The sequence below is a fragment of the Quercus robur genome, chromosome 9 (assembly GCF_932294415.1).
Source record: "Quercus robur chromosome 9, dhQueRobu3.1, whole genome shotgun sequence".
In the NCBI taxonomy this organism is placed as follows: Eukaryota; Viridiplantae; Streptophyta; class Magnoliopsida; order Fagales; family Fagaceae; genus Quercus; species Quercus robur.
The window spans coordinates 34,840,566-34,912,654 of record NC_065542.1 but is presented as its reverse complement, the minus strand read 5'-3'; the positions used below and the strand labels follow the sequence as shown (position 1 = coordinate 34,912,654).

General features: G+C 37.5%; 3 protein-coding genes across 8 annotated transcripts; 2 read left to right on the top strand and 1 right to left on the bottom strand.

Moving 5' to 3' along the window:
* The first annotated feature begins 236 nt into the window (after positions 1-236).
* Positions 237-12,594, top strand: LOC126698217 (uncharacterized). Of its 2 annotated transcripts, none has more exons than XM_050395296.1 (10): positions 237-569; positions 1,565-1,812; positions 3,232-3,268; positions 4,805-4,941; positions 5,767-5,833; positions 6,141-6,240; positions 7,348-7,511; positions 10,958-11,004; positions 11,091-11,141; positions 11,956-12,594. In XM_050395296.1, the coding sequence occupies exons 1-10, from the start codon at positions 491-493 to the stop codon at positions 12,340-12,342; spliced, it is 1,317 nt and encodes a 438-aa protein (XP_050251253.1). In that variant the 5' UTR covers positions 237-490; the 3' UTR covers positions 12,343-12,594. The 2 variants fall into 2 exon arrangements, with proteins under 2 accessions (XP_050251253.1, XP_050251254.1); XM_050395297.1 differs by having other exon boundaries at positions 239-569; positions 3,235-3,268.
* An 11,726-nt stretch (positions 12,595-24,320) lies between these two features.
* Positions 24,321-28,655, bottom strand: LOC126701004 (uncharacterized). Its single transcript, XM_050399154.1, has 3 exons — positions 28,508-28,655; positions 26,228-27,876; positions 24,321-24,665 (listed from the first exon to the last, which is right to left on the bottom strand). The coding sequence occupies exons 1-3, from the start codon at positions 28,653-28,655 to the stop codon at positions 24,321-24,323; spliced, it is 2,142 nt and encodes a 713-aa protein (XP_050255111.1).
* An 11,947-nt stretch (positions 28,656-40,602) lies between these two features.
* On the top strand, positions 40,603-55,081 carry LOC126698216 (long chain acyl-CoA synthetase 9, chloroplastic). Of its 5 annotated transcripts, none has more exons than XM_050395294.1 (14): positions 40,604-40,838; positions 42,435-42,531; positions 42,895-43,007; positions 45,672-46,152; positions 46,586-46,666; positions 47,659-47,928; positions 49,295-49,426; positions 49,569-49,742; positions 49,908-50,137; positions 51,183-51,300; positions 52,694-52,825; positions 52,961-53,095; positions 53,167-53,373; positions 54,765-55,081. In XM_050395294.1, the coding sequence occupies exons 4-14, from the start codon at positions 45,706-45,708 to the stop codon at positions 54,930-54,932; spliced, it is 2,094 nt and encodes a 697-aa protein (XP_050251251.1). In that variant the 5' UTR covers positions 40,604-40,838; positions 42,435-42,531; positions 42,895-43,007; positions 45,672-45,705; the 3' UTR covers positions 54,933-55,081. The 5 variants fall into 5 exon arrangements, with proteins under 5 accessions (XP_050251252.1, XP_050251251.1, XP_050251250.1 ...); XM_050395293.1 differs by having other exon boundaries at positions 42,432-42,531; XM_050395292.1 differs by lacking the exon at positions 42,895-43,007.
* Positions 55,082-72,089: the final 17,008 nt, after the last annotated feature.

Genomic DNA, 72,089 nt, shown 5'->3' with positions numbered 1-72,089 from the left:
ACTTTATACTTCAATTTACATAATAATAATCAAAGTAAATTTATTATTTATCTACGATCATAAATTTTTGAGTAAAAAGGAAGAAAAAAAAAAAAAAAAAAAAAAGCAAGATAAGAGTACTTAAAAGAACTTATTTCATTTGTTAAGAGCTTTCTAGCACAGCCATTTAAATTTACCTCATTATAACTATCAAATTTATTTATTAAAAAAAAAAAAAAAACGTATTCCGTTCCTGGTGAAGACAAGAATGAAGGTGCAGCCAAACAAAAAATGAATCTTTCAGAAAACCCCAACACGACACATGACCAGAGAGGAAAGTTGAGAACTTTGAGATAGAGACACAGCACAGCTCACGCGGAAGAAGAAGAAAGCTCCCGAAAGATCCGAAGCGCCCATATATATATATATATATATCACCGTAACGCTCAACCCTTCTCTTCCCTTGTTGTCATGCGAAATCGCCTTCGTTCTCACTCTCTCACACTCTCCAATGGCTAATCTCAACCTCACCACCGATTCCCCTCTCTCTCGTCGCATTGTTCGTGCCTTCCTCAACTTCCTCAACTCAGGTCCCCTCTCTCTCTATATATTTAGCCTCTTTAATTACAGCTTTTTTTTTTGCTACTACTTGTCAAATGGAATTTGCATTTTCATTTTTGTTTGTATTTGCATTTGTATTAATTTTTAGTGATTTAGTGCCAGTATGTGCGGAATGATCATTCTAAATAAGTTAGCAAAAATTAGGTCATAAAAAAATTTGATTTTGATTGTCAAATTGTGTATACCTAATGCCCACAATCATATTTATTTTGTTTACCATTTCTTTCTTGCGACTACTTTTTTGCTTTCCATTTCGTCTTTCAGATTAGATGGTTTTGTTTTGTTTTTTTTTTTGGTATGGTTATTATTTCTCTGTTGGGTAAATGGCATTATTGATACACACTATTTTCTTATGAGAGACTATGTTTTTGTGCTTTTTGATTAACTTTAAGCAATGTTACACCACTTAATAAACTTTTATTGGATCAATAATTTGGAAATCCTACCGTTGGATTGTATGTTCTCTATGTTTTAATACCCATGCCAAATTTAGCATGAATCGGATGTTATTTACTATGATCGAGAAATGTTACGTACACAACACTTTCACAACAAATCTTACGTGACAGGTTAGTGGTTGGTATGGGTGGGCAAAAAAGTAATTCAAGTTGTAAATTCAAATTAGAACTAATAACAACTTATCACCTATGATTTGTTGTGAAGGTATTGTGAAAATGTTGTGGACGTAGCACTTCTTTAATATTAAACTACAAAAACTTGAATTTTAAATATTTGTTTGATGATATAGTTGTTGATCTTCTATCATCTTGAAATTTTGCAAGCAATAGAGAATATAAGAAGAAAAAGTAATCTAACAGTGGATGTGTCAAAATTTGCATCTAATAAAAAAAATATTAAGTAGTGTAATATTGCTTAAAGTTACATTAGGTGTAATATATATATAGGTTTTCAGTTTTGGCTTTTATATTCCCTTTTTGATGGTGGTATGTCTTCTCTAGGACAGTTGAACCTGCTCCAGGTGTTGATGTTGAAGGTCTTGAAGTTGTGACGGAATGTTTGACGGAGGCGTTTAAGCTTGATTCATCTTCTGTCAATGATCATACAAATCCCAATTCGTTGGTTGACATATTCCGTTCATTGGAAAGAACTGAGAATCAGGAAATCATAACTGATTCTGCTCATGGGGCTATCTCAGGGGATGCTCCCAGTTCGTCCTCTGCTCAGAATGCCACTAATGCTAAGCTTACAGAGGTATCAAACTCTCTGGTTTGTTCTCCCTCATTTGTATATAAAACACACACTCATCGTTGGGCTAATTACTATATCAACTTCATGGTTTGATCTTAGTTTGACACTAAGGTGCAATTCCTCTTACACCTAGTCATATCATCACTTTCCACACACAAAAAATCTGTCACCCACATACAAACATTCCTCTTAAGATTTATACTTACTATTAGAAACAGAACAAACGAGAATTAGGAAGTGGGAATCAGAATCTGATTCAGAGAGAGAGAGAGAGAGAGAGAGAGAGAGGCAGATTTGGAGGGCCCAGACGGCCCAACTTGGTTTGAATGATGGATTTGAGTGTCAGCTGCCACAAACTGCCAGAGTAGACCACTGGACAATCGTATGGGTCTTCAGACACATTGTCCGGTGGTTGTCCCTGCAGTTTGACGCAACCGCCACCCAAATCCTCTATTCAAAACCAGGTTGGGTTGCCCAACCTCACTGAGTCTAATCTCTCACAGGTCCTTTGTGTGTGTGTATTGGGTGACATCTCTTTTATTTATTTATTTTTTTAATAATGTATATAACTTTTAAATGAATGTTCGTATGTGGGTGAGAGAATTTTGACATATGAAAAGTGACTACATGGCTAAATGTTATTTGAGAGTGTAAAAAGGACGCCAGATATTTATTGAATTTGTTCTCTAATAAAATATGTGATTTTTGCTGAACCGCTAGGGTTAGGATATCTGTAGTACATGCATTACACTTACTAGAATAAAAATCTCATAAGATAAGTACTGATTTTTGTTATATGTAAATGCAATCACATCTTAACACAATGCACTTGGAGTTCTAATATTCTAATATATTTTTGATTTGAGGAAAATATTATGGACTCTGATTTGGTAAATTATTAACCAGTCTAATATTCAACAAAATACTGTTACATAATTTTTTCTATTGGTACTTGGTTTGAAACATGCATATTATAGAGCCAACCCTAAGTAAATGCATCCATCAAATGGTTACCTGTTTCATCATAGTTTTCATAGGTTTTGTAGATAACATTACCTCATGCATATGATTGTTGGGGGTTTGAATTACTGTCATATGAATGTTTACCTGTGCTTAATTTTACTTATGCATGATGTTGTGATATTAAAATGTGTCTTTTTCAATGATCTTGATGCTTTTACTTTGTTCTATGTTATCTGAGATTTATAAATTTGATCGTGCTACATTGTTGCCTACATTTGAAATTAATTATGCTGCTGTTCTTTTAGGCTACTTTGTCTTCATTATTGTGTGCATGAAGTAATCTATTATCTTAATAAAATACCATTACCTGTTAGCAAAAAAAGAAATTAATTATGTCGCAGTTATTATATCTTATGCTTCTTGAATTTGAGCTGTCTCTTTTTCATGTTTCAACCTTAGCAGGCTGATGATTGGATGGGGAAACCTCAAGTATCTGGTAGGGTAATGTTTCCCTTGTTTAGGTGCTGAAATTGTTTCTTTCTAGGTTTATCTTTCTCTTACCGTGTATCCTTCTCATTGCCATCTTTTAAGCAGAGACTTTGTTATAAAATTAGATGCTGAATTTATTCTGTTTTTGTTAACCAGAACAATCAACACTATGAAACCCCTTTAGAATAAACTGTGTTGCTCTATAATGCCTTTAAGTCTTCTTTATCAGCCTAGCTTATTCAAGCTCTAAAGCACATTATTTTACTGAATATTTTTTGTAGTGTCATCTAATCGATTGTGTTTTATGTGTATGCAAAGTAGAATGTATCTGAAAATGAAAGACATGGTTGTAGAGTGCTTTTTTTTTTTAATTACCAAAAACTGTATATTGACATTTATGGTTTGATGTAAAATTCTGAAGACTTGTGGGAAACTAGTGGGGATTAATTAAGATCTATGAACCAAAAAAATAAATAAATAAATAAATAACACAGCATGGAAATGTCCCTGCATTTGTAGAAAACATACATCTATCTATATTCTGCAGAAATTATATATATATATATATATATATAATATTATATTGGCAAATTTGGTTGAATTTATTCAGACCTGATAGTTCTAGACTTCTAGTGTCTTGAAATAAATTTAGATAGAAATATGATTTTTCATTATTATCTTGAAGGTAAAGGGTAGCTTGCGATAATGGTCAAAAAGTTAAAATGAATAAAAATGGCTTGGTGATGCTGTTGTTGCATAGGGTTTGTATGATTTGGGAAAACTGCACAAATAATCTATGATAATCAGAATCATTTAATGTTCTTGGATCATTATTTTGAGAATAGTCAGAAGGTGCCTGGGCATGTGTGCGTGAATGATAGACTAACCAAGTGGCTCTTTCTTGAACTTGATCATAAACAAATCTTCTTTTCCTCACCAATCACAAACGTTTCCTCATTCTTCTCATAAATCTTTGTAATGGCTTTAATGCTAGGTTTTGGAAAAGACATTTCTTCCTTCTTTTCATTCTTGTACATATAAGTCTGCTTTAAAGGGTAGTGCTTAACTAATAAGTATAATATCGAGAAAAAGGATCCTGAAAATACCTTTATATAAATAAAAAAAGGATTCTGAAAACGTTCTAACAGACTGTATGGTCCACATTGTGCTTAGATGTCACCTCCCACTGCTGGGCTGATTCATACTCAAAATAAAGTTTGATCCAGCAGGAATAACCTGGCTGGGTGTTGCTTGTATTAATAACAGAATGGTCTTTGAATTAAATGGCTTCTCCTTCCTTTATAAACAACGGATGAATGTCCAGTCTTGGATGAGTGTGTGAGTAATTGAGTATTATTTACCTTTAAAAGAAAAAGAAATTGCTCAAAGTGTATCTTGCCAATTAAATAATTTCTTAAAATTTTGTTAGAAATACATTTGTAGTAATGATCTCAAATGTTAATATTTTATTCTGTAATGGGATTGAGAAAAATGTTTTAGAAGTTTTGGGCTAACATATTTTTATTGACTTTGTTGTTGGCAGGAGTGTCTAAGGATGAACTTTTTGGACAATTCTTTGCGGCGCTTGAGAAAATTCACTTTGTCAGAACCATGCCTGATGGGAATGATGACCCAGTCCAATTGGAGAAAGCAACTCGTTTATTTCATGATGCTCTAAGTGTATGATTCATTCTCCTGTGTGTGTGTGTGTGCTGCACCCCATAAATGATGGATTTGATGGTTAGTTGCATGGGAATATTTTTATGAATTTATTATCCTTGGCAATGGAATACAGTTTCATTTTGCCACATGGTAACTTTAATGTTTGGTCATCTGCTTGCCTCATGTAGTATCTCCTAAAACTGTTCATGCTTCGCATATGCCAATGACAACCTAAAGTGGTATTGCACTAAATTTAGATGGCTGAAATATATTAGATCATAGTGAAAAATATCCTGGTCCCTCTCTCTTACGACATTCAAAAGGACATAATAGGTGAAGTCCTATTTTTCAGTTCTTTGGGGTGGTGATGGTGGGGCCTTAAACCATTTGAACCCAATTTTACACATGATGGATAACTGTATGGTTATCTAACCTGCTGAGAGTATAGTTTCTGAGACCATTGGCTAAACAAATAAGGTGATGTGTGCTGTTTGCCATCTATATTAATCCCCCTTTTGTTTGATGCATTTGTGCTGTTTAGTGAATTGGAAATATCATGACATGATTGCCAGTATCCTTTTTTCTTGTGTTTCAAAGTCCTGTAACCATCTGGTTACGTTTGCACATTGCTTTTTGTTCAACCTATTGCTCTCTTCTTCCATTATGATCCATTTGTTAGTTTTGTATCCAAAAATAGTTAGTGACATTTGCATTGTGGTTTTCTAATATATTATTTGGTATAAATATTGCACATAAACCTTGTAATTTTTAAGTTTCAAATTCTTTGTATTATTTTTCCTTGTCAATCCTTTTCTAACAAACATATTTTCTCTGCCACATTAGGAAATGGAAAGATCTGGATGCAAGATATATAATATAGACAACCTGGCTGAGACGTTAAAATCACAAGGTATTCTTAAGTGTGTTAGCCTTTGGTTGTGTCTGCTGTTCTTCTTTTATACTTATAGCTTCATGTTCATGAGGAATTTTAAGTTTTCCTCATTGTTACTTATCCTTCTCAATGTGATATATGGCATGAAAAATATGCCTTTAAATGTCTGTATGTACCTTAATGAATGCCAATATGTGTATGCTTTTTTACCCTGGGTCCACCAATCCTATTGCTCTTCATGCAATATGTTTTTAATGATATCTATATTTTCTGGTTAAGCTATGCACTAGCTGATTTTATTATGTAAAATTGCCTGTGTGTTTAGGTAACAGGGCGATGCAGTCAAAGCTATACTCCGATGCAATTGAGTTGTATAATTGCGCCATTGCACTTTGTGAAAATAATGCTGTTTACTACTGTAACAGGTGCACTACTATTGTGTACATCTTGTTAATCCTTTGTTTAATTTAGTTATGTGAATTCTAGTATTAATCTGTTGGGGTGGCTCTATATGTTGACTTCTCAAATAAAATGGCTTGGGTGTGTGTGTGCATGCGCGTTTGAGGATAAACTATGAAATTTTTATAAAGTGGATAAGACTGCCTACAACGACTCAAAAGAGGCTGCTTATAATAGCTTGTAGTAATCCTAGAATCCCAGCCTTTCATCTTACATATAAAAATTAAATCCTAACCATCCAACTTCATTAAAAGTCACACACTTGTAACATTAGCTCTTAAAATATTAAAGACAATAATAAAATAAACATAACATAGAAATAAAGACTAGCCTTTCATCTTTAATTTAATTTATTATGCATAGAAATAAAGACTCCTCCATATACGTGCACACCCTTTTTTTTTATATATAATTTTTAAAGCCTGAAATACAGAATAATATTTGACACTTTGTCATGCATATGCGCTGGTTAGCTGCCACACCAATCAGTGTTATTCCTAAATTCCAATTTTCTGCCTTATGATGTGGATACCTTACTACGGAAAGGTATCTCAGGTGGTGAGAGAAGGGTGGTGAAGGGAATAAACATAAAACTAACCTAAATGCTGAGTACACACTGTTGCTTAGGTTATATACAAGGCCAGAATGATGGTGATAACTTGCAAAACTCTTACGTGAACCATGAGAAAAATAAACATCTAAATGCAAATTAGAATTAATGATTATAAACGCTACCTTTCATGTTAAGGCAGAAAACTTGACCCCACATCTTCACACACACACTCCCATGCAGACAGGCATAGTTTGGGGCCAAGCTCTATATGTATTGTTAGGTTTCACGTGTCTCAAATATCAAGAAAAAAAAAGAGAGAGGACATTTTATGTCCATTCAGTGACATTTAGCTTGAGCTCTTCTTCAAATTGTGAAGGAAAAAAATTTATGTTTTAAGTGGGCATTCCTTGCTTGTCAAACGTTAACAGTTTTACCTCATTGCAGCAATTTCAACACAATTAGACTTTTGTTTTCTTTACATTTTAGCTTTTGATTCATTAACTTGATGTGTGTAATTCAGGGCAGCTGCTTACACTCAGATCCACAAATATACTGAAGCAATCAGGGACTGTGTTAAATCCATTGAAATTAACCCAAACTATAGCAAGGCATACAGTCGTCTGGGGTTAGCTTATTATGCACAAGGGAACTACAGTGATGCCATTAACAAGGGATTTAAGAAAGGTTGGTAGCGGATTAATTTCTTAAGTGCCCTTATTTGTTCTCTTCATCAAGTGTCAATGCAAATTACTTATTCTGTTCATGCCTTCATCGGTTTCTTTTTTCCCCATCCATTTCTTTTGGAAGAAAACAGAAGTTGGATTGATACTTAGGACATTTGTATGCTTGCATGCTACTGTATTAGTTGGTAAAGATGTTCAACTCTTGGGGGATTTGAATATTATTGGTCCTTGGCATTTTTGCTTGGGATTGGCACCTGGGGTATGTTTGGTATGCTGTAATAACTCCTGTAATGGAATAGTTATTCATGTATAATAACAATTCGGTCATTTGGTTTTATTTTTATTACATGGATTAGTTATTACATTGGAATAACTATTCTTTAAACTGAAGAATAGTTATTTCTCTTTAAAATAGATATAATAGCTATTCCTTAGTGCATATAATAGGTTTTAAAATTAATATATTTCCAAAAATATAAAGTTTCCTTACACATCATAATTTACAAGCTTTCTATATGTAACAACCAAACTTATGAATAGTAATAGTTATTCCATTATAATGTTTTATATTCCCAGTAATAAAGATTACTATTCCTAATGTAATCTACATTCAGTGTACCAAACGTACCCCTGGTTAGCGGAGTTGTGAACTCTGGAACATGGAAAAGCATCATTATTAATTGTTTAGTGAGTCATTCCACAGCCATTAACCCTCTATTGTGGTCATGTCTTGCACATTTTGAATTCAAAAGATTCATATGCTTTTTGTTGTTCTTCTTCTTCCCCTTCCTCCAAACTTAATCCCTTTATTGGTAAACATCTGTTGCCATATACCATGTCAATTTCAGTTAAAGAAAGTGTTTCTTTCACCATATAAATTAAGATCTTGTTATTAAATCAAGGACTAATCCATCAATGGGTTTGGGCTCCACTTGCATACAATGGTGGAATCATTTAGAGATCCAAACTCTTCAATAAATCTACAAATTGTAAGAGGTGAGTCAAAAGGGCTCTTCTTTAGAAGGTTCCCTGTGTTATCCATAAAAACGGTGGACAACTTCCAAATTTTGCTTGAATACATAGTAGTTTATCATATTTGAATGGTAAATAACTTGCTTCTATGAGATAAAACAATATACTCTTTTTTAAAAACAAAAATAGAAAAACAAATTTACATATTTCTTATTTTATAATCTCTAGTGATGCATTCCTTTATGAGTTAGTTGGACACCCACCTGGTGGTTTTGAACCCTTTACGTCATCCTCCACCTACACTTGTGAGAGGAGGAAGTGCCATTTGAGTTAGGGCTCTTGGGTCTCTCTAGGGTTGCAGTTGAGGCAAGTTATATTCATGCTTGGTTTGGCCATGCTTCATTTGTGTTTGTGCTTGACTCAAGCACAGGTGTCTCTGTTTGAGTTTAGCTTGAAAGGAGCCTTAAATGCTTAAGCTTGACTTCAATAAGCGTGATTAGATAATCTCTCTTCAATAGCCCTCTCTCTCATATGCTTTCATTCTTCAACTCTCTCTCTCTCTCTCTCTCTCTCTCTCTCTCTCTTTCTGTCTTTTTTTCCTCTTCCATCATAATATCAAAGAAATATATTAACATGACCGAATTTTCCTCTGCAACAGTTTGGAAGAAAGTTCTTCTAACCCCCTACATGGCAACTCAAATTAGTATCCTTGTGTACTACTAGTCACATGACATATTTATAAATCATGTGACTTTTTTAGATGACTCATCAAGCCACCTATCAAAAAAAAAAAAAAAAAGACTCATCAAGTCATTTAAACAAAATACAGTGGATGGTCTTGTGAACACCATATTATGGGTTGGTGGAGATTCTCCAACCTCCTTGGAGGAAAACTTTGTCCTTAACAGAAAGCATGAGGCAACTAACAAGAAAGGGGAGGGCTGCAATTAGGAATAATTAAATTATTATTAAATTAAACCTGTTAGGCCCAAAATCAACACGAATGTATAGCATGTACTAAAACAAAGTATGTGGCCTTTTTATTTCCCTAGTAACTAGGCCTAATCAAGCATTTTTGTGAGTCATGTTTGCAAGCCTGTTTACTAATCAAAATTGATTCAAGCTTTATACTATATGAGTTTGACTATATCAGTTAGTCCTAAAATTGGCTTAAGAATTAATCTTTTGAATTTTAGATGCGAGTTTTGTTTTAGGGTGTTTCTCTATCTTGTATGTGACTATTGGGCCCCTTATTACACTATTTTTTAGAATTTTGTTACTTATAAAAAAACTTGTTTCACTAATTTACTTAGCTATGCCATCAAGTTGCAAGGCTCTTAGCCATATGACATTTGCTATCTCTCATATAGGGTGTCGGTAATCCATCGAGTAGTCTAAGGGTGAGTTTGTTTGGAGGTGAAATAGGGTGGATGGAAAACTTTGGAGAGAAAATTGGAAGCAAAACTTTTTTCGAGTGTGTTTGGTTGGGTAGGAAGGAAGGAAAATAAATTGTGGGGTCCATGTGTTTTCTCCCTAGGCCCACCAAAATGTTTACTCCCCAAAATGGATAGAAAACCGAGTGGGGAAGAATTTTTTCTTGATTGACAAAAATGCCCATGTGCACATGCACATTGGCTTCTTCAAATTGCCTTTATTTTTTTTTCCTTCTCCCCTGGGCAGTAACGTTGCCTTTTATTTTTGTTTTTTTTCCTGGGCAACATTGCCTCTTCTTTTTATTTTTATTTTTTGATTTTCTAGGCCTAGGCATGCCTTTTTTTTTTTTTTTTCTTTAAGTAGATGTGATTTTTTTTAGGACATGATTTTTTATTTTTTTAATAAATCTGGGTGATTGTTCTTTTTTTGTGGTTATTTGTCACTTTTTTGTTTTAATTGGGCATCATTCTTTAACAAGGGTATATGAGTAAATTTATTCAAACTCATTTTTTCCATCCTTTCACTTTTCCACTACCAACTAAACAAGGAGAGAAAATAAAATATTTTCTATCTTCCCACTTTTCTATCCTCCCACCATTTTCTATCCTCCTACTTTTCCACCTCCAACCAAATGGACCATAAAATTTTTCCCTCTCAATTTTGATAGTATCACCTTTTCATAGATTATCTCATTAATCATAATGCATTGTTAGTTTTATGCATAGTCAATTACGCAGTCAACACTATAGTTAAAACTTAAAACATAATTGTTTTGAGAAAAGAACAGATGTATAGGTGGGATATAAATTGAATTCACACTGTTTCTTCTCCCTTCTTTTTGATGTGTTGATTTTTGCTTAATAATGTTTAGTCAATCTCTATTTATACACATTCCTGCGATGCTATTAGACTGCTACGCCTGGGAATGTTATTATTCCATTAATAATCCAGTTGTGCATGGAAAAAGCAATGCTTTGTATTGTCATGAATAATAACTGTTGAAAATATTTTCATCTCTAATTTTGAGATTTACCTGTTCAGCCTTGCAATTGGATCCAAATAATGAATCTGTCAAAGAAAATATTCGGGTTGGTTATGCTCTGTCTTCCTTCTCCTCTGCGCTTCATCTTCCTCTTATTGAACTTTATTTTTGTAAATGCGTCATTGTTACCAGGTTGCTGAGCTAAGATTGAGGCAAGAGCAACAACGTACAGAACGTGATCAGGTATATGTACTTTCAGTCTCATCTTGAGAAAGAATTGTTGGCCTATAAGAATAAAGGCACAGGTCTGTAATGTTGACTCACAGTTTGATAATAGCTGGTTGCTCACTTCTCAATTTGCATGGTTTGACGTAATAACTTCTGAAGTTTGAAAGAATACTTAACACACCCACCCAGGCAACATCCCCCCCCAGCCCAAAAAAAAAATGAAAAAAAAGATACAGCTTAAGTTTGAGACAATCATTTAGGCAATCTTAAAATAATGAACCTCTTCCTGAGACAATGCCTTTCTTTTGAAATCCCTGGAGTTTATATAGGAGTATTACTTAGATGTCTTGCCTTAATTAATTAGCTGAAATTCTTTGCCCCTTTCAATATATATATATATATATGTGTGTGTGTGTGTGTGTATTTGGATAATTAATGAAAAAATTATTAAAAGGAAATCAAACCAAGTACACCTGGGGTGTACTCAAGGAGAAGAACAATCAAATCAGATTAAAATGCTCAAAGTACGGAAATGTTTAAAGGTGCTCATCAACCTTGGGGATTAGGACTAACTGGCTAAGTGGAAAGGAACATGCTTACCACAACCTTTGATGACATTAAGAAGGCACAGCTTTGTTGGAAATCAATAAAACACACCTAAGCATTTGATATCCTCCTTTGCGTATACTGCAAACTTTAAAAAATGTTTCAACAATCAATGTGACATTGCTTGGAGTTTGCTAGTTTATTGTTTTTCTAATTAATTTCTGGTTGTATGGTCTGTTATATTTATCAACTTTTAAGTTATCTTTTACCTTATCCCGTGCAGAATACAAGTTCAGCAAGTCATAGTGATCAGGAATCCCAAAACCAATCTAGGGGAGTGCCAAGGAGTACTCCGCCTCCATTTACTTCTATGCCATTTGATGCTTCTGCCCTCCCTGCTGATTTTGCAAGCATGTTTATGAACATGGCCGCAAATGCCGCCAATTCATACCAGGGACAGCATTCTCAAGACATGCATGGAGAAGATAGCAATGCGAACGGACCTGAAGAGCCAGAAATAAGAATAGGAGGGAACATTAATATGAATTTTGGAGAACAAATGCCTGAGGAGCTAACAGGAGCTTTGAGATCTGTGATGGAGATGTTCACAGGGGCAGCATCTCAGCGAAACTCACAAGACACTACGAATGAAAGACCAGAGCCGAACTAAAATGGTGGTAGTGTGTTGGAACTTTATAAATATTCTCACTACTTCTGTATAATTTTTCTTCTTTTTACTTTTTTACAAGGATTTTTTTCTTCAAATTTGAATATTTGACGAGTAAGGGATGGACATCAACCTTTGAGACAAAAGCTGACTAAATTATTTTAGTAGCCTCAACATTTGTTTCTGGGATAGACATCAACCTTTGAGACAAAACTGACTAAATTATATTAGTGGCCTCAACATTTGTTTCTGAAATCATCTTTTGCAACAGCACGTAGGTGAAGAAAGCTGTCGGCGTTCCTACTTAAGTGATTTTGTCCCCAAAAGGGGCCTCTGGTATGATTTGCAATGGATCTCTTAGGCATAGTTCTCAAGGACAATAAATTCAATCTATGTGGTTGATTGGTCAATACAACCACATAGTTGAATTTAATTTGAGAACATAAGGTATAACCATGGTTTTAAAAACCGGACCGGACCGGCCGGTTCAACCGGGAGCCGGGCACTAATCCGGTCCGGTTATCATTAAAAACCGAAAAAAGCTTAAAAACCGAAAAATAGTGAAAACCGGCCGGTTGAATCGGAAAACCGGAAACCGGCACGGTTAAACCGGTTCTTGAATTTGAAGAAAGATAGAAAGAAAAACTGGAATAAAATAGAACAAGCTTTTTAGATTTGCCCTATAGTAAAATTGGGGAAAATTTATGGTGAAAATAAAATAAAAGAATACTTCTATTAGATGATATGTATAAGAAATCTGTGCTTTGAGCTTTGACTGGAATAAAATGTAAAGAAAGACCATCAAAAACTTATCTTGAGAAAAAGAAAGACTTCAGATTTGAGAGGAAGCAGCTGAGATGAAGTTTGCTGGCTACTGCATTACCGAAAAAGTGTGGAAAGAAAACTGAGGAGTAAAATTTAAAAGGAGTTTGATTCTGATTTGAGGTCTTGAGGTTGTGGGTAGGTGGTAATGTGTGGTGAATCTGGTGATAGATTTAAGGGAAATAAAAAAAGGAAGAAAAAACAAAAAGGAAAAGAAGAGTGGACGTATGTGAGTAAGTGTTTCTGACAATTGGTATGCTATGAGAGAGTAACGTAATGAATGACTTGTCTTGTCATTCTGAACTATTAAACTTTGGTTTTTGGTTTTTTTTTTTTTTTTTTTTTTTTAAATAGTTAAAAGTTGAAAGTTAAATATCACACTATTATTTATATAATATATATATGTATATATATATATATATAACGTAATGAATGACTTGTCTTGTCATTCTGAACTATTGAACTTCGGTTTTCGGTTTTTTTTTTTTTTTTTTTTTTTTTTTTTTTTTTTTTTAAATAGTTAAAAGTTGATAGTTAAATATCACACTATTATTTATATAATATATATATATATATTTATTTATATATATGGAACTAAAATAGCAAATTATACTTTTTTTTTTTTTTTTACAATTATTAATTGGGAAAAAAATAAAGAATAAAAAAAAATTTTATTTTTTAAAATATTTTCTTAATATAATTTATGAAAAATAAAAATTCACATAAAATTTATTTAAATATTTTAAATTAAATTATTTATGACATCATCGGTTCGACCATCGGTTCGACCCCGGTCGGACCATAAAACCGATAATCAGTCTCTTTACCGGTTCTTTGACCGTACCGGTTTTTAAAACCATGGGTATAACACGTAGGGTTCTTCCTTGTTATGAATGTTTGGGGTTTTTCTTTTGATTGGAGAGAGAGAGAGAGTTGTGCAGTTAGATTCATTGTTGAGCATCGCTTGACTCAGTGTAGAATGGGTTGCATTAAATTCTGTGACCATTTGGCTTGTGGACAGTCGCGCTAGTATCTATACTTATGTTACGAAGAAGATTCTATTATCTATACTTGATTAAAATTTTCTACTCCTCTCATATGGTAGGTCTACCACGTGAGTAAAGGAAATGGGAAAATTATAGTTCCCGATATCACGGTTAAGGAAAAGATCGACATTCTTATTTTTGTTGTAAACTTGTAGTTGGCTGAAAAGTAGTTAAGAGGCATAGACATGGCTAAATGTTAGACAATTTGAGCTTCCACCACCTCTTGGCAATAGAGGCATTAGAAATGAAGCAAGTGAAATTACCTGTTAAGTGCATCTCTAGTGGTATGGACTCCTAGTCCGTGCTCCTTTTTTTTATTTTTATTTATTTTATTTTATGGAAGGAACTTTGAGCCTTTCACTAATCTTTTTTATTTCATGATGCCCTCCATTTAGAGTATGTTAAAGGAACCATATGTAATATTTTCTTTTTATAGGTTAGGATCTGTTTGGATACTGCTTATTGCTGAAAATTGAAAATACTGTAGCAAAATAATTTTTAAATGTGTGAATAGTATCGTGAGACTCATTTTTAATGAAAATTTTGTTAAAAAAAGAGGTTTGTGGGTCTCGTGAGCAGTGCACAGGACTCACGCGCAAAACGCTGGATGCTTGCTGCCATCCAAACGTTCTCTAAAGTGCATTCTCAATTTAGCCTCATTGTTTGTATGGTATAAATGAACGTGCCTATTGTGACTACATATAAATCCATCAAATGGCCTGAGAACTCACCCCGATCCCATTGTTGGCCACCTTTGTAGATTTATTTAACAACCAAGGTAATATTAGGTGCAAGTGTTCTTTGCTTGAGTTTATTTTGTACAGATTAATAATCTTTAGTTCTTGATCCCAATGAGGAGCTTGACGAATATAAATCATGGGTAATTGAGGTATTCTCTATAGTTCTGAAGTAGTTACACATCTCATGGAGGAATATCTGATCCAAGTACAATAGTTAGCTTCGGCAATAAGGCTTACACAACTAAAAATGTTGAAATTGCTTAAAAAGTAGTGCTGAAAAATGACATTCGCTAACTTATTTGCTTATATCTTTTCTATCATGATGAATTTTTTAGAGAGACTTATTTCATTGATAAGTACTCATCTGGGGCTTCATATGGAAACAAATTAGACCTAATTTGATTTTAAAATGAAAAAGATAGGTGAAACTACAATGCTGCTCACTCAAGTTTATTTATTGTGCACTTTTGGTCCTTGAAGTTTTAAGTGAATATAATTAGTCTTCGAAGTTTAAAAATGAATATTATTGGTCATTTCATTAACTTCCGTTAGTTTCTTTATCCATATGTCTAACAAAACAATGACATGACATTTTTTTTGAACGACAAGTAGCAACCCTTTTATTATTAAATGCCCATTCGTTTGACTGATAGTTTCCATTTGTTTCTTCTTCTTCTTCTTTCTAGTTTTTCCTATTACGCTGCACTGCAGTAGCTTTCTTTAAATTACGAACTTGGGATTTTATTAGTTTGAGGTGTTTTGACTTTTTTGATTTTATAATCATTTTGGTGAGAGAGATGATCAGTCTGTTAGAGTGTATTGTCATTCTTCAACTTTACTAATCCCTGTTGGTCCTACTATTTAAAATTAGAGTAGCTATGTTGTTTTCAAGACAGAGGAGCACGTACGCATGAACGGTACATGCATACAAGCCGGGCTGTGGAAGAATTATGGGGCGCAAAACAAAAATAAAAAAATGTTGATTCTGGTAGACCTACTATATTTAACGTGCTCAAAGGCTCTTCTATTTTTTGGATAATGGTTAATTTAGAGTATTTATTATAATTTGGTATTACTATATGTTTCAATCACAAAAATATCTAGGGATGTGATGATATTTATACTAAAAAATTAATTCACTCACAAATGCATAAATCTCATCACACTCCTAGATATTTTTGTGATTGAAAAATATAGCAACTTTGAATTATGATGAATAAACACTATTAACCTTTACACAAAAAAATAGAGGAGTCTCTAAGCACGCACTAACGCGCATGCTTAGAGGCTAGTTCAGTATTAACCTTTAGGGGGAGAAAAAAAAGAAAAGAAAAAAAAAAGACCATATGAGCAAATCTTATAATGTTCTATAAAGTGAAAAAATTTACAAAAGCTATTAAGAAAAAGTTGATAAATCAATGTAGAAACTTGAAATATTTACATCAAGTCAAATTGAAAAATAATTCACTATATTAGAAACATGGAATTGGTCATATTGTTAAATGAAAGATCCACGTTTGTTTTTGTTTGAGTGTTGTTGTAGGTGTTTTTTATTGTTTTTTTAATTTGATTTTATTTAAAATGTAGTATTTTAATCCTAAAATTTAGTCATGTACTGCACATCCATACCAAAAAGTTAAAAAGAGCTTAAATTTAAAATTTAACAACTGCCATTTTTTTTTTCTTTTACGATAAAAGACGTTTTTTTTTTTGGTTATGGAAAGGCTCTAGATGTGCATCCACATTTTTTTCTTTTTAGTGGTGGTGTTGTTCTTTTATTTATGACTGTTATCAAGTTGTATTTAATTCTAAAATGTAGTATTTTAATCCTAAAATTTAGCCATGTGTAATACACATCCATAACAAAATGTTAAAAAGAGCTTATATTTACAATTTAGCAACTACCTCTCTTCTTTACCACCGCACACCCTTGGTGCAATGGTCCCTCCACAAGTATAAGTGCTTGTGGGGTGTGGGGGGCAAGGCCTGGGGTTTAAGTCTCCAGGAGAGAGTTTCACACACATATACACTTAGATTAGGCTAGAGTAGAATTCTATCTTGTATCAAAAAAAAAAAAAAAAACCTCTCTTCATTTTTTTTTTTTTAAGGATAAAAACTCAAAATTTTTTTTTTTTTTTTTTGGGTTAAGGAAAGGCTCATCCACATTTTTTTTTTCCTTTTTAGTGGTGTTGTTGTTCTTCTTTATTTATGACAGTTATCAAGTTGTATTTAATCCTAAAGTGCAGTGTTTTAATCCTAAAATTTAGCCATGTAATACACATCCATAACAAAAATTTAAAAAGAGCTTATATTTAAAATTTAGCAACTACCATTTTTTTTCTTTTACGGTAAAAGGCTCAATCTTAATCCTAAAATTTAGTGTTTTAATCCTAAAAGTTAGCTACTTACTACACATCCATACCAAAAGTGAAAGAGTTTAAATTTCAAATATATAAACTACCTTTAAAATTGAGAAAACATATGTAACATTTTTTTATGGAGTAGTAAATTAATAATTATAAAAAAAAATGTAAATTGAATTTCACATAGAAGTATACAAATGATAAATATAGTTTAAGTTACAAAAGAATTTTTTTTACAAAAATTTCTTATATAAGAACCACTTTGTTTGAGGTTTGAATCACACAATAATTCTTGTAAAGTCTGTCACCCGAACTTATCTAATACTCCGTATTCCATTCTAATGCCTCCTCAATGCAATCTAATAAATTTGTGCATACGTCAACTTGAAAGAGATAAAAGTGTTAGAAAAAAGAAGAAGGAAACTTTAATAAAACAAAAAAAGAGTTTGTGTTTGTTTTAAATTCAAAATCCAACGAAGTAGCGAATATTTATTGATTGGATTAATCTTGATCAATGGATATTAGGAAAATTTTGTTCTTATGGATCACAATGTGACACGCTATTGATAAATTAGGATTACAATTTATGTGCGAGCCAAGGCAAGCCTTTTGTATTAAAAAAGAAAACCCAGTAAATTAAGAAATGAAAATTTAACAATTCACATCTTAAGTAATATTGATATGTGCTGCATTCATTAACCAAGTTTTCAATTCAATTTTGTGAAAGATTATTCAACCAAATTACTTTTCCATTTACACATCTTGTCAATGTGGGACTGACCATATAGTTCAATGTAGAATTACTATATATATAAAAAGGCTTATCACAGTGTGATGAATGTTCTCACCATTATATATAGTTCAAGTCGGAGGAGGTCCACAGAATGAGTTTTCGGCTCTTGAATTGAAGAAGAAAGTCATACCCATCGCAAGGATCCAAAACACGAAACAAAGAAACACTATTTGTGTTTTATGATCTATCACTAGCTGCAAACCAAGCAACGTAATCCCCTAAAAAAAAGCGTAAATTTCAACCCAAAAAAAAAGGCAAAAAAGAGTTTGTGTTTAATTCTAGGCCAAAACAAAAAGAAATAACCCTTACCAATATTCTTTTTCAAGGAGTTAGTTCAAGCACAAACTATCCTTTTGAAATTTCAAAGTCATCATGGGTAATAACCCACCGTCAAACACCCTTGAATCCCTAATCACATTCACCCACGGGTAAGTACTCCTCAAACTATGATAAACAAAGAAAGTTAATGATAAACAAAAGAAAAGAAAATAAAATAAAGAGGAACTTGGAAAAAAAAAAAAAAAAAAAAAAACAAAGAGGAACTTGTAAAAGATAGAACTTGAAAAGTTGATGGAGTCTTTGATAGTGTTTGTTTAAATTGTTTAGAAACCAAATCTTAAAGTAGAAGAAAAAGAAAATAAAGGAGGATGTAGAGCTAAACTGAATGTCTTCAATTTGAAGAAGAATGGGAGATAGAAAGTGAGATAGAAACTGGCAAAGCGTACGTGAGTTTCTGGGTTTTAAAGTGGAGGAGTTTTAATTTACAAATTTATCTCCGTTAGTTGAAAACTTGTAAGTGAGTCTGATGAGGATATTTTAGGCATCAAAATTAAGGAATCCAAACAGGAAAAACCTTTTTTTTTTTTTTTTTTTTTTTAAGGGGAAAAGCCCCTTAAATAGTAGTACAGATTAATACGACATAAACAATACATGTATGAACAATATATACATACACAATAGTCAAAAAATTGCTGTCTACTACCTTTGCGAAAATTATATTTTCTTTCAATTCGCCTAGCACACTAGCATGATTTTTAGTCTTTCAAAAGTTCTCTATAGCAAACCACTTTTAGATAGAATTAACTTTTAATATTACCTCCAAAATTTTTGAAAACATTTTTTCTTTGAGTTATGATTACTATGTTCTAAAAAGAGAGGCTCTCAAAATCCCTCTCAATTTCAATCTAATTTTGGTGTTGTATGCGACGATGCGTTGGGGGGTCAGTGAAATTTCAAAACAATAAATCCTCATAGGAAGTTAAAATCTTAGTGTAGTGATCAACTCCCTTGTTACTTACATTCACATTGTTGTTTTCTTTCTTTCCTTTGAGTTATTTTTTTCTCATGTATGTTTAAGTTTTATGGTAAATTGTGAATCTCTAATTGTTTGAATGTGTCTTATGTTGAGTTAATCTAGTAACAAGGTGACCTAGTTTGCTGTTTGATGAATTAGGGTTCAGGGTTCTTGTAAGAACCTGTACTGAATTAGGCTTTAGTGAGTTGCATATGCTTCTTTGTAGATGTGTATGCACCTTTGCAGATATGTATGCATGACTATCGTGTTATGGATAGTTGACAACTTTGGTTGATTTGTTTCCTTTTTCATGATTTGATCATTTATCATTTTCCTTAATTTTGCAATTTATTTGAATTATTATTATTTTACTTTGTTTGACTTGATTTCCGATTAAAGATTGATTTTATTTTCCATTAAATGTTGATTTGATTTGATTGATTGTTAGATTTAGACCTTTCATATTTGAGTTGGTTTGACCTAATTTCAAATTTTCCTATGAGTAATGCTACAGTCACAAACTATTTTACAACATTTTTACAAAATGTTGATGTGACCAATCTTTTATTAGTTTTCACTTAGGCTTACCATTAATATTACTTTTTCATTTACCAATAATCACTCATTACATCAGTATTATAAAATATTTTGTATCTCTAATATTATTCTTTTCCTATTTAATAAGATATGATTTGAATTGTTTTCAAAACTTGGGTTTCAAGAATGTTTCCTTTTTATGTTTTGCTGTGATCTTTCTTATCAATGCATGATTGATGTTATTTTTCATTTATCAATAATTACTCATTACATCAACAATTTGTAAAATATTTTGTATTGCTAGCATTATTCTTTTCCTATTTAATAAGATATGATTTGAATTGTTTTCAAAACTTGGATTTCAAGAATGTTTCCTTTTTATGTTTTGATGTGATCTTTCTTTATCAATGCATGTTTGATGTTATTTTTCATTTACCAATAATTACTCATTACATCAACCGTTTGTAAAATTTTTTATAAAATATTTTGTATCTCTAGCATTATTCTTTTCCTATTTAATAAGATATGATTTGAATTGTTTTCAAAACTTGGATTTCAAGAATGTTTCCTTTTTATGTTTTGATGTGATCTTTCTTTATCAATGCATGTTTGATGTTATTTTCATTTACTAATAATTACTCATTACATCAGCCGTTTGTAAAATTTTTTGTAAAATATTTTGTATCTCTAGCATTATTCTTTTCCTATTTAAATGATTTGAATTGTTTTCAAAACTTGGATTTCAAGAATGTTTCCTTTTTTATGTTTTGATGTGATCTTTCTTTATCAATGAATGTTTGATGTTATTTTTCTTTAATCATGTAATTTGATTCCCTTAATTAGTGCTTGACAGATTTGATTGATACGTTTGTTTAAGTATCTTTCATATATGCATGTTTATGATATGGATCCATCCTAATATTTTTTTAAAAAAATTAAGAAATGGTCTAATAATATTAGTAAAGGTTGATCCATTCGATCATGTGGGTTTAGGTGTTAACACCTTCCCAACCTAAACTTTAAACCGAAGTTTGGTTAAGTTTGACTCTATGTAGGGTTCAAAATTGGTTCTCAGACCTATAACTAAGTGGTAACTTCTCTTTCAACTTTAACCTTTGAGTTTATGGTGTATTCCTGGGTTCATGCTTAGGATGAGTTCATAAAATCCAGCTTCCAAGAGAGTTATTAACATGATGGATGTGGTGACATTCATGGGTCACACCTTGGGAAGCTCATATTCGGAAAGACGCTGGAGTGAATCAAGTGTAGGAACTTAAGGATCTTCCTAAAACTCTTGTTAAGGATCCATTCCCAAGTGCCAACTGAGAAATATGCCCCTTGATTAGTCACAAATTTCCACTTACAAATTTATTTCCAAGTGAATGAAGAATTAGGTCTTTTTTTTTTTTTTTTGAAATGAAAATGATAGAATTTTATTGAATAAACTTAACAAAACCGACATAGAAAAAGAAAATCTGGACCCAAAACTGTCCAGTCAACATCAAGCAAATATCCCAGCCTTTTAAGACGCCCGTAGGGCTTAGCTGGGAATTCAGGCTAATAAAACAAAACAATACAATACCCAAAAAAATCAATCCCTGTTTTGAGCTTCCATCAGTCTCTAGAATTCAGACAGCAGGGTTAAGGCACCATCAACAATAACTTTCGGTTGTAGCTACACCTTTTCAAAATAGTACTTGTTGCGCGCGTTCCAAAGGGCCCAGGCGGTGACAACCCAGACCTCAACTTCTCCACGTTCCAGTCGGTCCTAAAGTCCTTTGAGCAATAGAAAAATATCAATAGCCTCGTTTGGACACTTTTGCAATCTACCCCTTACCAACGCACATGCATTATGTGCAAAAGGGCATTCCCAAAGCACGTGGCCAACTGTCTCTGCCTGTTGTTTACAAAAATCACACCGTGGATCCACGTTAATTTTCCTCCCCTGCAAATTAGCTCTGGTTGGTAGGATGTTTTGGCACGCATGCCACACAAAATTCCTCACTTTTGGGGGTATATTCAAAGACCAAATGAGCTTCCAAACTTTTTCATTTCTCCGAGTCTGAGAGTTCTCACCACTTTGCTGTTGTGCCACCCTTAATGCCACCTGGTACGCAGACTTGACCAAGAACTTCTGCCCCTTATTCTCCTTCCATATTACTCTGTCTTCTTCCTCCAACCTTGTGAGTGGTATCGCCAAAATTTCTTGACAAGTTTCCACACCAAACAAAGCAGCCACTTTACCTCGGTCCAACTACCTCGTTTGTTGATTAATGAGCTCGTGTACGCGCATCTCTTCTGGTATATCTCCGTTCATCCTCGGTGGGTGAGTAAGCCATGCATGGGAAGACAGTTTTATGGTTTTTCCATCTCCAACCTACCACCTTGACCTAGCCAATAGAATCTCCTTTGCCGACAACAGGCTGCGCCAAACATAAGATGGATTGTGTCCCATCTCAGCATCCAAGAATGTTGTGTTTAGGAAATATCTTTCCTTGTAGATACGGTAGAACAAAGAGTCCTTTTTCTGAACCAACTTCCATGCTTGTTTTGCGAATAAGGCTAGGTTAAAGGCATGTAAGTCACGAAACCCTATTCCTCCCATCTTCTTTGGATTACACAGCCTTCTCCAACTCATCTAGTGAACTTTCTTTTCATCCCGTTGTTGCCCCCACTAATACCGTGCCAGTATAGTGTTGATGTCTTCACAAATTTGCTTTGGTATGTTAAAAATACTCATTGTATAGGTTGGTACTACTTGGGCAACCATTTTAATGAGTATTTCTCTTCCTACCTTTGAGATGAGTCTCTCCTTCCACCCGATTACTTTCTTAGCAATTTCTCCCTCACTCCTTTGAAAGTGCTGGTCTTAGACTTTCCAGCAATCATGGGCAGTCCAAGATACTGTTCATAGTCCCGAAAAACTTGTGCTCCCAGCATTCTTTGTATGGCTTGTTTGATGGTGACCCTCTTGTTTTTGCTAAAAAATAGGGCTGTCTTCCCTTTGTTTATGGTCTGTCCGGATGCAACTTCATAGCTATGGAGAAGGGTTAGCAGATTCTGGCACTTCTCACCCTTTGCTTGGCAGAACAGTAGGCAGTTATCAGCGAAAAGGAGGTGAGAAACCCGGACACCCCCCTTGCATGATAAAATGCCTTGTATCTGTCTCTGTTCCTCTGCTCTCCTCAGCATGATTGAAAGACCTTCGGCACACAAAAGGAATAAGTATGGGGACAATGGATCTCCTTGCTTGATCCCTCTTGTGGGCTGTTTAAGGCCCTTGGGTTCACCATTTATGAGAACCGAGTATGAAGCTGAATGAACTGTCTCCATTGTGAGTGCCACCCATCTCTCATTGAACCCCAAATGAATCATCATCTTCCTTAAGAACTACCACTCTACACGGTTATATGCCTTGCTAATATCCAACTTCACCGCCATCTGTCCGTCCTTTCCACGTCGCCTATTTCTCATTTTGTGAAGCAACTCAAAGGCTACGGTAGTATTGTCTATAATAATTCTATCCAGGATGAAAGCACTCTGAGCATCCGATATCACCCGTGGTAGAATAATCTTCAACTGATTGGCCATGACCTTTGAGAGTAGGCGAGAGATCACATTGCCCAAGCTGATGGGCCGAAAATCACCTAAAGAGCTTGGGTCATTCTTTTTTGGCACCAAAACAATGTGAGTATAGTTCATCTTTATTAATAGAAATCCCGAGTTAAGAACAGAGAGAATAGCCCTAGTGACATCATACCCAATTATATTCCAAATTTTTTGGAAAAAGAAAGGAGACACACCATCCGGCCCCGGCGCTTTTGAGGGGTGCATCTGAAATAAAGCTCGTCGTACCTCTTCCCCTGTGTATGGTTCTAATAATGTGTCATTCATCTCATTTGTGACCCTTTGTTCCATTGCTTCAAGGACTCGGCTAAGATCACCATCTTCAGGTTGGCTAGATGTAAATAATCTCTGAAAGTACTCCACTGCTATATCCGCAATTTGGTCCTCATCTGTACACCACTCCCCTTCAGTATTAAACACCCCCACAATCTGATTCCTCCACTTTCTTTGGGTTACCTTCTGGTGAAAAAACTTTGTATTTTTATCCCCTGCTGGTAGCCAGATTGCTCTAGATCTCTGCCTCCATGCCAACTCCTCTTGGTGCAAAATATTATTTATTTCAGCCTTTGTTTCCCATATTCTTTCTCCCAGTGCAGGATCATTTTTACTAGTAAGCTCCTCCAACACCCGATGTTTATCTCTAAGGGAGGCTTTAGTATTGCCAAAAGCCACTTTTTCCCATTTTATCAAAGCCAACCTTGTATTCTTAATCTTTTGGAATAGACAAAACATCGGACTACCTACATCTATTGTTTGCCTCTAAGCTTCCTCAATAATACGTCTACACTCCTGATGGGACGCCCATTTTTCCTCAAACCTCCTGGGAGTATTCTTCTTCTTGTTCCTTCCATTATTTGCATGGATTTCCAACAAAAGCGGGATGTGATCCGAATAAGATGCAGATAGGTGTATTACCCGACTCCTTGGGAATAGACCGTTCCACTCCCCATTTGCACAAGCCTTATTAATTCTTTCCTGAACAAACTCCACCCCAGGTCTACCATTATTCCACGTGAATTTGTTTCCTTGAAAACCCAAGTCAAACAACCCACAGTGGGCTAGTGCATTCCGAAATTCTAGCATTGGTGGAAAAGCCTTCTCAACCTGCCCTTGTTTTTCATTAGAGGATAGGATTTCGTTGTAATCTCAATCTAGAGTGGAGATGGCGCAACAAAGTCCAGGATTTATGCTTGTGATACTCCTCCGGGTACCCATAAAAACCAGTGATCCTCCATGGAGCTCATGGGTCTGTTAGAATGATAGCATCAATATGGTTCAGTGAATAGTTTTGTATATGCAGGTTAACCTCGTCTTTCCACAACATCGCTAAGCCTCCCCGTCTTCCTCCCCGACTTCTATCACACGGTACAGCCAATCCTCCTTGATAGTGTAGCTCCTCCTTCACCTTTCTCATTTCTTTAACCGTCTGCTTAGTCTCCATGACATCCGATAAATTAGGCTTTATATTGGCGGAGAGAGATGGAACCACACTCAAATAATTTAAAGGAACTACACCTCCAAGAAGCCATTTGTAGTATATTTAGGTTTACATAATATTATTTTGTTCTTGAGTTTAATCTTCTGGTATATTTAGGTTTACACAAAAATATTACTTATGAGATGACACTTCCCATTATTATTTGTGCCCTTTTAGAAAAAGTTTTGAATTTGCAATTAATTTCAAGAGGTAATGTGTAGATAGTATTTGGACAAGAAGAGTAAAATGAAAAATTATTTGAAAAGAGTCAAATTACACATCAAATTTTTCTTAAAAAAAAAATTACATATTCTTTCACGTGACATTACACTTGGACCCAATGATCCATCACAACATAAAAGGCAAGCGGCGCCTGGGGGGGGGGGGGGGTGAATTTTTTGGCCCGCTATACTTATTGTTCTTAAAAGACTTTTGTTGGCCATTTGTAGTATTTTTAGGCATTCCTTAGATACAATAGAGGAGCCATATTGTAAGTATTGGAAGGTATTGAGAGTTAAAAAGTCAACTTTCAATGTTAGGCCCCGGATCAAAGAAAGTTTTAAACTTTTTACTTCTTAACTCTTTTCATTCCTTTCTTAAAAAAAAAAAAAAATAACAATTTTTTTTTTTTTCAATCATGGATTCTCAACCATTGAAATACTATTACATCCTGTAAGATCAGGGGCGTAGCCAGGAATGCATGCTTGGGGGGGCCGGGTTGTAACAGAGATATACCAAATATAATTTTTAAGTCTATTGGATACAAAATTATCAACTTTTATATATTATTATATACTTGAACATGTTGGGAATTTAACCGAAATTTCAAACCTGTGAGAAACAAAAAAATAGAAAAAACAAAACGCCAAAAGTAAAACAATCACACGCACAAGACAGTATTTACGTGGTTCGGCAATTTGCCTACGTCCACAGAGTTGCAGGGATTTCACTATTATCAAAGAAAATTACAATGTGCGGCTACAATGTTTTTCTTTCTCAAAAACAACAACAAGACAAAAACCCAATCACCAAAAAAAACAGCTTTTATATCCTGCGCACAGGATTCACAATGGGTTACAAAACAGGCCAAAAAATTTTTGTCGGCCCAAGCCTCCGCTCCATGGACTAAGCCTCAGTAAATCTCCCATTATTCGGGTCAGGTCGGGTCATCAACCGAATCAAATCATGCCTGACGACGATTTTTCATGGAATAAAATTCATCCATTATCATCTCTATAGTGAAATTCCCTGCAATTTCCTTCTCTATATAAATTATCATATTATCTGCCAAAAGCTCATCCTCCATTCTATTGCGAAGTCTTGTTTTTAACAACTTCATAGCTGAGAAAGCTCGTTCTGTAGTTGCTGTAGAAACTGGAAGGGTCAACACAAGACGAATAAGTCTATCAATCAAAAAATATATTTGAGACTTTCCTGAAATTTTTAATCCCCTACATAGCTCGGAAATTGTACTCATATTCTGAAAATCTAGATGTTTTATCACATCAAGCTCATAATGTCGCAATTGAGACTCCAAAAGTTCTTGTTCATGTTCAGTGAAATCTTGAGGATAATATTTCTTAACCAAATTGCATATATCAACAATCTTGAATAATCTAAAAGCATCCTTGGGATTTAAAGCTGAACTAAGAATGACAAGTTCCGTTGTTAGCTCACAAAATCTACTTTTCAATTCTTGCAATTGAAAGTCTATTGCAACTGTAAATATGCTAATTCTAAAATGATGTTCCATTGTTAAATCGTCATCTTGACGACGATATCTACCTCGACCTTTAGTGTAACGAGCATTCATATCAGGAATATCAATTTCATGTTGCTCACAAAATGATATAACACTAGCAAGTAAAGGCTTCCATCCATCATCTCTCAACTTTTGAATAAGTGATTTTGTAGTTGAAACTAAATGCATGGCATTTAAAAGGTCTTGAGATTGTTGTTGCAAAGCTTGACAAAGAACATTAGTAATTCCCATTATCTCTTTCATCAAATGCAAGATTAAAATAAATTCAAATGATGTTAATACCTGATAAGCTCCCTCGGCATCACCGCGTTGTTTATAATTAGCTCCTTCCTCAGAAATAGTGTTGATAACTTTGCAAGTAGCATCAAACATTTTAATCAAACTACAAATAGATTGAAAATGAGATCCCCACCTAGTATCTCCAGCTCGTTGCAAAGTACCAATCTGGTTTGCACCTCTTCCAGTCTCAATTTCATTAGAAGCAATCATATTCTCAACTTGTTCTGCTTGAGCATGTTGCAATTCATCACTACGCTTACTAGAACCAACAACAATATTGATAATATTGACCAAATGATCAAAGAATTGATGAACATCTTTTACTTCTCTAGATGCTGTAACTAGAGCTAATTGCAACCTATGAGCCATACAATGTACATAATAAGCATATGGACAATCTTTAAGAAAAAGAGCTTGTAATCCATTCCATTCACCACGCATGTTACTAGCCCCATCATATCCTTGACCTCGAATATTTTCAATGTGGAGGTTATAACGAGAAAGGACAGCACATATCTCATTCTTTAAAGTCAATGTAGTAGTGTCTCTAACATGCACAACATAAAAAAAACGCTCTTTAATAAAACCTTCTTTATCAACAAATCTCAAAATGATGGCCATTTGCTCTCTCTTCGACTCATCCCGAGCTTCATCAACAAGAATGCAGAATTTTGCATCTTCAATTTCTTCATGAATAGCATTTCGCATATTATTAGCAAGAATATGCAAAATCTCCTTTTGAATTGTGGGTGATGTATATTTGGCATTTCCAGGAGCATTTTCCAAGACAACACTAGCTACTTTGTCATTAAAAGTTGATGTCAATTTTATCAATTCAATAAAATTGCCTTTATTTTTTGAATCAAGGCTTTCATCATGACCTCTAAAAGCACAAGCTTGGAATGCTAGCTGATGTGCAACGAAAATTCGCTAAGTCTGTCTCCTGTCCATATGCGTCGTCCAAAGGACAGACGAGGTTATCCATCAGTTACTCGTCCGTCTGTGCTCAACACAAACGGACAATCGAACTTACTATCATCCGTCCGTCCTCAAGGACGGACGGGCTTTTTTGCATTCGTCCGTCTGTAAAGGACGGACGAGCTTGGCAGCATCTCTTCGTCCATAAAGGACAAGGGAGGATTACTGTCTCCGCCGAGTGGAAGAACAAACCGTCACTAGCCAAACCCAACCGTTGCGAAGTACGAACTTCTGAATCAGTTATTTCCGAGCCTGTTGGATTCCTCAACTGTAGGAGCGGTTACCAAGCAAGTAACCGCTTCCCGTATACTATATAAGCACACGCCAATGAAAGAGTAAGGGATTCGATTCTGTTCTTGAGAAACTAAGTTTATATTTCTTCAGTCAGAGACTAACTTCACCATCGGAGGGTTCTTGGCCGGCTACCACCGGTCTCCTCTGAGTTTTTACTTGTTTTCTCAGGATTCACCATCGCAAGTTTAGCAAGGCCCGGCATTTTCAGTCCACTGATATCCCAGAGTTCATCAGTTGGCGCCGTCTGTGGGAAGAATAACGTTTGATTTCCATTGTTGGATTCTGCGATTTCTTTCTTGGACATAAGGGCTGAAATGGTCCGGACAAGGTCAAGGGCTACCAGCCCAGGCCTTCAAGAAAGTAGAGGCGACCGTCAATCGGTGCCTACCGTACAACCGCCTTCTGTCCAACACGTGCAATCCATGGCTGCTACTATGGCAGAATTGACCCGCCAGAACCAGGAGTTGGTTAGAGAACTTAACATGAGGAGGCAACATCGGGATGAGAACGTTGGAAGACAGGTCCAGAGCCAAGATGAGAGGAATGCCGAGTTTGAGAGCCAGTCAAGGGGTACCCCTTTAAGAAGGGTGCCTCACTTGGAGAGGGAGATGGACCAAATGAGAAGAACTATGGATGAAATGAAGGAAAATATGAAGAGGATCAACCCCGTAGAGGACTTGGTTCACAGGACTGACTCCCCATTTGTGCCTCCCATCAATGCTCACCCTTTGCCACCGAAGTTCAAGATGCCTTCCTTAGATTCGTACGATGGGACGCGAGATCCATTTGACCACATTGCCACTTTCAAAACTACTATGCATCTTCAAGGGGTTCCGGATGAAATAATGTGCAGAGCCTTCCCTACTACCCTTAAAGGACCCGCACGAGTGTGGTTCAGTAAAATACCTCCCAGCACGGTAGCGTCCTTCGAAGAATTAAGTAAGTTGTTTGTTAACAACTTCATCGGAGGACAGAGGCACAAGCGTTCCTCGTCCAGTTTGCTGACCATAGAACAAGGGGAGAATGAAAGTTTGCGGTCGTTCATTACGCGGTTCAATAGGGAAGCTTTAGCAGTGGACGAGATGGATGACAAGCTGCTCCTGGCGGCTTTCCACAATGGGGTTCACTCTGATTTGTTCATCCACAAGCTATATGAACAAGAGCCTCAGACCATGGCCGAACTCGTCCACTCAGCCCAGAATTTTATGAATGCGGAGGATGCTATCATAGCCAAGAAGAGGAAGAGAATTGAGAAAATGGATGCTAACCCCACTCGTCATTCAGAGCAGGGTCCTCGTCTCAAGAAAGGACGAACGAAAGACAAAAAGGATCGTGACAGGAAGGCAGGCCCCTCAGCACGAAGTCAGCAGTATACGCCATTGAACATGCCACTTGATCAAGTCCTAATGCAAATCAAGGATGATCCTTCCTTGAAGTGGCCAGAAAAAATGAAGGGAGATCCGAATAAGCGCAATAGAAACAAGTATTGTCGCTTCCATAGAGACCATGGGCATGATACGGACGAATGTTTTGATCTAAAGCAGCAGATAGAGAATCTTATAAGGCAGGGGAAGCTAAGAAGTTTCTTAGGACGAGACCATAAGGACGACAAACTCAAGGGAAAAGCTGAAGAGTCGTCACGGCCACCTCTCGGAGAAATCAGGGTTATCGTCGGAGGGAGCTCAACAGTTCAGTCGTCCAGGTCCAGGAAAACATACTTGAAGGTGGTGCAGAGCGTCCAACTCTCTGGACGACCACCTAGAGATACGGACGAACAGGCAATCACATTCACCGAAGACGAAGCTGAAAGAATCCACCATCCTCATGACGATGCTATTGTCATAACCTTGCTCATCGCTGACTACACAACCAGAAGGGTACTCGTTGATAATGGAAGTTCGGCAGATATCCTGTATCTTCCAGCTTTTCAGCAGATGAAGTTAGGACGAGACCGTCTTCGTCCGGTGAATTCTCCGTTGGTAGGTTTTGGTGGGATGAGGGTGCAGCCCGTGGGTACTGTTACATTACCAGTGGTAGTAGGGGCATATCCACAACAAGTCACCAAGGACGTGAGTTTCCTGGTAGTAGACTGTTCGTCCTCTTATAATGCCATAATTGGGAGGCCAACTTTGAATAGTTGGAGAGCAGTTACGTCCACCTACCACCTGTCAGTTAAGTTCCCAACAGACTATGGAGTAGGACAAGTGCAAGGAGATCAACTGGCAGCGAGAGAGTGTTACTTGGCTATGTTGGCCACGGACGAGCAAGTGCAGACAATGACTATTGAGGAGAAAAGGGTCGTGGTAGAGCCTATTGAAGTGCTGGAAGATGTTCCCTTAGACGAAAGGAACCCTGAGAGATGTACCAGGGTGGGGGCAGATCTAGAAAGAGGAGTTAAAGAAAACTTTGTTCAGTTTTTGAAGAAGAACGTAGATGTGTTCGCTTGGAGTCATGAGGATATGCCTGGAATAGATCCTAATGTCATCACCCATCGCCTAAACGTATGTCCATCCTCGAAGCCAATACGACAAAAGAAAAGGGTGTTTGCTCCTGAGAGAGAAAATGCTATTAAAGACGAGGTTCAAAAATTGATGGCAGCAAAGTTTATCCGAGAGGTGTACTATCCGGATTGGTTGGCCAACGTAGTAATGGTCAAAAAGGCAAACGGCAAGTGGAGGATGTGTGTGGATTTTACTGATCTGAATAAGGCTTGCCCCAAAGATAGCTATCCATTACCACGAATTGATCAGCTGGTGGACTCCACCGCGGGCCATAAACTGCTTAGTTTTATGGACGCTTTCTCAGGATACAACCAGATACGGATAGACGTGGTCGACCAGGAGAAGACCTCATTTGTTACTAGTCAGGGCTTGTTTTGTTATGAAGTAATGCCCTTCGGATTGAAGAACGCTGGAGCAACGTATCAGCGACTGGTCAATCACATGTTCCGTCCTCAGATTGGGCGAAATGTCGAAGTGTATGTGGATGATATGTTAGTGAAAAGTCTGGAAGAGGGTAAGCATTTAGACGACTTGCAAGAAACCTTCAATACACTCAGGCGATACAGTATGAAGTTGAACCCCAGTAAATGTGCTTTCGGAGTGGCTTCGGGAAAATTTCTTGGATTCATGGTCTCACACAGGGGGATCGAGGCCAACCCAGAAAAGATCAAGGCAATCCTAGAAATGAAGCCTTCGCAGAATACTAAAGAAGTACAATCTCTCACCGGGCGAGTTGCCGCCCTCAACAGGTTTGTCTCTAAAGCTACTGACAAGTGTTTGCCATTTTTCAAGGTTCTAAAGAAAGCCTTCGAATGGACGGACGAGTGCCAAAGAGCCTTCCAAGATTTGAAGACGTATCTTGTCATGCCCCCGCTGCTAAGTCCGTCCGTGGTAGGAGAGGAGCTGTTTTTGTACCTGGCAGTGACCCCGGATGCTGTGAGCTCAGCGCTGATAAGAGAGGAAGCAAAAGTGCAAAAGCCAGTGTATTACACCAGTAGGGCCTTGAGGGGGGCGGAAGCACGATATCCGCCAATAGAAAAGCTGGCCTTCGCGCTCATCACAGCTTCAAGGAAGTTAAGACACTACTTTCAAGCCCATGTAATCAATGTTATGACAGATCACCCACTTAAGAAAGCTATGAACAAGTTGGAAGCCGCAGGACGTCTGATCCAATGGGCGGTCGAACTTAGCGAGTTTGATATCCGATACCAACCAAGACATGCTATTAAGGCTCAGGCCCTGGCAGACTTTATTGCGGAGTTCACCCCAAAATGCAACGATGAAGTGCAGGAGGATAAAAATTGGGTGGTCCATGTAGATGGCTCGTCCACACAGCGTGCGGGAGGAATAGGGGTGGTTTTGCAATCCCCTGAAGGAGACAAGTTGAAGCATAGAGTCCGTCTACAATATCGACCAACTAATAATGAAGTGGAGTATGAAGCTCTGCTTAAAGGGCTAGAATTGGCTAAGTCTGTAGAAGCGGAGTCGGTTCTCGTCCTGGGAGACTCTTCGCTGGTAATGGGCCAAATAAATGGGACATATGAGGCGAAAGAAGAACGAATGAAAAAGTACTTGGAGAGGGTATTACAGCTTGTGGAAAAATTCAAGAAAGCTAACTTCATTCAAATCCCGAGGGAAGAGAATGCAGAAGCAGACACCTTAGCGAAGGAAGCCTCAGCAACTGGAACAACCGAAGAGTATGATGAAATTCAGTACGTCCCGAGTGTAGATCTCCTGGAAGTACAGCAAATAGGGAATGAAGAAAATTGGATGACCCCAATCGTCTCGTATCTGAGGGACGGGCGACTTCCGGAAGCAAGGGACGAAGCTAAAAAACTCAGGATAAAAGCAGCAAGGTACGTCCTTCTGGACGAAGTTCTCTATAGGAGGGGCTTTTCTCAACCTTATCTTAGGTGTCTGACCCCAGAAGAGGCGAACTATGTGCTGAGGGAAGTTCATGAAGGAGCCTGTGGAAACCATTCAAGAGCAAGGTCGCTTATCCAAAAAGTCGTCCGTGCGGGGTACTATTGGCCAACTGTTCAAGTGGATGCAAAAGCTTATGTCAAGGCATGCGACAAGTGCCAACGATTCAGTAATGTCCCCAGACAACCATCAGAGTACCTCACCCCAATGATGGCCCCGTGGCCCTTTGCTCAATGGGGCCTGGACATCCTGGGTCCATTTCCACTTGGAACTAGACAGATGAAATTCTTGGTGGTAGGGATTGACTATTTCACTAAGTGGGTGGAGGCAGAACCATTGGCACACATTACACAGCAGAATGTAAAAAACTTCGTTTGGAAGAATATAGTGTGCAGGTTTGGAGTACCCAGGGTACTAGTTTCCGATAACGGGCGACAGTTTGACAACACCCTTTTCAGGGACTTCTGTCTACACTTTGGAATCAAAAATCATTATTCCTCCCCCGCACATCCACAGGCAAACGGTCAGGCTGAGGTTACAAACCGATCCTTGCTGAAGATCATCAAGACTCGTCTTGAGGGGGCAAAGGGAGTATGGCCAGATGAGTTACCTGGTGTCCTATGGGCATACAGGACGACAGTGAGGACCCCTACAGGGGAGACCCCTTTTAAACTAGCCTATGGAAGTGAAGCAGTTATACCTGCGGAAGTGCACATGGCTAATCATAGGGTGATGTCATATGAGGAGAAGGATAACGAGGAGCAACTCCGCTTGAACCTCGATCTTATAGACGAAGTAAGGACAGAAGCAGAGCACAGGGCAGCGAAGTACAAGAACCTCATGGCTAGGCAATATGATGCAAGGGTGAAACCAAGACGTTTCAACATAGGAGATCTAGTCCTGAGGAAGGTCTCTTTAGCAACCAAGAACTCAGCTCATGGGAAATTGGGCCCCAATTGGGAAGGACCCTATAGAGTCATCAACTTCAAAAGACAAGGATCCTATTACCTGGAGGCCCTGGACGGGAGAAAGCTTGAACATCCTTGGAACGTGGAGCACCTGAGGAGGTACTACCAGTAGAAGCGGGCCGAAATGAGGTTCACTGTGGACGAGCTTGAAGCTTGCTACCCTATTTATATTCTACTTATATTTTATGCTGTGTTTGATACTATCACTTTGTTATTTGTGTTGTGATTATCTATCATGATTATGGACGAAATTATGGAGTGCTTACTAAATAAAAGGCATTAGCATGTATGTGCCTTATCTGTAAACGATATTTATGTAATGTACAAAATGTTGTGTTCATTTCAGATTTCCATGGCATTCTCGTTCAAAGCTAACCTACAGGGTGGCTGAGAACAAAATATTTTTTAATTGTCAATGAGACGAATAAATTCTCTGGACGCGGAGATGCAACGTCTAAAGCTTTAGCTTTCCTAAGGAAAAGCAAGATCAAGGCACCCCATCCTAATCAAAGGACGAGGTAGTCCCTGAAAATAAGCCCAAAATGTTCGTCCATGAGGGCAGAACAAAGATGAGATACCCTCGTCTTAGACAAAGGACGAGGGAGAACCCAACTTGACACTCATCTATACAAGACAAAATGGGCGTCCAAGCCTTAAAACAATTAGGCAAAGGACGAGGCATAATGCGCATCCAGGCCCGAGACAGTAAGGCCTATGGACGAGCAAGGTCCCAAAGTCTGGACGGTCAGGGTACATGAAAGAAATTTCAGTCTAAGGACGAGAAATAACCCTTCAAACTTTAATAGATGGTTTAAACACACTGAACAACGACGAGTAAAGTATGAATGCATGCATAAATATGAAAAATCTCGTCCATACATAAAAGAAATAAAATTCACCAAGTGTTTGAAGGGCGGACAAACAACGTCCAAACACCCTTGTAAAAAAAAAAAAAAAAAAAAAGTTTCAATACCTCGTCCTCAAAACTTTGGACGAGTTTAGTGTACTTGAATTACATCGAAAGATCCAAAAACAAAGGATCAGAAAAAAAAAAAAAAAAAAAAAAAAAAAAAAAAAAAAAAAAAAAAAAAAAAAAAAAAAAAAAAAAAAAAAAAAAAAAAAAAACAACTTCTTAAGCAGGAGCAGTGGGTGGCTGGGTAGAGGCATCATCTTCAATATTGAAGTCCTCAGAGCTGGTTTGGAGAAGAGAGCTGGTAGCAGCATTCAGGTTAAGTTTGATAGAGTTGAAGTCCACCTCAGGGAAGTTTTCAACAGCGTCCATCCTAAAGTCTTCAAAACCCGCTGCATAGTTGCGGTCCAACAAGTCTGTGAAATCCTTGGACGCTTTGAACTCCGCAATGGCATCGTCCTTAGCCTTGGAGAGGGAAGTACTCAGCTCGTCATTCTTCGCTTGAAGGTGGTCAAGACGGGAATCTTTCTCCAGCACAGCGGCCTTCAACTCTGCGATCAAGTTTAGCTGCTCCACTTCCTTCTCCTTAGCCTCAGCAGCAACCCCAGCCCATTTCTTGCTCTCCTCCCTCACGTTTTTTATGGTCGTCTCTAGCAAAATCCTCGTCTTGTCCAACTCTGTGGCTTGCCTAGACGCTGCGATGAACTTGGACATGGCCTGCAAAAGGAATATGTTTGGTTAAGACACCCAAAAGATGGAGAAACGACAAAGTCAAGACGAAAGGAAATTTACCTTAAAAAGATCATGAACACCAGAATGTTCAAAGTCTTTTAAAGACATGTCATAACATGCATGAATGTCCTCGTCCTTCACAGCTTCTTGAAAACGTTGCCAAGCCAAATCTTCGTTTTCAACTATGTTCGAAGACACTCTCGACGGGAGCTGAGACGAGGTAGGTGCAGTCGTCCTAGGAGGGGTCTTGGACGAGGTCATCTCCACAGGTGGAGATACGTCCACATCAATTGTTTGGACGGAGAGGTTGGGCTGAGGCAAAACAGGCTTGGCCACCTTAGACGATGAATGCTTCACTCTTTTGTCCCGCCTGCTGGGAAGACTCCCTAAGTCCAAATTCTTCGGTAAGGACTTTCTTTTGTCCCCAGCAGACGGACGAGTTTGGGGTACAGCTCCAGGACGGACGTCCCCAACCTCAGGACGATTTCCCTCACCAGCTACATCTTTCCCTTTGTTACCCTTCATTGTCGCCATTCCTAAAAAAGAGTTTTTAGAACGAACATAAAAAAAAAAAAAAAGGGTTAAAGACGTCCTGAGTTAGAAGCTTACTTCTCCTTACGGTTATTTCGTGCGCTAGTGCTTCGTCAGAAGGATCAGGACCAAGTCCCCACTTAGCAAGCCGTCTAAGAGTCACTAAGGAGTGAAAGCTCCTATCTGCGTATAGACGAGCTCTGTGGACGCGATCACGGTGAAACTTGCTAAGGGAAGGACGCCCAACAGCTGTAAAGGAATAAGTTAGGATACAAAAAATAATAATAACTTAAAAAAAAAAAAAAAAAAAAAAAAAAAAACTTAAACTTACCCTGAGGACGAAGGTTCCCTAGGTCCCCAGTATAACGACCAAAAGTGTCCCGTCCAACGTCTGAAGGGTTTCCAGCCCAGTTTCCGGAGACGAAGAAAAACTCCGTCTTCCACTTTCTGTCAGACGAAGGTAGGGACCTAATCATTCTACAATCTTTACCCCTGGCAGTAAACTGGTAAAAGCCAAGGGATTGATGAATTTCAGAGGGTTTATAACAGTAGAGGAACTCGTCCACTGTAAGAGGACGGTCCCCCCCAAACACCTCTCTCCATAGGACTTGCATAGAGATGACCAATCTCCATGCGTTAGGATTAAACTGACATACCCCCAAACCTAACCTAACAAGTAATTCCCTAATGAAAGCATTTAAAGGAAACCTCAAACCCCCCAGAAGATAGGCCTCATAGACGCCTATCCCAAAACGAGGATCACAACACCATTCTCCACGGACGGGTAACCTAGGGTTAAGCTCGTCTGGGATCTGGAACCACGTCCTCATATTATCTAACCTTTGATCGTCCGTCTTAGAAGGTATGTCTATTGCACAGCTAAAAACAGTTACTTCCTCCTCGTCCAAAGGGACAGAAGGAGGGACGGACGAGGAAATCCTGGACGAAGTACCTGCCTGGGATCCTGAGGCTTTCCTAATTTCTTGTTGAATAGCCTCTAAGGGAAACCCAGGGACGCCGGAAACATATTCCTCGTCCGTAGAATTCCCTACATCACTACTACTAGAATCACTAGAACTAGTACTGGATATGGATTGATACTCGTCTATAACCTTTTCTAGACTGTCGCTAGACGACATTTTGTTTAGAAAAGATTTAAAAAGAAAACCTAAAAGACGAGAGAAAAGGGAATACCTGGCTCTAAGACGAGTGGAGGCTACGGACGTGAGGAATATCCTAGACGAGGCTCTAGACGAGGAATGTCAAAGAACGAAAATTTTAGAAATGTAGGGGGCAACGGAGGAATTCCCCTATTTATAGGGAATTGACCTGGGCATACAAAACGACACAACCAATAGGGGAGTGACACGTGGCATTTGTCTTGAAAAATGGATCGACGAAACTCGTCACCAATGAGAGTGTGACACGTGGCATCTTGACGTATGGGCTTTCTAGGTACAACGCCTGGTTGTTTGTCTCCTTAGACGACCCATATGAACAAGGGGGCAACTGATGTGCAACGAAAATTCGCTAAGTCTGTCTCCTGTCCATATGCGTCGTCCAAAGGACAGACGAGGTTATCCATCAGTTACTCGTCCATCTGTGCTCAACACAGACGGACAATCGAACTTACTATCATCCGTTCGTCCTCATGGACGGACGGGCTTTTTTGCATTCGTCCGTCTGTAAAGGACGGACGAGCTTGGCAGCATCTCTTCGTCCATAAAGGACAAGGGAGGATTACTGTCTCCGCCGAGTGGAAGAACAAACCGTCACCAGCCAAACCCAACCGTTGCGAAGTACGAACTTCTGAATCAGTTATTTCCGAGCCTGTTGGATTCCTCAACTGTAGGAGCGGTTACCAAGCAAGTAACCGCTTCCCGTATACTATATAAGCACACGCCAATGAAAGAGTAAGGGATTCGATTCTGTTCTTGAGAAACTAAGTTTATATTTCTTCAGTCAGAGACTAACTTCACCATCGGAGGGTTCTTGGCCGGCTACCACCGGTCTCCTCTGAGTTTTTACTTGTTTTCTCAGGATTCACCATCGCAAGTTTAGCAAGGCCCGGCATTTTTAGTCCACTGATATCCCAGAGTTCATCACTAGCCATTGAGCACACTCTATTGAGGTTTTGAGCCGCAACTGATTATTCTCTAATTCTTTTGACGTTTGTTTCTCAATTAGCTTGTCAATATGTCGTGAATAATTCTGTAAATCCTCGCAACATTTCACAGCATTTTTATGTGGAGAGTTTGGTTCTTTCCCTTCATGAAGAATTAAAGGACAATTCATTCCATCTTTCACCTTTTTCCAATTATTAAAACCTGTTGAAATGAACACATCTGATCCGGGACGACCTATTGGTTTCTTACTAAAAAGGTAGCAAGGAAAACAATATAATGCATCCGTTGTAGGTGAGTATTCCAACCAATCCTTATGTGAAACAAACCATGAAGGTTGAAATCGACGACGATGAGTATCATCATTGTATGGACAGACTATATTTTCAGGTTGGTATGGACCTTTTATGAGATAAGCTCGTCGAATTTCATCTTGTTTGTTGATAGGAAATTCACATATTTGTTTACGTGTTCCTGGATCACGATCTATCTCTTCAGATTGAAGTTTTGGACATTTGGAGGTGTGTTCATCAGGCATCGAAGTATTAACATTTGTTTCTACAGCCACAGGTGTCCTAATTTCTGAATTGCTAACATCTTTTTTCTTAAAGAATGCATCAATTGTTTTTCGTTTGCTCATAATTCTTTTAACTTTAAGAATATGACTCAATTAACCTGAAAAGAATTTTAAAAAATAAAATTTTAATTAGAAATTTTTGCTTAGTTATATGAATATTATTCATACTCAAGGAAAAAACAAAATTTTTACTATAATTTAAACAGTCAACCCATTTTTAATACAACTTTAATTAATAATAACCCCTCAAATAATTTAATTAATTTATCTTTTATAATGTATTGGTTAATTTAATTATATAACTTTAATTATTGTTGTTTAGCATAACAATAAACTATATTGTTTTAATTTATTTGTCATTAATTATAATGCTTTAATCCTAGTTGGTAATTATGCAATATAGTTTTAATTTATTTGTCATTAATTTTAGCATAACATATCCTTTGTTACAATTCCTAAAATATAGCAATAAATAATTAAATAATTTTTAAAAATTTGCAATAAATAATAGCTAATAATTTAATCACTAACTTTTGAATAAATATTAATTATTATTTAATAATGTTGGTTTACACTAAAAACTAACACATTGACCATTGACCAACAATGAGGAATAACCGGATAAGATAAAGACAAACAGGAAAAAAAATAAAAAAATCAACCAATGAATGATTGAGATGTATTCAGCCAAAAAAATAAAAAGAATGAGTGAGAATGTGAGATGATATTAAAGCTAAAAGAATAAAAGGGCTCAGGCAGAACAGGATTCATAAACAGTCTAAACCATTCGGTGAGATAGAGAGAGACTGAGAGAGAGAGAGAGAGAGTCAGAGAGAAAAACCTTGAGGGAGGGCCGGACTGCTGGAGCCGGAGCCGGAGCGGAGGAAGCAACTAGTCAACGGCAGATCTCCGACGGCGATGAGTGATGACCGATCTACCGTCTGGCGTCGACGATCTACAAAGATTTCGTTCCATTTTTCATTTTAATGACAGTGAGAGAGAAAAAGAGAGAAATACCCTTGAGGGAGGGCCGGAGGGAGCACCGGAGCAGAGGCCGATCTCCGATCTGTGATGAGGGACGAGCGACGACGGCGACGACGAGCGAGCTGCGGCGTCGCGGCGACGTGACCGTGGGTTTGCTGGGGTTTGGTTTTTATTTGTGTATTTGGGAATTTTTTTTTTTAAGATAAAAACCTCTGTCTCTCTGTGTTCGTTGTGTTTCTCTCTGTGTTTGGTTTGCTGTTGAGTGTTGAGTTTGGTTTGCTGTTGAGCTTGATTTGCTCTGTATAGGCAGTATCGGGCATTGTGGTATCTGCCACCGATTTGATTTCTCTGCCAGCGACGTGATGGTTGGATTTTCTGTAATATTTTTTTTTCTCGGTTGAGAATGCGTGGGCTTGCCGTGAGCGAGCTACTGGGCTCACCGTGGGCTTAGCTTGCCGTGGGCTTCTCTGTGAATTTTTTTTTTCAGATTTTAGTTCAATTTTTTTGGGTTTTTTTTTTTTTTTTTGCTTGAAAGTAGAACAGATAATTTTTTTTTTTATTATTATTATTTTTTTTATTTAATCTAAGGATGTTACTAATTTTTGATTGAGGCCTGGGAGAATGGGTGAGAAATTGGGAGGGGGGGCCGGCTGCCTAAGGTTGGGGGGGCCTAATTATTTTTTCTTCATAGGCTAATGGGAAAATTTTTTTTTTTGCAGAAGAACGAAAGATTTGGGTCTATTTATGAAAAGGCCAAAGCAGAGCAGACAGACATGCACACGACATGAGACGAGAGCTTTCAAAATCATCCTTTAATTGGAGACAATGACAACGGCTAGGATTGAATAGCCCAATTTATAAGTGATATGGGCCACAACCTTCACATCCTAAACTTTCCATCACTCATTATATTTCACGGCCCACATTCACCAACCCATAATCCACACACACAATTTGGCACTTACTACTGCCAGTTTACCACTCTACAATCGATCGTAGTTCAACAACAACAACAACTAAAAACTCAAAAACACTAAAGAGAGAGAGAGCTGTGAAACTCCAACCTCCTTCCTCTCGATCTCTCCGCCCTCAAATAACTCTACCAAAACGCCTCCGTTTCGACCATTCTCCTCTTTTATAATCCCCAAATTACACACTCTTACTTTCCTTCAAATCTCGCAATGCTCACCACTTGAACTTGAACAAGTCCTTTTTGTTTTCAGAGCCCAAAGCTGAAGGTACTTCTACTTCTTTTTTTTTTTTTTTTGGTGTCCTGTAACCTTATGCTTCTTATTTTTATTTAATTTTTATATTATTATTTTTAACGTTATGTGTTCTTTGGGAATGTATATGTATTTGAGTCTGGTTTTATTTTTTTTCTTTTGTATAATTGTGATTTGATTCATTAATATTGGATTTTAATTACGTGTTTCTTAAATTCATGTTTGAATTCTCTATGGAAGTCATGTTTTTTTTGTAGATGTTAAGTGTGAAACTGAAAATGCTACTACCACTCTGTTCTCCAATTGATTTTGTGCTATATATGCTTCATCTAATTTCGTTCCTTTTGTTACGATAATTAAATAAATATATAAAAATCAACAACAATAATTCAGGGGTTGGTTTAAAACTTTAAGAATGTAATAATAAATATTGATATTGGTGTGGTGATCTTAATATTATATAATCCATAATTGCTTCTTTGATATATGTATGTCATAATATCATTTTGTATTATGTGGTAACCTGAAATGGGATCGAATACCCTTTCACAAAACGAAGGGAATATCCATGCTCTGAATAATAATATTTCATTTGAAAATTAATAAATATCTTTATTCTTAATTTGTATTCTTATTTTTGGACATCCTTTAATGGTAATGAATTTGCTTTATTATCCATTATTATTCTTAATTTTATAAATAAACAAATGATTAATAATATATATATATAAATAAAATATTCGTTATTTCTATTTAATTGATATATGTTTAATATTATATGAAAAATAAATGCTTAACCATATATAAAAATATAAATAAATATATATTTAATAATTAATTATTATATGTATTTCTGCCGTACATGTGTCCAACTTTTTCAAAAATTGCCCGTATTTGTACCTGTACCCATGCCTATGCCGTATCCGTGCAGGTGCTTCCTAGCTGAAATCATAGATAATAAGGATGCAATTAATGAAAAAAAGTAGATTCACATTATGGATTACAATAGGAACAGAGTTTATTAGAGAAGCCATGAGCATATAATCATATTGACCGCCTATGTGTTAGGCACTATGGCTTGCACTTAAGTATTTACTTTATTTGGGGCAATAAGAATTAGGTTTATTCAATTAAGGCTTGCATGAGAAGAAGAAATGATTACAAGTGATTAGACCGTCATGAAAGATTTTAATTGAGATATTTCGATCTTGCAAATTTGTATTATCAAGGATGACGAATTTTATATTGCAGAAATTTTTTTTATAGAATGATGTTTGATGTACTTTTACTATGCATTTTAGTATTTGATAATCACTTATTTATAGTCGGTTACCTGTTCTGTTAAGCAGGAAACTATTGTCACTAACAAACAGGTTTCCTCTTACCCCCTAAAAAAAGGGGGTTTCCATTTTGAACACTGCAAATAAGTGAAAAATGACTTCTGATTTTTTTTTTCTTTTCTTATGATATAAAAAATAAATGTGGTTACACAATTTCACTGGGCGTCTGTGATTTAGTTTTCCTTAGTAGTGTGATGTAATATCTTTTTCCAACCACTATTATAATTTGTGGAGATCTTCTAATGATATTTATATTCTGTACTTTTAGCAGCTGGTATTCCCTGGGGGAAAACTGCAGGAAAGCTGACCAGCATTCCTGCAAGGTGCTAATCAGGGCCACGCTAAAGATTTTAAGGAACCAAATAGAGGTAAGTCTATGTCTATATGTATAGGTCAAAGGATTGAGAAGAAGGCTTTGAATTTGTGGATTTTATTTTATTTTATTTATAAAGTCTTATTTGCTGTGTTTATGAGGATTTGAATAATCATTTATTTTGTTCATTGCATTGTTTTAGCCACCGCCATGAGCCTTGTAGCTCAATTGACACCTCCTGGTGTTTCCAATGAAAATGTTTCCCAATGTAACTATCAAATTGTTTTAGTCAACAAAAAATGATTGTTTGCAAGGTTGCCTGTTATTGAAAAACTAATTATTGGTAATGGTTGATGAGGTCCTAGAAACCTTTTATTTATTATTTATTTTTATGTATGTTTATTGAATAATCGTGCAGAGTTGTCTTCAATAGTTTAAAGTGAAAGTTGTACTTTTCCGATATTACAAATTCCAGAAAGAATATATGGAGCACAACCGAAAATTTCACAAGGCTTAGAAAGAATTTTGAGGGTATGTTTGGTACGTTGTAATAGATAGTGTAATGGAATATCTGTTATATAGGAACAACCATTTAGTTGTTTGGTAGTGTTTTTATTACAAGGGATAGCTATTCTTTAAAATAAAGAATAACCATTCTTTTTGAAGATGGTTGTAATTGCTATTCCTTAATCTACACAAATAGTTACAAAAATAAAGTTCCCATTATGCCCAAAGCTACTGCTTATATTCTCTTCTCTGTTAAGTACTCCTCTCTCTATAGTGTGAACGATTTTTTTGTTTGTTTGTAGCTTTGTTGATGATCTCTATGATGTAGTCTTCCTTGGTTTTTGATGAGTTTATTTTCTTTAATTTTCTGTGCAGGCTCATTGTACCTTTTTTTTATAATTATTTATCAATAGAGATGTTATTACCTATCAAAAAAAAAAAAATAATGTATGGGAAATTTCTTTTTATTTCTTCTAATTCTTCTTTTAAAACAAACAAATAAATAAATACAAGAAGAATACCAATAAGTCACAATTCCCAGCATTGCGCTTTCTCTAAAGAAATCCCATTCATCATCTCTTGGTTGTAGCAGTCCTTGGTTTCGGGTGAAGTTACTTCTTTTATGCAATTTTAGTTTAATATTTTACCAAAAAAAAAAAAAAAAATTTAGTTTAATATTTCTAAATTGAAAAACTACAACTCCATTAGAATAGTAGTATTAATTATAATATATATATATATATATATTTTTTTTTTTTTCAATTTGTATGTGATAGAATGCTAAAAATCAAGAAGTGCAAATATGTATTATATTTTTTTAAAAGAGTATATTATGAAATTTAATTAAAATATGATGCCATTCCACTGCCTTAAGGATTCTTTTCTTGTGTTATCACCAAAAACATGAAATGGAATAATTTATTCCTATCATCTATTTGTATTCTTTGTAATACTTATTCCTATTACAATGAATTACCATTACAGTGTACTTAGAGAATTAGAAAGTTCAATCTTGATGTGATGGACACTTGGAGTATTTGGCGAATTTTATTTGACACTATGCTCTCAAATAAACCAAATGTCCATCTGATTTATCTTCTCTTTCAGTCCCTCCTTTTATTGACCTTTGATCTTTTTTTTTTTAATTAATTAATTTATTTTTGGTAGGGTATGTCAAAATATGTTGATTTTCCAACGTTTATTTAGTCTCTCTTTTTTATTTTGGACATCCACGTATGCCAATAAAAAAGGAGAAGAAAAGACCAAAGATTTTGTTGTGACATCCACATAAGTCTCCCTCTCAAATTAATATTACTTAAGTACTTCTTAATTATTTATTTTGCGGTTGTTTAACGCTTGCACCATTATCTGGGACATATCTTGTTTTGTAACTGAAGAAGTTTGATGTGATATAGTATTTGAATCCCACTTGAGTTGGAAATGTGGCTGGTTAATGGATACATATATTTGCTGGGCTTCTTTACTTTCAAGCTTAAGCTTTTGGGTTGGGTGTTTAGCATGGTATCAAAATCTAGTTTGTTTGTTCTTGAACTCTATGTTTTTGGTCCATTTGTGTTGGTTCAATTTCAGCTATGTCATTGGCCTTTTTGAGGGGGTGTGAACGGGAGTATTCTAGACCTGAAATTGTAGTTCCTGTGAACTTCACTTAAGTAGACTTCAGCAACAGGATCCTTTACTGCTTCCAACTAATTGAAGCTTATAGATCATTATATTCTCAGAGCTTAGTTGTGATGTACATCTAGTATACATCCTGTGTACTTGGTGCATTCCATTTCTCTTAATAAAAATTATTAGTTGTTACTAATCAAAAAATTGTGTCAGCCCTTTTTTTTTTCAGTTTTTATTGGGCCTAGATCTGAGAGGGGGGTGTTAAGGAATCCCACATTAATTATTTGTGTGGTTGGATATGGGTAGATATACTTGTTGGGTCTCTCCATCTATAAGGTTGATGATGTGGGATGCACAAGGAAATTTTTTATTTTAATTTAGTTTTATTTATTTTTGGCCGTTAATTGTATTTTTTATTTTTGGCTGTAGTATGTACTAGGTTAATTGGTATTTTTATTTAAAATCTGGGGTATTTTTGTAAAAAGTCACTAGGGTTTCCTATGACAATTAAAATTTCAGTTTTGTATTAGTCTATTAGTATTGTACTTCTTTAAAAGGAGAGATTCTGTGATGAATAATGTTTCTTTTGGTTTTATGGTCTGGTGCTGACTCTAGCCAACCCTAGGTGTTGATTTTTACTGGTTTTTCCTTTGCTAGGTGCTACTCCAAGCAAGCCTAGGTGCTGGTTCCTTGGTTTTATCCTATATTTTTTTGTCTTTTAAATTTTCTCGTTGAATCGTTCTAGTTTGTCTTATGTCAGTTGGGCTTCTGGGTTGGATGATTTAATTATATTTTGAAAGAAAACGCTTATTAGCTCATACCAAAGGCTTTATATTATACTATGCATTTCATTTATGGACTTACTGGTCCGCTAGGTAATCCTTTGATTTTATAAAAATGTGACATAGACGCTTGGTAGTTCGCTATTAGGATTTATTGATATTGACATTTAGTTGACCTTTCACTTTGATATGATTATTTACTTGTGAGACTTGATTTTATATATGTTGTAGACCTTGTTTTTTTGTGCTGAAGGAGTGAATGTAACTCTTTTATCAGGATTGACTCTGTTGGGCCATTTAGTTGTTGAAAGATGAGTGCCTACATTGTTGGTGTTCTTGTTCCTCTTTTAGTTACTCTGCTACTTCGGAATTCCAAGAATTCAAAGAAACGAGGTTTGCTAGTTGATGTTGGTGGGGAACCTGGGTATGCTATCCGAAACCGTCGGGTCACTTCCCCAGTGCAAACAGCATGGGAAGGTATCTCAAGTCTTGCAGAACTTTTTGAGCGTTCATGCAAGCTGTACCGAGACAAACACTTACTTGGAACTAGGAAGTTGATTGCAAGGGAGATTGAAGTGACTAAAGATGGAAGGTCCTTTGAAAAGCTTCATTTGGGAGACTATGAGTGGCTAACCTATGGGAAAGCATTTGAAGTTGTGTGCAACTTTGCTTCTGGATTGGCTCAACTTGGGCACAAAAGGGAAGAACGCGTAGCTATCTTTGCTGACACAAGAGAGGAGTGGTTCATTGCATTGCAGGTTCTTTGTCTTATGGGTCCACTTACATTTAAAATGGATCATTCTTTCACCGAATTTAATTATCTTTATGTGCAGGTTTTGGATATAAATGGAAACTTTGTTTTATTGCACATATGATTTGATTTTAAATTATCTGAGATATAGTGATACAAAATAACTGAGCTATATCATTTACTAAACATGTAAGGATGATGGTAGCATTAAATTTGATGTAAGCATTGACATGTTTCCTAGGATGTGTAGTCTGTTTATTCTGGGATTCAACTCTCAAAAAGCACACTATTTTTTGTATTTCACTTATGTTTAATAAATAAAGACTATTATGATAGGGATGCAATCGATAGTTTTATAATACCTCTGCCTCTCACAGTTGTAGAATATATCTTTTTGATAAGTAGTTGTATAATATATCTTATTCAGTTTTCTATATCAGGGATGCTTTCGACGCAATGTCACTGTTGTGACTATATATGCATCTTTAGGGGAGGAGGCTCTATGTCACTCATTAAATGAGGTTCTCTCTCTCTCTCTCTCTCTCTCTCTCTCTCTCTCTCTCTCTCTCTCTGTGAGTTTGTGCCCCCCACCCCCCCCACACACCTTCCAAACAATTCAGTTGGCATTTTATATTGTGTTTCCAAGCCTTTTTAGGTGCTTTGAGTCCCTGCTTGAATACTGTTACTCACAATATTAGTTTAAACATGAGAATACAAAGCTGTCATGTTATCTGCTATTCCCCATGTGATAGCATAACTTTGGTACTGGACCATTACTTTAGATTTCATCACATTCCTTCTCTTATATATCACTTTTGTGGGTATTTTATAAATTATACTAGTAGATCTTCATTCAGCAGATTATGGGAACTTCAGGATGTTATTGTAATTTAAGTGGAGCTTTAAATGAAATATTAATCTCATAGCATATGCACTCTTTGAGAAAAGTATGATTTCTCACTTTTGATTTCCTCTCACTCAACCCACCAAAAGAAAAACAGTATTTTCTTTTCTGAAAACATTTCTGAGGGCGGTATTTTTGTGTTCCGATGAAGCTGTTAGGTAATTGCGAAATTAAAAAAAATAATGAAGAAGGTAGTTAATTGTTTCCAAAACCTAATTTGTTACACATGCATTTTAAACATTCCTCTAGAAACTCTCCTTTTTGATTAAAAAAAAAATGATTTGTTCCATATTTTGATGAAATATGAACCTTAGTTCCTGAAATTAGCAATCCCTTATTTGAGTTGTAGCTTTCTTGTATGCTTACCTAAATAAAGAGTGTCTAGGTTGTAATCAGCAACTTAGAAGATTGGTTATGCAATTAACATGTTACTAACCAGTTAATGTTCCAATTTTATATGGTTACTTCATTTCCTAAAGCTCATCCATAATGACTCAGTCCACTTGTGGAATTCAACAACTGGAGTTAATATGCTACTTCAAGTTCCAGTTCCAGTTAGCACTCATTTCTGCTCAATATTGCTTAATTTTATTTACTTGTTGGTTTTAGACAGAGGCTGCTACCGTGATATGTGGGCACAAAGAACTCAAGAAAATTATAGAGATAAGTGGACAACTTGACACGGTGAAGCGCGTGATATGTATGGATGATGAGATCCCATCTAATGCGTCCTATGTTGAGCAGAGCAAAAGCTGGAAAATTACTTCATTTGCAGATGTGGAAATACTTGGCAGACAAAATCCTCTTGATGCTGACTTACCTCTTTCAGCTGATATTGCAGTTATAATGTACACAAGTGGGAGTACTGGATTACCTAAGGTTAGATGCATAAAAAGGATATAATTCTAGTAGTTTCTATCAAGTTTTGTCACCTCTGCACCTGATTAATTATCTCAGTTGGTTTTTGAATGTTTGATTCATGTTTCTCTCTTTCTCAATAGCGGGTGGGGGGTGAGTTTAGGACTTTCCTCAAAATGGTTTGTAAGTACATTTCTCTGCAATATGAGAGAGCCCTGGCAAGTGCAGCCAATTCCTGGTTATATGCATGGCATGGCCCATTGTACGAGTATTAGCACTACAATGTAGAAGTAATACAAAATCCTAAATATATTGTATATGGTGAGTTAAATATTTGTAACTAGAAAGCAATGAAGAAACTTGGTAAATTTTAGATTCTTTTTTTTTTAATGAAAATTTGAAAATTTTTTATTTTTAAATAGAAAAAAAATGTACATGTAGTGAAGTGATCTGGTTTTCACAATTCAAGCGGCTAGTCAACCATGATCCTCAGTATACTCACGTTCAGATATTGGAGGAGAAATGGTGGTCTTTGTAATTAGTGGTGTTCCAAACAACTGGTTGGTGATTATAGGGGTGTTCAGCGGCCAGTGTGGCCAGCTTTGGGAGGGTTTTTAGTGCCATGCCGCCAACATCGGATTCCTAAAGAACGTGAACTGTCATCTCACTGCGGATTTTTATTCCAGCAACATCAGTGGCAGCTTCCATCAGCATGGAAATTGGTGGCCACCGTTGCATGATAGAGAGAGATCTGAAACAAGAGAGAGAGGGAGAGAGATTTCAAACCCAGAAACCTAAGATCTAAAGCACAAGCAAATGATTCAAACCCAAAACCTAAGATCTAAAACACAATCAAACCCATTACCCACGGAACAAATCAATAGATCTGGCCGATGTCGAAAAGGCCTGGAGTGCTTCGACCACCGCCCCAAGTACTGTCAGCATCCTCATTCGGCTGTTTGAGTGGTGCAAACTCTGGTTGGATTGTTGGTGCCAGATTGGTGGTGTTCACCCCTACTGGTGAAACATTTTGGCGGATCCTGGTATGGTGCAGTTTGGATTGGACAGTTATTCCTGAAGCTATAAGCCTATAAGTTCAAAAGCTACATTTGTGCTCCCTATATCTTTGGATGGGTGATTCCTTCTCTTCCAAAGGTTTTGTGATTTTTCACAATTCTAGGGTTTTTATTTTTAAATGGTGGTTCCTGATCTATTCATTTCTTTTAAAGAACTTTATGTATTACAGATAAAAATATTTGCAACTTGCATATGGTAAGATATTCATATTTACGTGATACTTATGTGTTCAATATTTTTAAAAATGGTTATTCAAATCATATCAGAATTTTATCTAGTACTAATTCACTCGGTTTTCCACTTTATACAGGGTGTGATGATGACACATGCTAATGTCCTTGCTACAGTTTCTGCTGTCATGACAATTGTTCCAGGCCTTGGAAGCAATGATATTTATCTTGCATACCTGCCCTTGGCTCATATCCTTGAATTAGCCGCTGAGGTATGTTGAATCTGTATTCTGGTTCTATCTATAACTATAGTAGTTCAATAAGTATTTTGCATCCATTTATAGGAATAGGTTATTAAATTTTTACCTTTCCTTTCTAACGTTCTTGAAACTACTTTCACTCATTTTGTTCTAGAATGTGATGGCTGCTGTTGGAAGTGCCATAGGATATGGATCCCCTTTGACACTTACTGATTCATCAAGCAAGATAAAAAAGGGAACAAAGGGAGATGCCTCCGTGCTGTTGCCAACTGTAATGACGGCTGTCCCAGCAATTCTCGATCGTGTTCGTGATGGGGTGCTCAAGAAGGTTTGTAAATTTTGACATGCATATGGTACCTGCATGATTACTTACATATTCACAATTAAATGCATGTTTATGTGTTTGTTTCTATGCATCTACATATCTGCTTAGATTGTATGAAACTTTTCCAAATATAAGGTGAGCCATCACTATATCTTCCCAATACTTCAGGTGAATGCAACAGGTGGATTATCGAAGAAGTTGTTTCACTTGGCATATGATCGCAGTTTATCTGCAGTTAATGGTAGTTGGTTTGGGGCTTGGGGCCTGGAAAGAGTTCTGTGGAACTTTCTTGTGTTTAGAAACGTCCGGGCAGTTTTGGGAGGCCGTATCCGCTTTTTGCTGTCTGGAGGTGCTCCTCTCTCCAGTGATACTCAAAGATTCATCAATATTTGTCTTGGGTTAGTATCCCCGAAACTTTTAAGTACTTCCAGTGTAGGAGTTGCTGATTCCTTCCAGTGTATAATACTAACCACTCTCTTTCTCAAACACAGCACATGGGCATAGAGCTACACATTTCACAAACATAAGTAAATATTATAGAAATTTGTGAATTTTCTTTTCTTGTTTGCCTGCAAGTAAGTCATTGTGAAGTGTAACTGTTTGGAACTTGAGCTCCTCATTCAATTTGAATTAATACTCCAAAAGAGTTGAACTTTGCAGCAAAAGACAAACTGTTAAACAATTACTCTGATGATAATATGAACTCTACATCTAATGCTTGGTTACAAGCTTTCTCACTGTTACTTTATGTTCTGTTAGAACCTGTAGTTGCTGTCTCTATTGGAATCTATCCATCAGGCTGAACTTCCTAATTGTTACCTCTATGTATGCCCATTGTATGTAAGAGTATTTGAGAATAGAATTAAAACATCACAGTTAATGCCCCATTATATCTGTGGGAGTGACTACAAGACCAATGATTTATATTTTGTTTCCTGTATATTAAAGTTTATAGTTGATAATGATACATCTCTTATTTACTCTGAATGGGGATTATTGGAGGGCATGTCAATGGGCTGCCCAAAAATAAAAGCTGATGGCAACCATTTTTTGTCCCTGGTTATGTGATCTGTAAGATCTTTGCTATAATCCAGTGTGGTTTGGATAACTGTGAAGGTGTGAATTGAGTTCAGAAACATTGATTTGTTTTTTTCAGGATTTTACCACCTATTGTTTCAAGACCTAGGAAAGATTTTTGTAGAAAAGAATGCCTTTTCACATCCTTAAAGGAGAAAAAAGTGTAGAAAAAGAATGCTTTCTGATGTTATTAGACACTGTGCATTTAAGGTTTATAAACCATGTGAAAAACACCCACACAGTCTAATTATTACGAGGAAACTCTGATTACATGAGATTTTACCTTGGACAGTTCTCATGATTTTCTTGATTTTACTTTATTTTTAAATTTTTATATCACACTCTAATCGGATGACTATTTTCCAGTGCTCCAATTGGTCAAGGTTATGGTCTTACTGAGACTACTGCTGGTGCAACATTCTCCGAGTTTGATGATACATCTGTTGGTCGTGTTGGAGCTCCACTTCCCTGCTCATTCATTAAGGTACTGAATAACTGAAAAGAACCATACCTCATCTGCTTAGATGAAAACCTTTTCGAGCAACATGTGCATCTCTTTCAAAAGGTTGTGTGAGTTCCAAACTGAGGCTGGTGATCAGTTAGTTGAGAAATTCATTTATTCATTCCTGTTTAGTATCAGTATGTCCACCTTTCATGTTTTCTACAGCTAATGCATAAGGTAGAAGTTTTGCAGCTCATTCTGAGGCATGAGGCTGAATGCATGACATAAGCCTTGATGTAGGAAAAAGGAGAAATCATATTTAGAATTCCTGGATCAGGTCTGGCAGTGCTTGGTTAGCTTGGATTTTGAGGAATTAGGGTTAGGGTTTGGTGGGAAAAGGCCAGAGAATAGTAAGGAATTAGGGTTTCTAATGGTGAAAGGAATGGTAGGATTTGGGATAAATAAAAAGGAAAAGTCAAAGTCTGGGTTGCTGTTTCAGGGTTGTGAATAGTGCTTTGGCTCTTTATGAGTATTTGGGGCTCTTTGAGGGATGGGTGGTTCAGGGTTTGAAGTTTTGGGTTTAAAACTTGACAAATCAACTGGTGTATGCTAGGTTTCAAGGTTTTGGAAATTTGAGGGAAAAAAAGAAATATAATAAATGTCTAAGCATCACACCTAGCATTCCCTTGGCATCGTGCATTAGAGAAGCTTGTATTGCACAAAGCCTTATAACTTCTGAAAATTTAGAAAACTAAGTATAGCAATATTGCAGAGCATGTGCCTTTCATGCTGAAGTGGGTTCTCAGAAGTGTTGCCTTTCTTGTCCATTAACAGCTTTATATTTATATTTACAAGTGATGCCTGAATAATATTAAGATTATAATGGCCAAGAGCCTTGTAGCTCAACTAGTACATCTTGGTGTTTCCAATACAAGGTTCAAATAACGGTGCCCTCCCCCCCCCCACATTGTAATGATTGAATTATCAAAATATTAAGGTTATAATATTTTGCATAGCAATTCTTGGGGCATCACCTTTTTTCCCCCCTGGTACTTTTCTTTATCATTAATATATATATATATATATATATTTGGTTACTCTAGCATGAATTCAAATTTTGTACACTGACAAGAATAGTAACTGCAATACTTGTACCTTATATCCCATTACTCTCTTGGGTTCAAATTATTCACATTGCAGTATTACAGTGCTAATGGCAAACCCCCTATCCACCCCCCACCCCCCACCCCCTGGCGAACCCTCATTTTCTCTTTTTCACACCCAGTATTAGTGTCATAAAAGTCAATCTAATAGTTTCAAATGAGAATTTTCTTTTAAGATTATGTGGTGTGCCTTCAATATGATTTCTACATTATTTTGAAAAGACATTCAATTTGAATTTGACCACATTAACATTTAATCTTCTCTATCTCAGTTACTTGACTGGCCTGAAGGTGGATATCTAACCAGTGATTCACCAAAGCCTCGTGGGGAAATAGTCGTTGGTGGTCCAAATGTTACACTTGGATATTTCAAAAATGAAGAAAAAACAAAAGAATCATACAAGGTAGAGTTTGATGAATACTATTTGTTTTATCTATCAAAAGAAAGGTAGATTTTGAAAAGTTAAGTCCTCTAGCCAAAGGCAGGTGTAGTTGGGACTTGTTAATTATGCTTTGCTTATTCTCTTTTGTTGTAAAAGGTTGATGAGAGAGGAATGAGGTGGTTCTATACAGGTGACATAGGGCAGTTTCATGCTGATGGTTGCCTTGAGATAATTGACCGTAAAAAGGACATTGTCAAACTTCAGCATGGAGAGTATGTCTCATTAGGCAAGGTATGACTGTTGCAAGATGAAATTTAAATTTAAATTAGATGTTCCTCAGGACCTAATATTTTTTCCTACAGGTTGAAGCCGTTCTCCAAGTTAGCCCCTATATTGACAATATCATGTTGCATGCTGATCCCTTCCATAGTTACTGTGTTGCTCTTGTGGTGCCTTCTCAGCATACAGTGGAAGATTGGGCTTCTAAGCAAGGAATTCCTTTTACTGACTTTGCAGACTTGTGCAAGAAAGAAGAAACGAAGAAGGAAGTGCTTGCTTCAATCCAAAAGGTATCAACTGTGATAAAATTTCTTTGATTTGAATTTTGTTTAATGTTTAGGAATTTAACTTCAAGCTCTAAAGAGGTCAACCTTACATAATTGTTATGAGTACCTTTCATTTGTAAACATTTATGTGTCACAAAATTTGTGAACTAATACCATTTTATTATTTTGTTAGTAACAATGACAACATGTAGAAAATATTTGGGAGAGTAGCCTTTTTGTGATTTCAAAAAAATACTGCTGAAATCAATATGATGACTCCACCAGTAGATATCTATGCACAGATTTCAAAATATAAACTGAAACATGATTTTCATGTTTTGGAAACATGAGTACTTTCAAATGAGTGTTTTAAACTAAAATTGTAATTTGGAAACACAAAATAAATGAAGAGAAAACGCATATTTCAAAAGTTTAGAAAGAGTTAATGATTTGGGGGAGGGTGGGTGCAATTTCATAGATTTCAAAATTTATAATAAAATCGTGTTTTTGAAGCACAATTTTAGAGAAAAACTTGCAAATAAAACACGATTTTTAGTCAAAATGTGATTTATGAAAAAACATGATTTCAACTTACTATGATTGAAAGTTTCATGTTTTGAGGAGTTTAGCAGTACTAGTTACTGATTCGAGTGGGGTAGGTGCAAATTTTGTACACATTTCAAATTTACATTGAATTCATGATTCCAAAGTACAATTTCAAGGCAAAGGAAAATGTGTTATATACTGAAATCGTATTTGATTTAACTAAAATTGTATTTCCTTGTAAAATAATTGAAACATAAATCGTGTTTTCACTTGAATATAAGTGTTTGTTTTCAAAACATGATGTTGAAGTGTACATTACCCCCTCAGCTCTTTGTCAGGTCAGTAGAAGTTTAAACTAAAATCATGTTTTCAATTGTGTTTTCGAGAACGTGATTTAACAAAAAATATTCTCCCAAATATTATCTAAATAGTGCCAGTTTTCAATAACAATTAATAAAATAGTATTATTTTGCAAATTTTACCTTTTATTTATGTTCAGTATCCAGGATTAAACGTAAATTTTTGGGGGAGATTATGCCTATGGTGATTTTAGAGTCAAAAGACAGACAATGCATAGTTGATTTTGTCAAGGCTCTGGTTTGGGAACCCGGGTTGACTCTCCCTGGGTTTACTCTATCTGTATCTGTGTGGTTTGTGGGTTATTACATAACTCCGTATGGTTTCATCTTTCATTAGTCTCAACTTTTAATGTTGGGAACACTTTCATTCTCTTTGATACAATCTTTATAAACTGACATGAATATCAACCCCCAACAACAGAAACTGCAACATCTACCTGGTTCAACTTGCTAGTACTTAGCTCTCTCTCTAATTTTTTTTTTTATAAAAATTTTGTTTACTGATTGCAGGAAGCAAAAAGGGCACGATTACAGAGATTTGAGATTCCAGCAAAAATCAAATTACTTTCCGAACTCTGGACTCCTGAATCTGGCCTAGTCACTGCAGCTCTCAAGCTCAAGAGAGATATTATTAAAAAAACTTTCTCTGAAGACCTCTCTAATTTATATGCTTCATGATTATTGAGAAAATGTGGGCGGCTTTAGTTCTATCTCTTCTTTTCTTTTTTTGCCTTTTCGTTTTATATATGATTTATGCTGGGAATTATTGTTGGGAATTTTCAGAGATATTGGTTTTACGTGCTTAGTCTTAAAAACATTCATCTCCATTTTGTCTTTCGTTTTGTTTGTTTTTTTTTTTTTTTTTGGGGGGGGGTAGTAGATTCAAATAAAGTCCCTAGCAAAAACTATAAAATAATAGTTAAAAAAAAAAAAAGTCGAGAAGATTGTGGGTGTATATGAATAAATCTGGATTACGACTCATCTAAGCATTAGCAGAATAAAAGAAAAATAAAAAAGTGCAAGTGGAATACAAAATTTATGTATCAGCTTGTGCTTTCCCGTTTAGCTGAAATGTCAGCGCAAGAGTTTGCTTTACTGTTGGAAAACATTGTTGATGTGATGAAGGTCTGCAATTGAAAAGCATTGTTGGTTCCTCAAATTACATAGAGCTTTTAATTTTCAAAATTTTAAAAGAGCACTTTTAATTCATAAAGTTTCAAAAGTTCTATTGGTCCCTAGTCAACTTTTATTAATTCTCTTGTCTCTGTGTCTTAGTGGAACATTGACACGGTATTAATTTATTTTTTTAAAAACGTTATGAGGTAACATATTTTATATTAAATAATCATGCAAGCATATTTTGACATGATAAATTTAAATGAGTAAGACTTAGGTATAGTACTTAGGTGTTGTTCTTTAGGTTTCCTTCTTGAAATTTTGCCATGTAGATATTTTCTCATGGGATGGAAGTATATTTTTTAGTTAAGTATCTACATGGCTAAATCTTAAAAGGGAAACCTAAGAAACAGCATTTAAGGTACTGTACTTTAGTTTTGTCCAAATAAAATTGAGATATAAATCCAATGACCTAATATACACACACACACATCACAGTGGGTAATGGGAGACATTATGATATTATACTGAAAATAAGTTACAAACTTATTTTGAAAATAGTACTAAAACCATAGGATTACAGTGAAAGCAAAATATAAATGCCATTTTGTTACAGGAGAATGTTATTCCTAATATAAGATTATTAAGGGAGTTTGTAGAAGAGAGTTGTGCTGAACCAAGCTTGCCTTCAAATGGAATTTGAGCTCCTTTATATAGACTGGGAGAGGAGCTTAGGATCCTTTGGGGGAGCATAGAGACCTCTGAAGATTCCTGAAGTTCTGAGGGGTTGAAGATTCTTGAAATTTTGAAAAGGAAGGGGGGGGGGGATAAATTACTTTTTCCCTTGAAAGAAGACGAAACCCTCGAAAGCGTAGCGAAATTGCGTGATTGTTTATTTTTGTCTTTTTGTGTTAGCTGGTACTGTTCATGAATAGTATTTTGTCTGTTGGTACTATTTTGAATAGTGACCGAATCTGGAGCTGTTTGGAGCCATTCTGAGTAGTGACGGGTATTACTAGAATAGTCTAGGGACTGTCTAAATTATGGCCCTCGTAGGGATCTTGAGAATCCTGGAAGGGGTCAAATGGTTGGTGATTGGTAGATGCTTCAGAAGAGGCAGGAGAAGTTTTTTCTTTCTCTTCTAACTGAGAAGCTTGGAGGAGCAATTGGTCTGCAAAATCTTTTAATTCTTTGCTAGATTTTCTGGCGATTGAGACGGATTCTAGGCTGGACTGGGACCTTGTGTTTCGGGTAATGGCTCTGTGGACTGGAGGAGGGAAATCCTTATTTATTTGATCGATGACTGGATCAATTTTGAGGCTATCCCACCATTTTACTGAGAACTCCCTGTTTTTGCAAGAATTCACGAGTAAGGAAATCAGGGATACTGTTTTGGGTTCCTTTTTATGAATTCTATATCAAAATCAAAGACTGAGAGAATGGCTTGCCATTGTGCAAAAATTTGTTTTAATGTAATATTTTGAACATCTTTTTCTAAAACATGTTTTGCAGATTTGCAATCAATTCTGACTAAAAACTTTTGATTTAATAAGTCACTTTGAAACTTTGAGACGCATAATACTATAGATAAAATTTCTTTTTTAATAGTACTATAATTTAGCGGAGTACAATTCCTGAATGGAAATAGACTATTTGTTCAGGGGAATTAGGACTAGTACACCGAAGGAGAATGCCACCATAACCAATATTAGAGGCATTTGTCTGGACAATCTTGAAGAAATTTACTTAGGGAATTCCTAAACAAGGGAGAGTCTTAACATATTTTTTGATTTCTTGGACAACTGATGTATGAGCTGGGGTCCAAGGAGGTGGATTGGTTCGAAGTCTATTGAAAAGTGGTTTGCATTGCTGTCTAAGATTTTGATAGAAATTTGAAATATAGTTGAGAGATCATAAAAATATCTGAAGCTGGGTTTTGTCAAGGATTTGATCTGGAAACGTGTCCGCAAACTGAATGGCTTTATCTATTGGCTTGATCAACCCATGATGGATGTCAAAACCTAAGAACCGAATGTGTGTTTGGAAAAGTTTGATTTTTGGGGCTAAAAACACTAGACCATTGATCTTGACTATATTGAGAAACGATCGCAAATGTTTCCAATGTTACTTAATAGATGCTGAAAATATGAGAACATCATCTATATACATAATAGAGTGACTGGAGAATGGATTGAAAATTTCATTCATGATGTTTTGGAATTCACTGGATGCAGACTTTAGATCAAAAGGCTATATATATATATATATAATTGAAACTTTTGACTCTTGGTTGATCTTTTCACAATTTTTCATATCAATATTTTTTATTTATATTTTTTTAATTTAATTTAATTCTTTTGATTTTATAGCACCAAATTGCAGAAAATTTATTAAATTTCTTTAAAAAAATTAATTTTTTTGGTGCTATACAAATACTAACTATATAATAACTCCATTAATATAATTTATCCCAAAAAACAGAATATATCTCCATTAATTTGATAATTTCTACGTTAATGACATTTAAAAGAAAAAATCTATCATATTTTCTTATATCTATCAATCACAATTTCGTTCTGAATTGCCGCCTTATGGCAACACAGAGAAGTTCCTGAGATGAATAATAGTTGATAAGGATAAAAAGAGTCTAGCCTCAAACTGACGGTTCTGCGCGACCTTCCATACATAAGCAGACGGAGCCCTAGCAGACGGTCTCCAAGTGTGACGGTCTTAATTGTTGACGCCCTAAAAACTGAAAGAAATGAATTAATGCTGACGGACCAGGTAATATGACTTGTTCCCCACGCTACGAGTAAGGGATTGGCTTGTTTTCCACGTTATAGAATATTCAAGAAACCCCTATAAGGAAAGGATCCCGAAAAATACGCCCAAAAGGACTCCTATAAGGAAAAGACTTCTACTCCAAGGGAAAAGGGGATGACCCTTGCTACTATAAAAACCTTAACACCCTCGTGATCCAAGGTACGCGTAATTTTACCCTCTCTAGCACTCTAGAGCAGTGAGAATAGTTCTAACTTGACCTTTGGAGGGTGTTTGGCCGGTACCACACCGGTGCTCTCTGCTAGGTTATTCCTTTTCGTTGTGCAGGTGCCATTTGCGATCCAGTGAGGAGCGTGCGACTCATTGGTGGTATTGTTTTCGGTATCATCAGTTGGCGCCGTCTGTGGGAAGCGCTTTAGCACGTTCTCGCTTTCAAGACAAGAGAGTTACATGGTACTCACTCGCTCAATGGCGACCAACAACGACATTCAAGAAGAAGAAACTCCTACAACCGCGCTTGAAAGACAGGTGAGGACGCTCGCCGCCGCCGTGGAGCGCCTCACAAAGCAAAATCACGACCTAGAAGAGCAACTGAGACAGAAGAATGCAGCTCCCAACAACCAAGGAGCAGAGCAAGAAGGAACCAGCGCTGACAGGAGAAACCAGGAAGGACCCCAGGCCAGCAACGCCCCGAGCAAACCTGAACGACAGAACACGAGCATCCCCTCCCTCGCGGAAACCACTCCGCCCCTCGTTCTCGTGGAGATGCAAGCCATGAAGGAACAAATGAAGGTTATGATGAATGCTCTCAAGGGACGAGTATCGAGCGACCTTGACGACCTTGTCAACCGAACGGACTCACCGTTCACCACTACCGTCAACTCCTACCCGTTGCCAAGTAAGTTCCGCATGCCGCAGATAGACAGTTATGACGGGGTCAAGGACCCACTGGACCACCTGGAGACCTTCAAAACCCTAATGCACCTTCAAGGAGTAGCGGACGCCATCATGTGTAGGGCCTTCCCTACAACGCTAAAGGGCGCAGCAAGAATTTGGTTCAGTCGACTGGCCCTAAACTCCATCAGCACCTTCAAAGAACTCAGCGCTCAGTTTACCGCACACTTTATTGGAGGCCATCGGTACAAGAAGTCTACGGCTTGCTTGAAGAGTATGAAGCAGCGAGAAGACGAAACTCTAAGAGCCTACATCTCCCGCTTCAATAAAGAGGCGCTCTCGATCGACGAAGCTGACGACAAGATACTTGTCGCGGCATTTACAAATGGTTTGAAGAAGGGCAAGTTTTTGTTTTCCATATACAAAAACGACCCAAAAACCATGTCAGAAGTGCTTTATCGTGCCACAAAATATATGAACGCTGAAGATGCACTCTTAGCTCGGGAAGAGAGGCCTAGAAAAAGAGAACGGCAGGAAGACAGTCGGCAGGACCAAAGCCGAAAGAAGGCAAGAACCGCGGACCGAAGGGACGAAAGACGCCCTAAGCCCCTGGGGGGAAGGTTCACGAGCTTCACTCCGCTAACAGCCCCGATAGATCAAGTCCTTATGCAGATCAAGGACGAGGAATCACTGACGTTCCCAGGAAAGCTGAAGAGTGACCCCAACAAACGTTCCCGAGATAAGTACTGCCGATTCCACCGCGACCACGGCCACGACACAGCTGATTGCTATGACCTCAAGCAGCAGATTGAAGCCCTTATTAGACAAGGAAAGCTGCAGAGATTCGTTAGCAAGGAGAGAGCGGATCCCCCTGCACAAGACCAGCACCCCCGACGGGACAATGAGCGACCAAGGCCCCCAATTGGGGATATAAGGATGATCGTAGGAGGGATGACCGCCGCCGGGTCATCCAAGAAGGCCCGTAAGACCTATCTTCGGATGATACAGAATGTTCAACTGACGGGAGCCGTGCTGAAGATAACAAGAAGAGAAGGTCCCGTAATCGGATTCTCAGAAGAAGACGCACGACGCCTTCACCATCCATATGACGACGCACTCGTCGTCAGCTTGCGTGTAGGAGATTACAATATGCACCGGGTGCTCATCGACAATGGCAGTTCAGCAGATATCTTATACTACACCGCGTTCCAGCAGATGAGGATCGACAGGGGGCGACTGATCCCAACAAATGCCCCGCTTGTCAGCTTCGGCGGGAGCCGAGTATTCCCACTGGGCGCGGTCACCTTATCCGTAATTGTGGGTGATTACCCCCAACAGATAGCCAGGGACGTGACATTCTTGGTTGTTGATTGCTCATCAGCCTACAACGCTATCCTCGGGCGACCCACGCTCAACTCATGGAAGGCAGTAACCTCCACCTACCACCTGATGATTAAGTTCCCAACTGACTACGGAGTAGGGGAGTTGCGCGGGAGTCAGATGGCCGCGCGCGAATGTTACATAGCCATGGTGGAAATGGAGGATCAGGTTCAGACTTTAAGTATAGAAGAGCACCGGACGGTAACGGAGCCGGTTGAGAAGCTAGAAGAAATACCCCTTGACAGTTCCGATCCTGGCCGAACGACCAAAATTGGAACACTCGCTAACCCCACGACCCGTCAAGAGCTCATAACATTCCTTAGGCAAAATCAAGACGTATTCGCATGGGGTCATGAAGATATGCCAGGAATAGATCCTTCAATCATGGTGCATAAGCTGAATGTGTCGCCCGCCTTTTCACCCGTCAGACAAAAGAAGAGGGTGTTTGCCCCGGAGCGAGACCGAGCCATAGCAGAGGAAGTCAGAAAGCTACGGGAAGCAAGCTTCATCAGGAAAGTGTACTATCCCGACTGGTTAGCAAATGTAGTAATGGTGAAGAAAGCGAGCGGGAAATGGCGGATGTGTGTGGACTTCACCGACCTTAACAAAGCTTGCCCCAAGGATAGCTACCCCCTACCCAGGGTCGATGTCCTAGTAGACTCCACGGCTCGACACCAGTTGCTGAGCTTTATGGACGCTTTCTCGGGATACAACCAAATCCGAATGCACGAAGCCGACCAGGAGAAAACGTCGTTCGTAACCAGCCAAGGCCTATTCTGTTACAAGGTCATGCCCTTCAGCCTAAAGAACGCAGGCGCAACGTACCAAAGGCTCATGAACAAAATGTTCGCACAACAGATTGGGAGGAATGTCCAGGTCTACGTGGACGACATGCTAGTTAAGAGCCGGAGGGAGGAAGATCATCTAGGAGATCTCAAAGAAACATTTGATACACTCCGCTCCTACAATATGAAGCTCAACCCAGGGAAGTGCGCCTTTGGAGTAACGGCAGGAAAATTCTTGGGATTCATGGTGTCTCAAAGGGGAATCGAGGCGAACCCGGATAAGATCCGAGCCATTATGGAAATGACACCGCCAAGAAGTATAAAGGAGGTACAGAGCCTAAATGGAAAAATAGCGGCACTTAACAGGTTCGTGTCGAGAGCAACGGACAAGTGTTTGCCCTTCTTCCGGACATTGAAAAAATCCTTTGAATGGACCAACGAATGCCAGCAAGCGTTCGAAGAATTGAAGATTTACCTCTCCTCTCCACCGTTGTTGAGCCCGTCGCAGCCGGGAGAAGAGCTTTTTCTCTATCTGGCCGTCTCCCCCGCAGCTGTTAGCGCAGCCTTGATGAGAGAAGAAGAAAGAGTGCAAAAACCCGTATACTATGCAAGCCGAGCGCTTCGCGGTGCCGAGGAAAGATACCCGCCGATGGAAAAACTTGCCTTCGCTTTGGTTACGGCAGCCCGAAAGCTCAAACCGTACTTCCAAGCTCATACGGTAAATGTCCTGACTGACAGGCCTTTACGGCGAGCAATGAGCAGCCCCGAGGCCGCGGGCCGACTGGCATTATGGGCGATCGAGCTGAGCGAATTTGACATTCAGTATCGTCCGCGGACCGCCATCAAGGGACAGGCTGTCGCCGACTTTATAGCTGAGTTCACCCATGACGAGGACCAGGGGGCAGCAGAGTCCCCTCAATGGAGCATGCATACGGACGGATCATCCAACAGGCAAGCCGCAGGGGCCGGCATTGTGTTACTATCGCCTGAAGGAGACACCATTGAATGTATGGTCCGTCTAAACTTTCCCGCCACCAACAATGAATCAGAATATGAGGCTCTGATAGCAGGACTCGACCTTGCCAAAGCAGCAGGAGCCGCAAGGGTAGTCGTCTACTGCGATTCACAGGTCATCACCAACCAGATAAATGGAGACTACGAATGCAAGAGCGAAAAGATGAAGAAGTACCTTGACGAAGTAAGGACAAGAGTGGGCGACCTAGAAGCCAAAATCATCCAGATTCCCAGAGAGGAAAACGAGCGAGCAGACCGTCTCGCGAAGGCCGCCTCAGCAGAACGAATGGTCGTCCCTGGTAATGTACTCTCCTTTGTACAGCTTTCCCCGCTAATAGATCTCAGCAATATGCAGGAAATATGCTCCGACAGCGGCTGGGCAACACCGTTGGTTTCGTACCTAAAAAACGGGGTCTTACCGGACGAGAAGGAAGCTGCAAGGAAACTTAAAGTCCAGGCGGCAAGGTTCGTCCTGATAAAAGACGTCCTATACAAGAGAGGTTTCTCCCGACCGTATCTGAGATGCTTGGGTGCGGAAGAGGCAGACTACGTCATGAGAGAAGTACATGAAGGAATCTGCGGAAACCACTCAGGGTCCAGATCATTGGTACACAAGCTTGTACGAGTAGGGTATTATTGGCCCACCATGCAGAAGGACGCCGAAGCCTATGTCAGGGCCTGCGACAAATGCCAACGGTTCAGCAATATTATTAGACAACCAACCGAAGAGCTGACCCCAATGACAGCCCCATGGCCGTTCGCACAATGGGGATTAGACATTATGGGACCGTTCCCTACAGCTATGCGGCAGCTGAAATTCCTGGTAGTAGGCATTGACTATTTCACGAAATGGGTGGAAGCTGAAGCTTTAGCCACGATTACGGAGAAAAACGTTCGGAGCTTCGTCTAGAGATGCATCGTATGCAGGTTTGGCATTCCTAGAGTCTTTGTCTCGGATAACGGGAGACAGTTCGACAACGACCATTTCCGGGATTTTTGCTCACAGTTGGGAATAAAGAACCACTACTCCTCCCCCGCCCACCCTCAAGCTAATGGACAGGTCGAAGTCACAAACCGATCCTTGCTCAAGATCATCAAGACTCGGCTCGAGGGGGCGAAGGGTATATGGCCTGAAGAATTGCCGAGTATACTATGGGCATACAGGATGACGGCAAGAACACCCACAGGAGAGACACCGTTCCGCCTAGCGTACGGAGCCGAAGCAGTCATCCCGGCAGAAGTCGGACTCGCAAGCTATAGGGTACACAACCATGATGAGGACAAAAATGATGAAGCTATGCGACTACAGCTTGACCTAGTGGATGAGATCAGGGCAGCAGCAGAACAAAGGCTCGCTAGGTACCAGGATCGCATGGCCAAATACTACAACTCTCGGGTCCGACACAGAGACTTCCAAGTCGGAGACCTTGTTCTTAGGAAGGTCATGGGCACCGCTAGGGACCCTACCCAAGGGAAACTCGGCTCCAATTGGGAAGGCCCTTACCGAGTCTCGTCGTGGCAGAGAAAAGGTACTTATCACCTTGAAACATTGGAGGGACAGAAACTACCACATCCATGGAACACCGAGCACCTACGGAAGTACTACCAATAGAAGCAGCAGCATGAAGACCAACTTCTTTTATTTTTCAGCAAATTATAGTTTAACTCCTCAGATTTATCGTTTACTTTAGTTTTTTCGCAACAATACTTTTTTTTTAGCCCAAGGGGCAGGATTTGGTTTTAATTACTTTTATTTAAATGCATGGCAATAAGAGGAGTTTTATTCAGAAATCGCTGAAGTATATTTTTCCTCCGACGGTCCACTAAGTTTACGACCCAAAAAACGACTAAGTCCATAACTCACGGACTAAGGAAAAACCTGACGGACTAATGAAAGATATCAAGGCATCAAGGCTAAAAAAGCCAAAGAAAAACAATGGTCCGAGAAGGCTAAAGCTAAAAGCTGACGGTCCAATAGATAGAGTTATCATATGGATCGAGCCTTCAAAACCGACGGACCAACGGAGATGTCAAAAGACATCGAGGCTAATGGCCATAAAAACAACGGTCCGAGAAGGCTAAAGCTAAAAGCTGACGGTCCAATAGATAGAGTTATCATATGGATCGAGCCTTCAAAACCGACGGACCAACGGAGATGTCAAAAGACATCGAGGCTAATGGCCATAAAAACAACGGTCCAAGAAGGCTAAAGCTAAAAGCTGACGGTCCAATAGATAGAGTTATCATATGGATCGAGCCTTCAAAACCGACGGACGACCGGAGATGTCAAAAGACATCGAGGCTAATGGCCATAAAAACAATGGTCCGAGAAGGCTAAAACTAAAAGTTGACGGTCCAATAGATAGAGTTATCATATGGATCGAGCCTTCAAAACCGACGGACCAACGGAGATATCAAAAGACATCGAGGCCAATGGCCATCAAAATAACGGACCAAAAAGGCTAAAGCTAAAAGCTGACGGTCCAATAAATAGAGTTATCATATGGATCGGGCCCTCAAAACTAACGGTCCAATGGATGAAAAATTTATATGGTAGACAGTCAAATTATTGACGGTCTTACCAAAAAATGAGACTACTTACAAATAAGTTTCTCCAACCAACAAAGCCTGTAAAGATGACGAGCTAATCAAAAAAGGCTAAATATAAAAATAATAGGCGATCTCATTTAAATTAGTCAAACAATAAAAGTCAGTGTATATGATCAAAGTAACGGACAACAGGGGGTAGATGGAATTACAAGCAAAAAGCCCAACAAACATACGGGCACTTGAAGACATTGTTCAAAAATTACAATTAATAAAGGATTAAGCGACAGGAGCGTCCTTGGAGACCCTGTCAGCTTTATCCTTCACAATCTGATCTGAAGGCCCAGCAGGGGTAGCGACAGCAGGCTGGGCCAAAACAACCCCAGCATCATTAAGCAAAGAATCCAAGCTGAGGGGTTCGTCATCTCTATCAGCAGCAGGAGTCATCGGAACGGAAGTATCCATGGTGATTCCAGACAGATCCAGCTCCGGATAAGCTAACGACACTTGCTTCAGACAATCATCGAAACCTGCGCCATAGTAATCAGCACAGGAGTCGATGAAGGACTGAGTTGTCTTAAATTTTTCAACTGCGTCAGTCCCAGCCGTCACCACTTGCGCACGCAAAGATGAAACCTCCTCCTCAAGCTTCTTCTGCTCACCCTCTGCTTCTCCTAACTTCTCCTTCACGTCCTTCAGATCTGTGTTTAAGAGACGGACGGCCTCCTTGTATTGCGCCTGCTGATCCATCAGGGTGGAATTGTGCCTCCTCACCCGAGAGACGACGCCTTCTTTGGCCACGCATCGGTCTTGAAGTGCTTTAACACGAACCAAGGCCTGAAGGAAACACAATCGTCAGCTATTGAGCAAGGTAAAGATCAGATTAACCAAAGTAAGGAAGCATACCTGTGCAATATCAAAGAAGGCTGACGCCCCCAGGTCATCCGTCCCAAGCTGAGCACAAGGATCCAGATCCATCTATTTGATAAGAGACTCCAGACTCTCGACAGCGTAATCCTTGTGAGTCAGCAAGCAACGGGGCCCCTCAATGACGGGACCAGAGGAAGTCATCACTCCTTTCCCAGCACCGTGACTAAGCTTGGGGGGTGATTTCTGGGAGGGCACGTCCGTAGGAGTGACGGCCACCTTCTTAGAAGGAAGATCATCCTTTCCGTCAGATTTCCTCTTGATTGAGCCCTTCAAGGAGGAATGAGGAGTTGACGCTCCATCCTTCCCCTTAGCTTTATCTTCTTCCTTCTTACGGGCGGCAGCGGCCCTCACCTTTTGCTTCGCAGCCTCCATCTCTGCACAAAGAAAGCTAACGGATAAGTAATCTGACGGATGAATAGTAGCAGACAGATTAAATAACGCATTTACTTACGTTTTCTTGAAAATTCTTCCAACTTCCGTGCTTCGACCGTCAGCTCAGGACCACCACAATACAAATGTAGAGTGTCTAGGGTTATCAAGTCCCTACACCTACGTTGCTCAAGTGAGATGGTGAGTATCCGACGAATGAAATCCCTCTGTTCGTCAGACACCTCCGGACGAGTGATGGCTGAAACAAAAGGAAACAGACGGTGTTAAAAAGAGACGGTGAAAATGAAAAGCGACGGTAAAAAGAAAGAGACGGGGGCAACCTGACTCCCTAATATAAGCCCAAGTGTTATCAAAATAACCCCCGGGCAACTTATCCCATTCATCCGGGCGACACACCCAGTCCGTCCCTTTAACAAAGAAAAATCTATTCTTCCAATTCCTATTCGAATCCGGCATATCAAACACCAATCTTAAGTTCTTTTCACGAGGTGCAAAGTGATATGTCCCCTTGGCGGATACTTTATGCTGGGGTCTGTAGCAGTAAAAGAACTCGTCTAGCGAAAGTTGACGGTTCCCCCCACTCAAGCGACCCCAAAGAACCTCAGCTCCAATAAAGATCCTCCAGGCATTCGGAGAGATCTGGCTGACGGACAATCCTAAGAAATCCGCCAGCTGACGGTGTAAAGCCGTCAGTGGGAGCCTAAGGCCAGCTACGAACATGGCGTCATACATCCCCACATCAGCCGTCCTCCCTGTATAACACTTCTCATTCTTTTTAGGGAGACGGAGGGGAATGTGATCTGGGATCTGGAAACGAATACGCAACTCAGAAAAAACTCTGTTGCTCATCTTTGGGAGAAATTTATTGACGGCCCACTCCTCTGGAAGGATGAAGGAACGGTTACCTCCAGAACTCCCTGAAGTTCCCTCACTGGACTCTTCGTCATCCTCATCCTCATTACCGTCACTACTAACCTCGCTACCGTCATCCCTATCTTCGTCACTATCGATCTCTATGTCACCTTCCTCCCAGTTCCCGTCGTCAACAACTTCCTTGTCGATCCTCTCGACCTCAACCTCACTTAACACCTCTTCCCTGACTCCCTCAACACGGTCCTCTACGTCAATACTAAGGGATTGGGCGGACGTTTCTCTTCCTGACGACTCCAAAAAGCCGTCGGACTCTTGACCTGAGCCAAAGACTTCGTCGTAGCCCGCTCCATCGCGGACTGACGACTGATCACTCGACGCGTCACTTGACATCTGACTACCTACAAGTGACGGATACACCCTAAGTTCCTAGACTGACGTTCTCAATAAAAGAAAAAAAAATTCTTGGGCAAAAATAAAAATAAAAAGGAAGCAGAAAGGAAGAGGAACTTACAGGTGAAATAGATCTTGAATAAATGAAACAAAGTGTGACGGTATTGGTAAGAGCTGACGGAGCGAATCGTGAGTAAAAGCGACGGGTTCTCTCTCAAAAAGATCTGCGAAGTTAAAATGACGAAATGAAGCAAGGCGTGATATTTATATAAGGGAAAAAAACGCACGGAATGCGAGGAGACGTCCGTGCCCAGAAACGAGGCCAACGACCGCTCGCCACGTGACCTTGCATTAAATAGCTCGCGGCTCGAGGAGGCATTCATAATCCGTTTTCTCTTTCAAAAATAACTCAACATGCTGACGGTTGTAAGCGTCGAACATGTAGAGTAGGGGGCGACTGATAAGGATAAAAAGAGTCTAGCCTCAGACTGACGGTTCTGCGCGACCTTCCATACATAAGCAGACGGAGCCCTAGCAGACGGTCTCCAAGTGTGACGGTCTTAATTGTTGACGCCCTAAAAACTGAAAGAAATGAATTAATGCTGACGGACCAGGTAATATGACTTGTTCCCCACGCTACGAGTAAGGGATTGGCTTGTTTTCCACGTTATAGAATATTCAAGAAACCCCTATAAGGAAAGGATCCCGAAAAATACGCCCAAAAGGACTCCTATAAGGAAAAGACTTCTACTCCAAGGGAAAAGGGGATGACCCTTGCTACTATAAAAACCTTAACACCCTCGTGATCCAAGGTACGCGTAATTTTACCCTCTCTAGCACTCTAGAGCAGTGAGAATAGTTCTAACTTGACCTTCGGAGGGTGTTTGGCTGGTACCACACCGGTGCTCTCTGCTAGGTTATTCCTTTTCGTTGTGCAGGTGCCATTTGCGATCGAGTGAGGAGCGTGCGACTCATTGGTGGTATTGTTTTCAGTATCATCAATAGTGATGGTCTTCCTTAATAGTTGATTGCTGGCACAGTTTGTTTGTTTTTTTTTTTCCTCGAATTGGTAGCTTGGATAGTATAGGCGGGTTGTGTTGTTCTACAACTGGGCCTCTTTTTTTATAGTTTTTTTTCCCTCTTTGTATACTCTTTTCCTCTTATTAATAATACTTCTATTTGTTGTCTCAAAAAATCAATCACGTTTTCTTTCTCTTCTTTTTTTCATTTTTTTTTATATTAACGTTGATTAGAAATTATAATTTCAATATGATTTAAACTCTATAATTATATCAAATGAGACTCAACAAATATATATCATTTTTAATTTCAATAGGATTTAAATTTTATATCAAATGGACTCTACCAACATATTCATCCTTTAAAAAAAAAATAATTATATAACCAAATTTGATTAGGAATCCATAACCCTAACCAAATTTGATTAGGAATCCATAATCCTATATTAAATTATAAATGGTTTTCTTTAGGGATTATTTGTTTCAATTTCAACTTGGCTTTCATTCCTATATTATATTTTAAATACTTTTTTTTTGGGATTATTCTTCCAACACCACTCTATTGTACAGTCTCTTGCATTAATTTTCGTTCTTGGAGCGCATTCAAAACAAAAAGGTATGTAAAGTTTTCTTATCAAGTTTAATGTTAACATATATGAGAGATATTTTGGTCAATTATAAAAAGTTTGATGAAATATAAAAGGCAAAAGAACTAAAGAATGCATAATCTGAAAAAAAAAAATAGTGACTATATTAGGCAAAGTCTTTTGGAGATTGTTATTTTTATTTTTGGGATTTTTTACGTTCATGTGTATGAATGTATTGGGTTAATTGAATTGGAATTATTTTTGAAACTTTGGTTTTGATTGAATAATGAAAATGGCAAAAGAGGTATGTTCCAATATTTGGAGTTTTCTGCATATGTGTTGTTGTAATTTAAACTTGGTATTTGAATTGTTAAATTGTTAATTCATAGTTTCATTGTTCATCTATTAATCATGAATAATAATATTGCTATTTGCAACCATCATGATATGATATCAATAATGTGATCATTCCAAATGCTTTCCCTTAGAGTTTAGATAGAGTCTATTTTATAATTAAAATATTTTCAATTAAAAGATTTTTGAAATTACATTTTTAAAAAAAATACATTATTGGATACGTTGGATCTTAAATGACTTCTATTAAACTTCATCCTTTATGGCATCATTAAAAAGAAAGCTCATAGAGATATGTATTAGGATATTATTTGGAACTATCTTAATGGACTAATGTATTACACATGGCACGGATCTAACTGTAACATCCTATGCTATAAAATAAAAATTGGGCCTATGGTTATCTTCTCTTTGCAAAAAATGGTTAAATTCTTATTAATTGTGATAGTTCACTTTTAGGTAAAATTGAAACTCTATTAACTAAGTGTTAAGAAATTTAAAATTCTATTTCAAAAAATTTCCAAAAGATTAAATTTTATTTTAATTATTTTAATATTTTAATATTGTAAAAGAATATAATTTATACATTACATATAATCATTATTTCAGTTACCTTGTAAATGATGGAGGATATGAGAATGCAATTTGTAGATCTACTATCAAGATAACATAGATTAGATTGGTGGTGAATAGTAGATTTAATTGCAATTGAGTATTGTGTGAAGTCATCACTATAGAATAGTCTACGCTGCGATGTGTTATGTGGAACCAATGATATGAAAGAAATTAAAAAGAATTTTTCTAAACTATTATATTGTACAAAAAATTACTTATTTTCATTCATTTTCAAGTTATACATTTTTTTAAGTCAAGTCATAGACCTTTAAGTAAGATAAATACTTTTAATTTTTATTTAACTATTTTGTGCATCACACAGGTTAGCAATTAATTATTATCTATTAACAAACCTTATATGTGGATTTTAGGAACAAATAAATCAATCTTTAATACCCTTTCGAAAATCCAACAACCCAATTGATAATGATAATGCTGATTGGATCTTACATGTGGGGTTTAAGAACAAACAAATCGAATTCTAATAACCTACTAAGGCAATCTAAACTATATTTTGTAGAAGTACAGTTTTATTTATAATTTTATATTTATTTCTTTTAGATAGAAATATTGTTTTTGTACCTACAGTTTGCATGAAAAAGTTTTTCGTACCTAAATTAATTTTTTTTCACCCTTTAATTATTATTGAAATTCCTCTTATTCACTCTCATTTACTTATATTCTCCGTGCCTAACTATTGACAAATTTTTTAGAATCAAAGAACTTGTACATGTCTAACATTGATGACTACTTTTTTATTTTATTTTAAGGGACACACTGTGAGATCAACAAGTGGCATGAAACTATTGGTCGCACACACAATATAATTTTCTCCCCTAAAGTTTTAGAAATGAAAACATAACTTTTAGAAAAATATCTTTTTGAAGTTTAAGGACAGAAGATTAGTTAATACCACTGAGCTACAAGACATTAAATATATATATGTGTGTATCAAGCACTATATGCTCAAAATGGACATCCTACCTAATTGCCACATGTATTACTTATAATTATAGTTTTATTGTTAACTTATTTGTCCTTATCAACTTATTTTTATTGTTGTTCATATCAAATTTTTAGTAATAAATTTTGATTTTGTTTTTAATTTAGTTGTTCTTAACAATTTTTTGAGAGATGGGTTCAAATTACACCTGGTGTAACTTCATAAGAGTTACATATTTTTTAAATCATTGATTTTCATTAAATCTAATGGTTAAAAAAACACTAGTGACATGCCATATATAATATCAGTAAGTCATTAAATTCTCTTCTAAAAATAAACAAAAAGTCAATTAACACTTTCAGCCCCACCGTTTTCTTCTTCTATCCCTCTTTCTCTCTCTCATGACTCATCTGCCAGGACCTCTATAAACGCCTCCAATGAACCAAATAAATCAACAAGGGATAAAGCATTAGCATTTTTCATCCTTTTCAGTTAGATGTGAATTATATGCATCTCTGTAAATAGATTTCAGGGGAATTGGCAACGATTGAATTAATTTTTTATTTGACAATTCTCCTGAAGTAAACATAAATAAGTAATAAATAATATTCCCTGCTTTAGCAGACCAACCGATTTATTAATTTTAATTTGTTGTGATGGGAATGTCAGATTGGATGCGAATTGGTGCATTTTTCTGACTCTTTTGTATTCCTAACAGAGAAGTTATACCCTCCACCCAAGATCCCAAATGAAGATACTATAGAGATGTTGTAGTCTAGTGGCTATTCTGTGTTAGACAGTTAAATGCCCTGTATGTGAACTCAATACATGTGATGGTGGTGCTTCTAATAAGTCTTTTAACTTTTATACAGCTTTTCGATGCCCTATATGCAAACTCAATACATGTAATGCTGAGCAGGGGGAAAACTGCATTAATACCAATAAAACTACAATGTATCAATTCCCTTGTTGATTTATTTGGATCATTGGAGGAGTTTATGGAGGTCCTGGTAAATGAGAGAGAAAGAGAGAGGGATAGAAGAAGAAGAAAACCGTGGAGGGTGAAAGTGTTTATTGACTTTTTGTTTATTTTTAGAAGAGAATTTAATGACTTAATGATGTTAGATATGACATGTCACTAATGTTTTTTTAACCATTAGATTTATGGAAATCAATGATTTAAAAAATGTGTAACTCTTATGGAGTTACACCAGGTT

Bases quoted from the DNA above. Each gene is read 5' to 3' on its own strand.
- LOC126698216 (XM_050395292.1), top strand. From the start codon at position 45,706: ATGAGTGCCTACATTGTTGGTGTTCTTGTTCCTCTTTTAGTTACTCTG. The intron at 46,667-47,658 runs GTTCTCTCTCTC...TGTTGGTTTTAG, and splicing joins TATGTCACTCATTAAATGAG to ACAGAGGCTGCTACCGTGAT. The intron at 53,096-53,166 runs GTATGACTGTTG...TTTTTCCTACAG, and splicing joins AGTATGTCTCATTAGGCAAG to GTTGAAGCCGTTCTCCAAGT.
- LOC126701004 (XM_050399154.1), bottom strand. From the start codon at position 28,655: ATGTCCAAGAAAGAAATCGCAGAATCCAACAATGGAAATCAAACGTTA. The intron at 27,877-28,507 runs GTAAAAACTCAG...ATGACAAAGTAG, and splicing joins GGTGAATCCTGAGAAAACAA to CTAGTGTTGTCTTGGAAAAT. The intron at 24,666-26,227 runs GCATGATTTGAT...AAACAAGGGCAG, and splicing joins CCATGAAAAATCGTCGTCAG to GTTGAGAAGGCTTTTCCACC.
- LOC126698217 (XM_050395296.1), top strand. From the start codon at position 491: ATGGCTAATCTCAACCTCACCACCGATTCCCCTCTCTCTCGTCGCATT. The intron at 6,241-7,347 runs GTGCACTACTAT...TGTGTAATTCAG, and splicing joins GCTGTTTACTACTGTAACAG to GGCAGCTGCTTACACTCAGA. The intron at 7,512-10,957 runs GTTGGTAGCGGA...TTACCTGTTCAG, and splicing joins TAACAAGGGATTTAAGAAAG to CCTTGCAATTGGATCCAAAT.